We start from the raw sequence: 72,089 nt of genomic DNA on the forward strand, positions 1-72,089 counted from the left end.
ATTGTGTACACGTATGCGTGACGCGATTCTTCACGTTTATAAAAAAAATATAACACGAATATACGTACGCGTGATTCGTTTAAGGGTTTATAATTATAAACAATCTAAGGCGGTAACGAAATCATATAACAACAAAAAAATGTATTTAGTAAATCAAGATAATTAATCCAAGTATAAAAAAATGGGTAAGCGACCGTGCTAGAACCACGGAATTTGGGAATGCCTAACACCTTCTCCCGAATTAACAGAATTCCTTACTCGGATTTCTCAATCGCAGAATGACAAACAGAGTCATATTCTCCTCGATTCGGGATTAAAACTGGTGACTTGGGACGCCATAAAATTCCCAGGTGGCGACTCTAAAATAAATAAACAAATCCCATTTCGACTGTCCTTTAATTGGAGAAAACTCCTTGCACCCCCGTGGGGGCGGAAAAAGGAGGTGTGACACTCGCAATTACGAGATCATAGGCCTGCTACAGACACCAGTTACACCAACAAATTTCTAAGTTCCAAAATCACTCTTTAGCCTATCCAAAACTCACCCGAGCCCTCGAGGCTCCAAAGCAAATATGCACACAAGTTTTGAAACATCATATGAACTTGCTCGCATGATAAAATCACCAAAATAACACCTAGAACTATGAATTCAATACCAAAACACATAAAATTTTCAAGATAGTTTCAAAACTTCTATTTTCTCAACCAAAGGTCCGAATCACGTCAAATAAATTTCGTTTTCCACCAAATTTCATAGATAAGGTTTAAATAACATAACGGACCTGTACCGAGCTCCGGAACCAAAATACGGGACCGATACCAACAAGATCAAATCCTTTAAATTATTACATTTTCAGTCTTATCAATTTCCTTCAAAAATTCATTCCTCGGGCTAGGGACCTCGGAATTCGATTCCAGGCATATGCTCAAGTCCCATATTTTACTATGGACCCTCCGGGACTATCAAAATACGGGTCTGGGTCTGTTTACCAAAAATGTTGACTGAAGTCAACAAAAATCAACTTTTAAAGGCAAAAATTATTATTTTCCAGAATTTCCACATAAAGGCTTTCCGGAAACGCACCTGGACTGTGCATGCAAATCGAGGAGAGATAAGATAAGGTTTTTAAAGACTTGGAACACAGATTCGAGTTCTAAAACAAAAGATAACCTTTTGGATCATCACCGCAACTTATAAGCAAATGAGTGGAACTGTCTCCGTGGGAGATGATAATCCATTACCAGTAGATGGGATTAGTAACATCAAATTCGAGAATATTCGATAGAATTATGAGAAACATTGAGTGTTGGCATATTCCTCTGATAAAGAGAAATTTGATTTCTCTTTCGACTTTGGATGATCAAGGGTATAAATTTCACTTAGAGAATGGAATACTTAAAGTGTGTAAAGGCTCCATGGTACTCACTAAGGGTAAACTGCATTATAAATTGTATCATCTTCAGGCTAGTGTAGTTGAAGAGGAAGCTGTTGTAGGAAAAGTGATCTGAATCAGTCTCAGTTGTGGCACTTGCGACTTAGCCATATGAGTGATAAGAGATTGTCTTTGTTGAGTAAGCAGAATTTGCTGAACTGGTACAAAAATTAAGTTTTGAATTTTTGTGAGCAATGTTTGTTTGGTAAACAGACAAATGTAAAGTTCAGCAAGAAGGCCGAGCACAATACTAGAGACAAGTTAGATTATATACATTCAGACTTGTGAGAACCAAACAAATTTCCCTCCAAGAGTGGTGCCAGGTATTTTATGATTTTGATTAATGATTACTCAAGGATGGCGCCTAAAAACAAAATATGATGCATTTCCGATATTTGTTAAATGGAAGACGATGGTTGAGAGGCAAACAGAAAGAAAAGTTAAGCGTCTTCGAACTGACAATGGGTTGAAATTTTGCAATTCTAAGTTCAATAATTTCTGCAGTAGAGAGGGCATAGTGAGACACTGCACTTGTGTCGGAACACTACTATTGCTCCCAAATGCACACGTAAGTATACGTGGTCGACAAGTAATATAGGATTATAAGTCCAGATATCGTACCCATAGGGACTTGCAATTAACTATCTACTAAATTAAACTAACATAATTAATCTATCCAAGCGAATATCTAACTATGAATATTTAACTAAAACTAATCTGAGTAACAAACTAAGAGATTAAAAAGGAAACAAGTTTGCAATCTTAGAGATGAATTCAATGGAATAAAATATTCTAGAGCTATGGGTTAGCTAACCATCCCGTTGAGTTTTTCACTTAAATTTTCTAATTAATTTATCTAGTTTATTGATTGACAGGGTTAATATTACCCATAATATTCTCCCAAAGTACTACTCGTTTATTCAAGCTAACCTAACGCCTATATTCCTATGGAATTAGAATTAACAAGAACGCATTAATAATTCATGTATAGAAACCAAGCAAGGCGATTAGGTATATCCCTATCCTAACCACAAATCCGTTCCCGATGCTCGGGTTCAAGATCATGCTCTATTTAATCTTATTTGCAATCTAATATTCCCTCTCTCGAGTTCAATCCTAGATTTTTAGATAGTATTCAATTGGTGATCAAACAATCAAATAATTAAGCGCAAGATTGAATAAATAAACCAATATGATAAAATAATAAGAACAATTTATGGCTCAAAATACAACGTTCATGTAGCACCCCACAACTCTAGAACTAATAAACTATGAAATTAAAAGAAGAGAATAGAAGAAAAACTAGTTAGAAGCCTCCTCTAAAGCGTGGTGTTTGTCCCCCACATGAATTCTCCTTCCAAGTATGTTAGATCTCCTCCAAATTAGGTTTAGTACCACTTTTATACCAGTTGGGTGAGTCTTGGGCCGAAATAACCTTGTCCCGGGCGAAGTAGGAGTGATTTCCCATCACAAACGCCCAGGGCACCATGGGGTGCTAGCCTTGGCACTGGAATGTTGAAGATTCTGCCCACGGCACCACATGTGGTATGTGAAGCTGCTTGTGGCATTGAAATTCCACCTTTCCCATTTTTCCTCCGTTTTGGCTCTAATCTCGCACCTTTCGCCTCCAATTGCTTCCGAATGATTCCTACATATAAAAATACCACGAATAAGCATAAATCAATACATTTCACATCTGAAATCCCGAAAACACAAGTAAAATGCGAGGCAATATGCATAGAAATATACATACTTTAAGCAGAATATCAACACCCCACACTTAGACTCTTGCTCGTCCTCGAGCAATGGAACTATAACTACACCCCAACAACGTACATATCAACAAGGGGGCCAACTCTAATTTTTTTTTCAACATACACTCTACCAATGACCATGGTTAATGACAACAATTAAACTGTAGAATATGCAATCACTTACACTTCCCTTTACTTATGCCATTCTTCACATATTCACAACAAAGACAATGTGCTCATAACAATCCTAGTCTCAAAAGCCGACTCAATATCACAATGCACTCAGGGCTTGAACACCCAACATCACAGAGAAGTCTAGTACTGTTACCTATCCCTCGTGAATCCATGTGCCCTCATAACAACAACAAGAGCGTAAGTTGAATCCATACATTCAAATATCATGATCAAATTTTAAAGACTCAGATATATCAAAGAAATCTCTCACTCTCAAAAGAAGTCACATGCATGCAAAAGGTACTATAGTCTTGCCCAGGTAGGCTCACTTGATCTAAAATCAATTAGGACTTTTTCATGATTCTAATGTGGGATAAAGGACGGGTAGGATAACTTTAGGATTAGTGGTTCACCCTCCTAAGCACTTTAACACATCAAATAAGAAACTTTAAGCGCAATTTCTTCAATCCACTTCAATTTCACAAACAAGGTCACTCCCCAAAATTGTTCCCTCTTCCTTTAAGCACTACATTAATTTATACCCCACTAGCAAGAACAAGACAACAATTTATTCTTCTCCATTTTCCCTTCTCTTTTTTTTTTTGAAATTTTCTTTCTTTTTCTTCTTTTTTTTTTCTTTCAACTATTCTTTCCCTTTTTCAATTTCCGCTAGTTGTGTATTATTTTACAAAAAAAATTCACCTTTCTTCTTCCATTAGTTCCACTCAAAAGTCACCCCACACTTGGTAATTACTTCTTCTAGCGCTCATTTCATAATTAGGGGTCGTTTGGTATGAGGTATAAGAAGGTATAGTGATGACATAAAAATTTAATACCACCTTAATATTTTGTTTGGTTAGCAAACCTGGTATAAGTTATCCCTAAATTAAAATTAGTACAGGGATAACTTATATCTTGTAGAGGGTGGGGTAATTAGTCCCGGAATAACTTATACCTTCTTCTTATAAAATATGCAATTGTCATTTTTAATACAACATACCAAACAGTGGATAAAAAATAATACCAGGATAACTAATCACAGCATAGCTAATCCCAGCATAACTTATCTCGGTGTAAGCCGTATTCAAACCAAACGACCCTTTAGAGTGCTTTCAGAGGTAACATAATCAAAATAATGTTAATTAAGAATAAAAGGGTATAGGCTCGTAATGTGGATGCTAATTGAAGGTCTACAGGCTCAAAAGGGTTCACTAAGGATTGTTTTTATTTTGTGAAAAGCATTAAGCTCAAAAAGATCAAAGAAAGCCTAAAATTATTTTTCAAACCGAGCATCACCTAAAATTTCACTTCGACTCACATACCGGATAAGTTCTAGACTAAATCACAATAACATGGACTACATAAACCTCACTTCATACATGGTACATGATTCACTAAGGACGGTCTCATTCCGACTCTCAAACAATGCAAGTATTCACAGAGCTGTAAGATATTACGCATTAAGAACAAAGTGAACAATAGTCAAACAAAAGAGACATAGACATTACAAAACATGCTATCTAATTTCATCAAGGCAACATGAACAATTTCAAAATATAGAGAATATACTACACATGCCAAAGCCTAAATATGCTACTAACAAACAAGTCAAGGGAGCCTAAGTTCATCAATCTTCCTCCTTTTATTTCCTAAAGTCCTAATCTACTCAAAAAATAAAAAACAACTACCCGGTTCAAACTACATCCCATGGAAAAGAACCGATGCACAAAGAAAAACCACATGGGATTATTGCTACCTAAAGAAAAATAAAGACATATTTTTGAAATTTTCTATTTTTACCCTTTTTTATTTTTTATTGGATCTTAATCCCTCAAGAAAGTTGTCCACAAAATCCATCATTGGGAAAAGTCTAAATTTTTCGATTTTTTTTGGTTTTTTCTTCTTTCTTTTTTAAACAAAAACTACTACACTAAGAACGAGTATTATAACTAGCTAAGATAGAAAAGAAAATCACACAAACAATCTCCTCACCCCACACTTAAAGTTGTGCAATGTCCTCAATGCACACTGAAAATAACAAGAGGGTAAAGAGACTCCCTGGTAGGCCGAAGCATTAGCAGCTAATGAGAAACTCAGACTTCTCCCAAGCATGATCCCTTGTGCTTAGTTTCAACCACCTGTTCGCTTTTGCACATGCCTATTGGCTTTATTCCAAGCTTCTACTCCTACAAAACACAAGAACAACACTACAACAATAACACAATAAAAAAATAAACTAAAAAAAGGAAAAAATAGAATTGGGTTGCCTCCTAACAAACACCTTATTTAACGTTGCGGCACGACGCCATCACTTTCACTACTTTTCCTTCCACTTTAAGGATACAAATGGCGCAACCAATTTTGCATCATTTTTTATGTCATGCTCCTAGGTGGTGGAGTGAAAATAAATGGACCAAGAAATAAATATCGCATCTTGCACTTCTTGGCCTTTAAGTGAGGGATGTCGTTTTGTCTCCTTGGCATCACAAATTTCAAAATATATGACCTTTGTTCCCCATTCATTGACTCCTACATAAGCTCTAATGGATTAATTCTTGGGTCACCAACCAATCACAATGTTTAAAAATAGTTAGAATGAGGTACAATGCGCTCCAATTCTAGAATCGCTTCACTTTTAACATCCCCACTTTTGCACACTTCGTCAACCTTGACACCACTAATAATATTATGATCTGGTTGGAACTTCTCTTTTTGCTCCACAAACTGACCGATATCCACAACAATTGGTTGTAGGGCATCAGACGCCTCAACCTTTTTATTTAATTTAGCCTGCAGGTCATGGATATCTGAGCCAAATTGGTCTATCTCTTGCCTAAGCTCAGTTCTTCCTTCTATCAATTGTACTGTCATATTTGAAAGACCATCACGAAGAAACTCATGAGATTTTATCAGTTGAGCTTATTCCTTTAGCTAGATGTGCTCACTATATCTGCTTCTTCAAAATTATCTTCTAGTGGGAACTCGCTCTCTTTAGCCACTACGTCCGCCTCGGCCTTCATTCTCATGATTGTTGCACTAATTCTTGGTATAGCCTTTCGATTTTCATATTGTTGTTCTGCTACTTGTCTCATCATGTCCATAATACGAGCAATGCGTTCCATATCCTCCACTTCATTGCCCTTATCAGAATCATAAGCATTATTAGAAACATCATAATAAGAGCTCTGAGAAAGATAATAAGAATTAGGACAATCATCTCAATGACCACCTTGACAACCACACACATTATAAAAATTCTACCTATGCAATTCAGATTTACAGTTTTGCCATAAGTGAGGTCCTCCACAATATGAACATGGATCACCAAAATAAGAATAACCAATATTTGACCAATTCTCATTCCAAGATGCAATGCCAACAAAGATAATTAAATATTAAACTAAGATAAAATAAATGTGCACGGTAAAATCGGAGGGTCTAATTTCCTCGTCATTATGATGCCCCGCAAACATACTTCCGAAGGATCGAGACTGAGGTCGAGGTTCACCTTCGAGGGATGTCAATGCTTGACCTCGGGGCAATGCAGACCAATAGCTATATTGGAAAAGAGGGTAGTTCCAAAAGGGTGCAGCTAGAGCCGACAAAGTCTGTCAGGCTAGTCTGAGCCCGCATCATGACGTCGACTAGCTGTCCCATCTCCATATCTTTGTAATAAATACATTTGTACTATGATAGGATCCCCCATTTTTCTATATAAAGGGGGTCCTTACAACATTGTAAGGATTGATTGCTCCATACTAAAAAACAAGAACATTTTCTCTGCTCTTCAACATATTCTCTTGATATTATTACTTCCGTTATTATCTTCATCATTGTTCTTTATTTACTGCTTATCATTGGCCATAAAGAGCCTTTGTTGATTTTATTATAACTGTTAATCATATCCCGATCATCTCTGATAGCTCACAGTTGAGCTCCAGAATCGACCTAGAGACCCCTGAATCGACAAGCTCGAGGCCCCGATTGTTAACCTATCGGTTTGGTTATCACCTTACTCCTTACTCTTATCTCATTTCTAAACCTCACACATAGCATCAACTTCTTAACAACTAGCATAAAAATACATCATGTATTTTTAGAGTCCCATAATCAAATTTAATTGTTATTACCATTTTCACGGTAAACAGTTTGGCACCCACCGTGGGGCTAAAAATAATAGTGATTATTTTCTTGTTGGTTTCATTACACAATGCAATTTATATTTCACCCCTATTCTTGTCCAAGATCTTCAAATTTCAGGTCGAAATGCCTAACTCAGTAAGTAGAGATGAAAACAACTATCTCGAGAATCGAAGAGAGAATGATGTGGTTGTTGCAGGTGTCGGTATACCACCACGGAACCCTATGAATGCACCAGAGCCAACCTCCAAGGGTACGACCTCATGCAATGCCCAATGTGTTAGCACCGCTCCTCACATTCACCAGAAAGCGTGCCGAATATTTCTTCGGTAAACTTGGCAAAATCCAACCTGGGCAAAAAAAGAGATTCCTCGGCATGTCGTTCATATGATTATTGGAGGGACTGACATTCCCCAAGGGCCCACGATCAAACGAACAAAATTATCCGGCGCAATAAAAGGGCTGATCTGAGACCGCGTGGCCGAAGACACCCTCACATTCAGTGAAGAGGATCGCGAGACCTTAGCAGAACCACACAACGATGCGCTGGTAATCTCATTTCTTTTAAACAACATTTAAGTTAAACGTGTGCTCGTGGATCCAGGAAGCTCAGGCAACGTAATCAGGTCAAAGGTAGTAGAACAACTTGGTTGCTCGATCAGATCATACCCGCCTCCTGGGTCCTCCACGGCTTTAACATGGTCGGTGAAGTAACAAAAGGAGAAATCACCCTTCCAGTCGACACGTCCGGCATGGTTCAAAACACCAAGTTTCAAGTCATCAATGGCAACATAAGGTACAATGCATTGCTTGGCAGGCCGTGGATACACAGCATGAGGACATTACCGTCAACTCTGCACCAGATGATAACATTTCCGACAAAGGATGACATAACAACCATATATGGAGAACATCATGCGGCGAAAGAAATGTTAGTGATTTACCAAGAGGCGTCGACCCCTATACTCCCGACCCCGGATATGTCTAGGAGAATACGGACCCCCGAGGACGACGAAGAATATTTCCTCGCCCCTCGAACTTTCGTTGCCTCCGAAGAGTCGGATGCAACAAAATCAACAATTGAAGATCTGAAGCAAGTTGTTTTGATCGAACACCTCCTCGATCATAAGGTATACTTGGGAACGGGATTAACCCCCAAGCTCAGGAAAGAATTTATTCAATTTTTTATTAATAATATCGACTGTTTCGCTTGGTCCCACTTAGATATGACAGGTTCCCCGCCAGAAATAACCTCCCACCGACTGAGTGTTGACCCCAGGTTTAAATCGGTGAAGCAAAAAAGAAGACCCCAGTCCGAGATAAAAAATGCATTCATCAAGGATGAGGTAACAAAACACCTTAAAATATGGTCCATTAGAGAGGTAAAGTACCCTGAATAGTTGGCCAACGTATTAGTAGTACCCAAAAAGGGAAATAAGCTAAGAATGTACGTAGATTACAAAGTCTTAAATAAGGCATGTCCCAAGGATTCGTTCCCATTGCCTAACATCGACCGCCTGATCGATTCTACGGCCGTCCACGAGACCCTCACCTTTATCGATGCATACTTGAGGTACAATCAAACTCAGATGAACCCCGAAAACAGGGAGGAGACTTCGTTCATCACAAAATATGGTACCTACTGTTACAATGTAATGCCCTTCGGACTAAAAAATGCAGGGGCTACGTACCAGCATCTAGTTAATAAAATGTTTGAGAATCAAGTAGGCAAATCGATGGAAGTTTATATTGATGACATGCTAGTTAAGTCCCTGCGCGCAGAGGACCATTTAACTCATTTGCAGGAAACATTTGACATCCTCAGAAGTTATAACATGAAGCTCAACCTCGAGAAATGTGCCTTCGAAGTGGGTTCGGGAAAATTCTTAGGCTTCATGGTATAGACATGGGGATCGAGATTAACCCCGATAAAATCAAGGCCATCGAAGAAATCATGATGGTAAATAATGTAAAGGTCGTGCAACTGCTAACAGGGCGAATAGCGGCTCTGGGCAGAATTATATCAAAGTCATCCAAAAGGAGCCATCATTTCTTCTCTTTACTCAAAAGGAAAAACAACTTCAAATGGACTCTAGAATGCCAACGCGCCTTAGAAGAGCTAAAATAATATTTGACTAGCCTACCTCTGCTCCACACTCCAAAGGAGAATGAAACACTATATCTATATTTGGCCGTATCCGAGATAGCGGTAAGCAGCGTGTTTGTTCGAGAAGAGCAAGGTACACAATTCCCTATTTATTATGTAAGTCGGACCATAGGGGATGCCGAAATTAGGTACCCACACCTTGAAAAATTAGCTCTTGCATTAATAAGCGCATCGCAAAAATTGAAACCCTATTTTCAATGCCACCATATTTGCATTCTAACGACATACCCCCTCCAAAGCATATTGCACAAACCCAAACTATCGGGTCGATTGGCCAAACGGGCCATTGAACTCGGGGGGTATGATATCAAGTATCAACCTCGAACAACCATCAAGTCCCAGATTCTGGAGGACTTCGTGGCCAATTTCTCGCCCTCCCTCGTGCTCGAGGTAGAGAAGGAACTTTTGCTTAAATCAGGCACGTCTTCCTGGGTATGGACCATGTTTCCTGACGGCGCCACAAACGTGAGATGATCCGGACTGGGTATAGTCCTAAAGTCACCTACGGCGGCGTGATCAGACAATCTATAAAAACTGCAAAATTGACTAACAATAAAGCCGAGTACGAGGCTATGATTGCAGGTTTAGAACTGGCCAAAAGCCTAGGAGCCGAGACCATCGAAGCGAAATATGATTCACTCCTAGTAGTAAACCAGGTAAATGGAAGCTACGAGGTCCAAAAAGATAGGATGCAGAGGTATTTGGACAAAATTCAAGTCGCATTACGTCGCTTCAAAGAAAGGACTTTAGTCCATGTACCTCGAGAGCAGAATATCAAGGCCGATGCCCTCGCAAACCTAGGATCATCTGTTGAAGAAGATGACCTACTCCCCGGGGCTGTTATTCAGCTATCTAAATCAGTGATCGAGGAAGCTCATGCGGAGATTCATTCCACCAGCCTAACATGGGACTGGAGAAATAAATATATTGATTATCTTAAAGACGGAAAATTGCTTGCGGATCCAAAGGACTCAAGGGCCTTGCGAACCAAAGAAGCCCGGTTCTTGCTCGATGAAAACAAGACTCTATACAGAATAACTTTTGATGGCCCCCTAGTAGTGTGTCTGGGGCTAGGGGATACAGATTATGTACTCCGAGAAATTCATGAGGGTACTTGCAGATATCACTCCGGCGCCGATTCCTTGGTCCGAAAAACAATCAGGGCAGGCTACTACTGGGACAACATGGAAAAAGATACTAAGAAATTCGTTCGAAAATGCGATAAATGCCATAGATTTTCCCCTACGATTCACCAACCCGACAAACAACTACATTCGATCTTATCGTCATGGCCATTCATGAAATGGGAGATGGACATCGTCGGGCCCCTGCCAACAACACCAGGTAAAGCTAAATTCATTTTATTTATGACTGACTATTTCTCAAAATAGGTGGAAGTGCAGGCCTTCGAGAAGGTAAGAGAGAAAGAAGTTATTAACTTCATCTGGGACCACATTATGTGCCGATTCGGAATTCCTTCCGAGATAACATGCGATAACGGGAGGCAGTTCATCAGAAGCAAGATAACACAATTCCTTGAGGATCAAAAAATCAAGAGAATCCTATCGACGCCTTACCACCCATGTGCGAACGGCTAGGCCGATTCCACAAATAAAACCATCATCCAAAACTTACAAAAGAAGCTGGAAAGCGCTAAGGGAAAGTGGAGAAAAATGTTGCCCAAAGTGTTGTGGGCATACCGAACAACTTCAAAATCAAGCACAAGGAAACACCTTTCTCTCTAGTGTATGGCGCCAAGGCTTTGATACCAGTGGAGGTCGGGGTGCCGAGCGCCAGATTCCAACACACCACTAAGAGCTCGAACAACGAGGCAATGACAGTGGCCCTCGAACTACTAGATGAAAAACAAGAAGCCTCGCTGGTCCGGATGGCCGCCCAAAAGCAAATGATCGAAAGATATTATAACATGAGAACAAACCTCCGACATTTCGGAGTTGGGGACTTGGTTCTAAGGAAACTCACCCTTAACACCTGAAACCCTAATGAAGGAAAGCTAGGCCAAAATTGAGAAGGACCGTACTGTGTCCTCGGAGTATTCGGCAAAGGGTCTTACAAGCTCGGTACCATGGAGGGCGAACAACTTCCAAGCAACTGGAACATATCAATGCTAAAACAATATTATTGCTAGGGCATCCGATTGAAAATTCCGAAAACACCCTTGAGCATGCATTTCACTCTTTTCCTTCGACCTGATTTTGTCCCTAGAAGGGTTTTACCGGCAAGGTTTTTAACGAGGCAACGACCATACGGTACCTAAGGAGACTCAACAAGTATTCGAGACTTCTTTTACAATCCACATCGAATACTGGGGGGGCATCCCCCAGGAAGGTCACCTACTCGGAAAAGTCAAGAAATGCCAAATGGGGTCCCAATAGGAAAACGATGTACCGGGCCAAACGGTCAAACAAACCGTGTCCGTATAGTCAGGCCCCCGGCGACGAAAACATGTGTACTTGTATCAAGTAATCAAAGAATACCTTTTATCAATGCATCGTACACTCCAAGAGAAACTCAGCATTTTCGCAATAGTGAATCCTCCGTCAAAAACGACCCGAACACTCGAGGACTAACATCAATAATTCAACACCTGAATGACCCCTGAGTCGGAACTCCAAACTTGTAAGCCCTCAACGAGGCAACATCAAAATCATTAGACGTCTCCAAAGCCGAAAGCATCCCGAACACTCGGAGACTGGCATCAAAATCTCTAAATTTGCACGACCTCAGGGTCGAAATCTCCGAAATCGTAAGCCCTCAATGAGGAAATACCAAGTTTACAAGTAACGGCTCCCGAGCCAGAATACCCTCGATGACTCGGGGACTATCGCCAATCACCATTTATTAAAAAACCCGAGGCCATAAGACACCGAGCAAGCAAACTCGGTCTCATGAGACCTACATAAGGCAGCAACGACATCTGTAAGACATCAAGCAAGGCATGAACCATACTTGTACCAAGTATCTAAAAACTGTAAGACCTCAAAGGCATGAAAATTTTGTAAGACCTTACTAAAGGCGTAAGCATGATCTCAAAGTTAAGTCTATATATCGAACTTGTAAGACCCCTAAAAGGCATACCCTCAAAATAGACACCGAAACTACTTCACTCGAGATCAAAAATGGCTCCGGCCAAGCACAAATGACTACGGTCATAAGGATGTACCAGCCAAACTAACGCAACTTGGGGATGCCCGACCGTTACTACAAAATCATAGGCCTTCAATTACTTCGAATCTACTTCGAAATGAACCGGTTAAATAGGCTACTCTCGATACAGGCAAACAAGCTTCGACCATGTCAGCTCCTAAAAACACCAGCTTCGAGATAGTCAGCCTCCAAGCCAAATCTCCCTCGGTGCTCGATCATCGCCATATAACGACTCACAATCGAGGCTTTTTATTAAGCCGTCGAAGAGTCAGGCAAACACTATTTCAAAAAATACTTATCGAGGGAAAAATAAAGCTTACATAAAAGGTCGCTTCAACCTAAGGCATAAGAGCCATTGTCGCCAGCCCATAACAAAAGGTCGCTTCGACCCAAGGCATAAGAGCCATTATCTTCATCCCACACAAATCCAAAACTTGAGGGTCGAATGAGCTCAAATAGAAACCCAACTCGGAGACTAAACCCAAAATAGTTAACTAAATATGCCTAAGCGTAAGGCGTAAGATCCGTTATTGCCAGTCCACAATAAAAGGTCGCATCGACCCAACACATAAGAGCCTAAGGGCCAGCTTGAAATTTTAAAACTTGAGAGTCAAATGAACTCGAGTCAAACCCGACTCGGAGACTGAACCCAAAATAGTTAACTAAATACGCCTAAGGGCAAGGCGTAAGAGTCGTTGTCGCCAGTCCACAACAAAAGGTCGCTTCGACCCAAGACATAAGAGTCATTGTCGCCAGCCCACAATAAAAGGTTGCATCGACCCAACGCGTAAGAGCCTAAGGGCCAGCTTGAAATTTTAAAACTTGAGGGTCAAATGAACTCGAGTCGAAATCTGACTCGGAGATTGAGCCCAAACTAATAAAAATGCCTAAGAGCAAAAGCATAAGACCTCAAATGTCAGCTTACACTAAAAGGGCATACCGACCCAGTATGTACGAGTCACTATCACCAGCGCTAAGGTCAAAGGTCATGCCAGTCGAATGCATAAAAGCCAGGTCTGACCCAAGAACTCTCGGGGACTGATCTTCGACCGATACGGGTCTCCCAACAATAGCAAAGCCTGAGGGTCTAACTCGAGATCTGGGACCTTAGGTCTAAAGTCGAAATACATCACATAGTAATCCCGAAAAATAAAAGGGAAAGGAATGATAGGAAACGAAAAACCTTCTTATGGCCCCTAGGGGGATGTTTACAAGTCTTGAAAGAACCCTTACAAAGAGAGAACCAAATAGAATCCTAATCTATCATCGAGCCTACATCTTCGATGGCTCCACCAAAGGCTATACCCCAACAACTACGGGTCCTTCGGTGACCCCTTTTCGACGGCCTCTTCCCCTCTAGGGGCTCCGCATTTATTTTTATCACCTCTTGAGCCACTGTTTGGAGCACCTCCAAAACCAATCAAGGCAGCATCATTCTTCCCTAGGGTCTTCACCCTCTCGATCTAGGCAGGCAGAATGATATCTCCCACATGTATGTCTTTAAAAGTCTGCCTCTGAGATCCCAATCAAGCACGCTCCACAGCTCGAGTCTATTTTGGCTCGACCTCCTTATGTGCCCTCCAGGTTTGATTGCTTGTCACAATGGCATCCTCTCCATGCAAATATATAAGCGCCTCAACTTCAGTTTTGATCCCGGATAATGCAGCTACCAACTCAAAATGGAGACCTCTGTACTTGTCACTATCCTCCCTCGCATCACTAAGCTGACGCCCAACTAAGGTCACGTTCTCCTAAAGGGCATCCCTCTCGGAAGTTATCTCTCTCACATGTCGTTTGAGTTCGGAGACTTTGGAGTCTCTAGTCCGGAGCTCCTCCCTCAACAGGGCACGTTCCTTCTCAAACTGCACGAATCAGATCCAGGATGTTAAAACACTAGGATTTGGCAAAACATTCAGATAATTGCAAATGGGGACTAGGTAACCTATTAAGCAAGGTGAGCCTTCTTGCACTCATAACGGGTCACCTCGGGCTGATATCGGGTGAAAGTATGACTGTAAAGCACCTTGGCCTGAAGCCATGAAAAAAGACAAGTTGGAAAGACAAAGGTCAGAGCAACCGAGGCTTGAGCAACAGACAGAAATCGCAAAAATTACCTACTCGCAATGCCTGCTCATCTCACCAAAGACGAGTGAAACATCGATTTCAGGGATTCCCTCGGGAACGGTTGGTAGCCTTTTGAGCACATCTCCGCCTTTGACGGGCATCCTGCATCGGACGATTCTTCAAGCGGGGCATCTCACACTCTCTTAGGAAGTAGGGTCGTTCCCTGAAGGGAATCAATCACGACCACGACACTAGTAGGGTCAATCAGGACCATCCCTTATCCATTCAAGGCCCCAGAACTAGGCCCATCCGAACCACCTACCGAAGGCACCCCAGCTTAAGGGGAATTATGTCCACCGGCCAGCTCGGGGACAGAACCCGATAATCCCTCACTTGTCTCTCCGCTACAAAGTTGGACCGCAATGATATCAGACTCCGGCTCGGAAGCCACCATCTGTACGACCCAAGGATCAACTAGGTTTATCCTTCCCTCGGGTGCTATCAAGAAGCTATTTTCCCCTTCACCTTCAACTCGAGGGTTTCCTGCCATTTTCGGAGTTAGGGCTACCAGGTCGGCCTTGGTTTCTTCTGCCTTAATATTCTTGGATTCCGAAGACCCGTCCGACGTATCCCTTTGTCTCTTCTTCCCTTCATCGGGTACCAAATCACCTTCCCTATCAAGTAATGCTCTCTTCATCAAGGGGTCTTCCCCCAGACCTATGCAAATGCAAGAGGTAAGCACAGGGAACGAGAGCACTGCCAATAGCGATTTAGTTCAAAAAGAATGACTACAGAAGGGGTAGAGGCTCTCCATGATCCTTAGCTTCCCACCGAGCTTGGGATAAATCATGCCATACTTGCTCAGCATACGAGCAAATTGAATCCAGACGGCTGACCCAATTTGGGAGGTCCGGAACCGCGCTAGGATAAATTGTTGCAACTGCATTAGCAAGAAAAGTTAAATGCGTGGAAGAACGTAGTCAAAAAGAAGAAAGGGAATGCTAGATAATGGGTCTACTTACGTTCCGCATTCCACCTCTCGGGAAATAGCATCCTTTCCACCGGGATCAGGTTAGAAGTCCATACTAGGACAAAGCGGCTTATCCATCCCCCATTCTCGAGCTCCTCAGTACATGCGAAGAGGGCCCTCGGGGCTCGACAGCGGAGTTTGATTAGACCCCCGCAGAAGAGACAGGGGCTATACATCCTGATTAGATGATCGAGGGTGAAAGGCATCTCCTCGATCATGTTCACGTAGTACCTGATCATGTAAACAACACGCCAGAATGAAGGATGAATTTGGCCAAGGGTCACTTGATACCGTTGGCAGAAGTCGATAATCACGGGCTCGATCGGGGGCGAAGATGGCCCAACCGGCCCTAGGGTAAACGAGTAAGTATACACACTGAGAAAATCGGCTTTGTATGTCGTAATATCCTCCTCCCAAGCAGGGATCTCCACAAGCACTGCGTCCCACCAACGATAATCAGCTCTCACTCTTCCGACATATGTTATTGAGCTAATATACTGAGTCACGGGCTCACGTCTCCCCGACATCGAAGAATGCCTCTCGACCTTGAAATCAGAATCCATCGCAAAAAATCCTGGAATGCATTCCTCAGAACGAGGAGGCATTGCGGCTTCACCTCGAGATAAAAGAGAAGAGGATGGGGCTACATTCTCCTGAGAAACAGTGGCGGAATTTTTCGCCATTACTAGAAAATTTCGGAAGAAAAAGGGAAGTCGTGTTCCTAGGAAAGAACAAAAGTAAAGGCATAAGGAACCTTTTTTGGGGTTTGGAAATGTAGTTAGTTGGAAAGAACGAGAAGGGGATTATTTATAGAAGCCTCGCGTGCACGTTGAAGGAGGCCAAGGGGGAGCTAACTGCCATAATCAATGCAGAGGCCTTCAAAGGCTGCGTGTGCATCGTCTTTTCGCACCATATAACTTCTGTCGTTACAAGATTATCGGAGGGGGAAAAGGTTCAAGGTCGTTTCTTATCACTCTCACTCTAAGAAACGCGGAGACTATCTGTGTACGGTAAAATCGGAGGGTCCAATTTTCTCGTCATTATGATGCCTCGCGAACATACTTCCCAAGGATCGAGACTTGGATCGAGGTTCACCTTCGAGGGCTGTCGATGCTCGACCTCGGGGCAATGTAGACCAACGGCTATATTGGAAAAGAGGGGAGTTCCTAAAGAGTGCAGCTAGAACCGACAAAGTCTGTCAGGCTAGTTTGATCCCGCATCATGACGTCGACTAGTTGTCCCATCTCCATATCTTTGTAATAAATGTGTTTGTACTATGATAGGATCCCCTATTTTTCTATATAAAGGGGGTCCTTACCACATTGTAAGAATTGATTGCTCCATACTAAAAAAAAACAAGAACATTCTCTCAGCTCTTCAACATATTCTCTTGATAAAATTACTTCTGTTTATTATCTTCATCATTGTTCTTCATTTACTGCTTATCATTGGCCATAAAGAGCCTTTGTTGGTTTTATTATAACTATTAATCATACCCCGATCATCTCTGATAGCTCACAGTTGAGCTCCAGAATCGACCTCGAGACCCCCGAATCGACAAGCTCGAGGCCCCGATTGTTAACCTATCGGTTTGGTTATCACCTTACTCTTACTCTTATCTCATTTCTAAACCTCACACATAGCATCAACTGCTTAACAACTAGCATAAAAATAGATCACATATTTTTAGAGTCCCATAATCAAATTTAATTGTTATTACCATTTTCACGGTAACCAATAAATAAATAAAACATGAATAAACAAAAAGTAAAAATCTAATCTAGTAGAATAGTTAGTTTTTAAGTCCCAAGCAACAACGCCAAACACTTGTTCCTCCCAAACGCATACGCAAGTATACGTGATCGACAAGTAATATAGGATTATAAGTCCAGATATCGTACCCACATGGACTTGTGATTAACTGTCTACTAAATTAAACTAACACAATTAAACTATCCAAGCAAATATCTAACTATGAATATTTAACTAAAACTAATCTAAGTAACAAACTAAGAAATTAAAGGAAATAAGTTTTCAATCTTAGAGATGAATTCAATGGGATAAAATATTCTAGAGCTATGGGTTAGCTAACAATCCCGTTGAGTTTTTCACTTAAATTTTCTAATTAATTTATCTAGTTTATTAATTGACAGGGTTAATATTAATCGTAGCCTTCTCCCAAAGTACTACTCATTTATTCAAGCTAACCTAGCGCATATATTCCTATGGAATTAGAATTAACAAGAACGCATTAATAATTCAAGTATAGAAACCAAACAAGGTGATTAGGTATATCCCTATCCTAACTGCAAATCCTTTCCCGATGCTCGAGTTCAAGATCTTGCTCTATTCAATTTTATTTGCAATCTAAAATTCCTTCTCCCGAGTTCAATCCTAGATTCGTAGATAGTATTCAATTGGTGATCAAACAATCAAATAATTAAGCGCAAGATTGAATAAATAAACCAATATGATAAAATAATAAGAACAATTTATGGCTCAAAATACAACGTTCATGTAGCACCCCACAACTCTAGAACTAATAAACTATGAAATTAAAAGAAGAGAATAGAAGAAAAACTAGTTAGAAGCCTCCTCTAAAGCGTGGTGTTTGTCCCCCACGTGAATTCTCCTTCCAACTATGTTAGATCTCCTCCAAATTAGGTTTAGGACCCCTTTTATGCGAGTTGGGTGAGGGGAGGGGTCTTGGGCCGAAATAACCTTGTCTCGGGCGAAGTAGGAGTGATTTCTCATCACCAGTGCCCAGGGCAGCGTCGGGCACTGTCCCTAGCACTGTAATGCTGAAGATTCTGCCCATGGTGCCATAGGTGGCGTGGGACGCTGAAATTCCACCTTTCCCATTTTTCCTTCATTTTGGCTCTAATCTCGCACTTTGCTCCCCCAGTTGCTTCCAAATGATTCCTACATATAAAAATACCACGAATAAGCATAAATCAATACATTTCACATCCGAAATCCCCGAAACACAAGTAAAACATGAGGCATTATACATATAAATATAAATACTTTAAGCTAAATATCAACCACAAACAAATAGTGTTGTAGAACCTATGAATAGAACACTTTGTGATAGGGCACAAGGCATGCTTTCACACTCATGTGTTAGCAATGATTTTTTGGCTGAAGCAATCAATACAACTTGTTATTTGGTCAACAAATCTTCATCCACATCTATTGTGTTCAAAACTCCTTTTGAGGTATGGTCCAGTTCGCCTGTTGATTATTCAAATTTAACAATATTTGGTTGTCCTTCTTATGCTCATGTGAGCGATGGAAAACTCGAGCCAACGGAAAAGAAGTGCCTATTTCTAGGGTATGCAACTGGAGTGAAAGGTTATAAGTTATGGTGCACAGATCAAAAGACTCCAGGGCTAATTATTAGTAGGGATATAACATGCAATGAATCTGCCTCACTAGACAGCCAGAGGGAGAAGGCAATAGCAGAAACAGATCGTGGTGTCAGTGACCGCATAGAGCTAGAAATTGAATCTCTACTAGCTCAGCCCAGTAGTTCTAAAGTAGAGGAAGTGTAAAATATTGATCAAGATGATAATGTTGATGCACCTGCACAATAACAACCATATAGCATTGCAACATGCAGAGAGAAGAGAGTGATCAACCGACCGCAAAGGTTTGCAAATGTAGTTGATGGGAATCTTCTTGGATATACGAATCACGTGGATTTGCTTTGGCAGTTGCATAGACTGTTGATGCGCTTGAGTGTTATAGCTATCCAGAAGCTATTCCGGGTACAGAACCAAATCGACAGATCAGTGCAATGACTAAATTGATTCTCTTAACAAGTTTAGGCATTGCCTAGACTTGGTTGATATGTGCGGCAATGGGAAAAGCCCCTGTGAGGGCTGAGGGCAAGGTAGAGAGCCGTTGCTCCTATTAATGAAGAGAATTCAAACCATGGGGAAGATTTATTATTTTGTGTCTTGAATTATTTCCTTGTATTTTTAGGAAACCCATAATCCCTATAGGTTTAGGAAAACCTATAGTCCTTGTAAAATTTGGAACCTTTCTCTTATAGGTTTGAGACCTTTTGGGATCTATATATAGGGGTTGTAGCTGGAGATTCTATACACTGTACTGTACTTTTCTTTTCATTCATAGTGGAAAACTCTCTCTGATTTTGCCCTGAAGATTAGGCTTAGCCGAACCTCGTTAAATCCTTGTGTTAATTTTTCTTCTCTATTTGCTTTATGTATTATTGTGTGCTAGTTAACCCACGATCTTACACAACAGTCAAGTTTGCCAAATTTAAATTGGTCTATTTGAAAATCTTAAACTGAACATTGCCAACATTGACCACCTTAATATCTCGACTCTCATGACTCGTATTAACTCTTTTCACCTTGTTGCTTACATTTTTTATTTTGCGATAGAATTTTCCATCTAACATATAGAACAGAAAAAAAGAATGACATATTGAATCTCATGTAAATTATAATTGTATACAGTCAAATTCGGGTTTGCCCTTTTTGTGTGACTGATCGAGGTTTGAATGCGATAAGCCAAGTTTCAGCCTCATATTATATCGAACTATGATGGAAAGTTAGGTTGTCGAGTTCGTGGCCCTCAGATCGACCAAGACCAAGACCGCACAAGATAGAGATCGAGGGAAGCTTACCAAGTCGAATAACGGAAAGGGAAAATATCCGCAATCGGGCAAGGATCACGGCGCAAATCTCGACACGTATCAAGAAGAGGTCAATTAATTAGCCAATTATGGGATTTCCTACCTGATATAGAATTGTACTTAGAGTAGGACTCCCCTACTATATAAAGGGGAGTCTGATCATTTGTAAACACATCATATTCACGCAATACAAAGCAATATACTGTCATTTTCTAGCTTTCATTATATTGTGATTCTATTCATAAGCAAGTTGAAACATATTTGGTTCAAGGGAGACTGAACTCGAGGGCCAAGGCTGTTCCATTTATTTGGTTTGCATTATTACTTTCATCATTAATATCAATACTAGTTTATTCTTCTTAATTTGTACCAAGTTATATCACGTGTCCTTAAAATCGCATATAAATTCAATTGTTATCCAATTTTAAGGTAAATAGTTTGGCACCCACCGTGGGGCTAAGGATAATAGTGGTTACCTGGTATAAACATTCGTAACACATACTATTATACACTTGTTCTTTGAAGTATCTTTGATTAGAGGATTAAAAAATGTAAAACTCTCAGTCAGCACCTCAACACATTGACAATGATCTCGCTACCACGACGAAAACGAGAACATTGCACCAGGAAATGTTGTACCCCCTACTGGCCTCGATGGAATTCTGGTTGTAGATCCAATCGACGTCAGTTCACATGTATCCATCAATGGAAATTTGGTTGTCGATCTTGAAACCAGCATCTGCGAGGATGCCCGATCAGCTACTCAGAGCGCACGTGGCGGTGAAGATGGTGGGATTAGCCTGTGGGTGATCTTCGAAATGTTACAGGATCAACATGCAGCAATTTCCCGGCTCCAAAATCAGAATCACACATGGAGCAGGGTCGAACTCGAGCCATCCTAGGAAATCATACACAGGGTCAAATTGGTTTCAATGAAATCGAATGAGAAGGAATCGAAGACTAATCCTTCTATTATACCGATGCTCGAAGAATTGACAAATCGAAAGATAGGGGTAAAGAAGATCCAGGAAAATGATAAGAAGGTGGAAACCTATAACTCTAAGGTTGACCAAATCCTGGGGGCACCACCAATATTTAAAGGACTAGATTCCAAAAAGTTTGTACAAAACATTTCCCCCGAGTGCATCTCCGAAGCCAATCCCTAAGAAGTTCCGTATGCTCGAGATTCCTAAGTATAATGGGACGACCGATCCAAACAAACATGTCACCTCCAACACGTGTGCTATCAAAGGAAATGACTTGGAGGATGACGAGATCGAATCCGTCATGCTAAAGAAATTTGAGGAGACTCTATCGAAGGGTGTTATGATATGGTATCATAACTTACCGCCTAATTCTATTGACTCCTTTGCTATGCTTGCAGATTCTTTCGTAAAGGCACATGCCGGGTCCATTAACGTCGCAAGCAGGAAGTCGAAACTTTTCAAGGTAAAGTAGAAGGACAACGAGATGCTTAGAGAATTCGTGTCAGTATTCCAAATGGAACGGATGGACTTTCCACCTGTCGCTGATGATTGGGCTATTCAAGATTTCACTCAAGGTCTCAACATTCGAAGTTTAGTGGCTTTACAGTAGTTGAAGGAGAATTTGATTGAATACCCAGCTGTCACTTGGGCCGATGTTCACAATCGATATCAGTCGAAGATCAGGGTTGAGGATGATCAACTAAGAGCTCCTTCTAGGTCGATTTATCCTATCAGACCCGTAGATAGAATTGAGAGAGATATATATTGAGAACCAAGGTCGAATAGAGATCGATATCAACCGCATAATGGATACCATAGGAGCAGCGGGTCTGGGCAAAACTCTGCACGAAATAAAAGAAGAAATGATCGAGGTTCAAGATCATGGGGACTCATGACCAAGAGCGGCTTCGATAGATCTATGGGACCCAAAGAGGCACCACGGTTATCAGACTATAACTTTAATGTTGATGCGGCTACCATCGTTTCGGCTATCGGGAACATCAAAGAAACCAAGTGGCCTCGACCTTTGCAAACTGATCCAACACAAAGGGATCCCAACCAAATATGCAAATACCATGGCACGCACGACCACAGGTCTCGACAATTAAGGGAAGAAGTAGCTCGGTTGTTCAACAACGGTCATCTTCGAGAATTTCGAAATAACCGAGCTAAGAACCACTTCAGATACAGGGACTCTAACAAGCAAAATGAACAAGACGAACCCCAGCACGTCATCCATATGATCATTGGAGGGGTCGATGTTCCTCAAGGTCCGATGATGAAACGCACCAAAGTGTCAATCACAAGAGAAAAACAGACTCGGGATTACTTACCAAAAGAGACTCAATCTTTCAACGACGAGGACACAGAAGGAATCATACAACCTTATAATGATGCGTTGGCAATTTCTGTTCTTATGAATAAAACTAGAGTTAAATGTGTGCTAATTGATCTAGGTAGCTCGGCTAACATCATTCAGTCAAATGTCGTAGAAAAACTCAACCTACAGGACCAGATCGTACCTGCGGCCTAAGTGCTGAACGGATTCAACATGGCTTGCGAAACTACAAAGGGAGAAATAACATTGCCGGTACCACCCAGAACACCAAGTTCTATGTAATCAAGGGGAACATGCGATACAACGCCTTGTTCCGAAGACCATGGATCCACAACATGAGGGTTGTACGTTCGACCCTTCACCAGGCATTAAAATTTCCAACACTATAGGGGATAAAGAAGGTTTATGGGGAACAACCCGCCGCGAAGGAGATGTTTGCAGTTGATGAAGTAGTTCTGATATCAACATTCTCATCGACAAAGGACTCAGGTTTGAAAGCAAAATAGGAAGCCAAATAGCAATCATCGATTCCAGCTTCGACCCTATCGGACAAGCAAGGGAATGACGAAGATGATGACTTCGGGTTCCTCGATCCTTTGTCACCCCCAATGATTCTGATACTACCAAGTCAACGGTCGAAGAGTTAGAGCAGGTCGTGTTTATCAAACATCTACCCGATCAGAAGGTATACCTGGGCAGGGGGTTAACTCTTGAGCTTAGGGAAAAACTCATTCAATTTCTTATAGCTAATATGGATTGTTTTGCTTGGTCCCATCTCAATATGACAGGGATCCCACTGGAGATCACTACTTACAAACTAAGCTTGGACCCGAAGTTCCGTCCAATATAATAGAAAAGGAAACCCCAGTCCGAGATTAAACATGCCTTCGTTAAGGATGAGGTAACCAAACTTCTTAAAATAGGGTCCATCCGGGAAGTCAAATACCCGAAATGGTTAGCAAACGTAGTAGTAGTCCCTAAGAAAGGGAACAAAAATGTGTGTAGATTATAAAGATTTAAACAAAGCATGCCCCAAAGATTCCTTCAGTTTGCCTAACATCGACCGCATGATCGATGCCACGACCGGCCACAAGACTCTCAGTTTTCTCGATGCCTATTTCGGGTACAACCAATTATAGATGAACCCGAGTGACCAAGAAAAAACCTCTTTCATCACTAAATATGGCACATACTGCTAAAACGTAATGCCATTCAGATTAAAAAATGTCGGTGCCACTTACCAACGACTAGTAAACCGAATGTTCGAAGAACAAATATGAAAAACCATGGAAGTTTATATTGACGATATGCTAGTTAAGTCCCTACGAGTAGAGGATCATCTAAAGCATTTGCAGGAAACCTTCAGTATATTGAAGAAGTACAACATGAAGCTGAATCCAGAAAAATATGCATTCGGGGTCGGGTCCAGCAAGTTTCTTGGAATCATGGTATCCAATCGAGGGATCGGGATCAACCCTGACAAGATCAAAGCTATCAAGGATATCACGGTAGTGGATAATGTGAAGCCTGTACAAAGGCTAACCGGGCGCATTGTAGCCCTGGGGTGATTCATCTCGAGGTCGTTCGATAAAAGTCATCGATTTTTTCGTTGCTAAAAAAGAATAACAACTTCACATAGACCCCAGAATTTCAACGGGCTTTAGAAGAACTTAAGGGATTCTTGTTGAGCCCGCAATTGTTTTACAAGCCAAGGGCGGATGGACGACTGTACTTGTACCTAGCGGTATCGGAAATAACGGTAAGTGGAGTCCTAGTTCAAGAAGAACAAGGTACGCAATTTCCAATTTATTATGTCAGTAGGATCTTAGGTGAGGCCGAAACAAGATACCCTCACATAGAAAAATTGGCCCTCGCCTTGCTAAGTGCCTCTAGGAAACGAAAACTGTATTTTTAGTGCCATCTTATATGTGTTGTGACAACCTACCCTTTACAAAATATAATGCATAAACCTAAACTCTCGGGACGACTGGCCAAATGGGCCGTAGAAATCATCGGGAACAATATCTAATATCAACCCCGAACAGCCAGCAAATCTCAAATTTTGGCAAATTTTGTGGCTGACTTTACATTGGCCCTAATATCCGAAGTCTAAAGAGAGTTGATGATAAACGTGGGAACATCCTCGGGAATATCGATCCTCTTTACGGATGGTTCCTCGAATGTAAAATGGTCCGGACTTAGCATCGTACTGAAGCAACCCACAGGCAATATAGTTAGACAATCTATTAGAACTGTAATATTGACTAACAACGAGGCCGAATATGAGGCCATGATTGTAGGACTCGAACTGGCCAAAGGCTTGGGAATGGAGGTGATCGAAGTTAAGTGTGACTCCTTGATAGTAGTGAACCAAGTTAACAGAATGTTCGAAGTAATAGATGAGCGAATGCAAAGATACCTAGACAAGCTACATGTAACATTACATCGGTTCAAAGAGTAGACTTTGCAGCACGTGCCTCGAGATCAAAATAGTAAGGACAATGCCCTCGCGAAATTGGGATCATCGGTCAAGGATGACGAGCTCAACTCGGGGACGGTCATACAACTTATGAGGTCGGTAGTAGAAGAAGGTCACACCGAAATAAACTCCACAAGCTTGACTTGGGATTGGAGAAATAAATACATAGTGTATTTGAAGACCAGAAAACTTCCCTCAGATCCAAAGGAATCGAGGGAATTGAGCATAAAGGTAGCCTGATTTAGCTTGTCCGAAGATGGAACTTTACTTAGGACAACGGTCGACGGTACGCTAGCAATATGTTTGGGACCGGGAGATACCGAGTATGTTTTGAGGGAAGTCCATGAAGGCACATACGGTAACCACTTAGGTGTCGAATCACTGGTTCGAAAGGTAATTAGAGTCGGCTATTACTGGGTCGATATGGAAAAAGATGCGAAGGAGTTTGTGCAAAAATATGATAAATGTCAAAGACATGCTCCGATGATTCATCCACTTGTGGAGCTGTTGCATTCGATTTTATCATCGTGGCCGTTCATGAAGTGGGGGATGGACATCGTCGGCCTTCTTCCATCGGCACCAGCTAAGGTTCAATTTGTTTTTTTATGACTGACTATTTCTCTAAATGGGTTGAAGCATAGGCATACTAGAAGATCAGGGATAAGGAAGTCATCGACTTCATTTGGGACCACATCATATGTCGATTCAGAATACCATCAAAAATTGCATGTGACAATTGGCAACAAGATGACCAAATTTCTCGAAGACCATAAGATCAAAAGGATCTTGTCAACACCTTATCACCCTAGTGGGAATGGACAAGCCGAATCGACCAACAAAACCATAATGGAAAACCTCAAGAAAAGGTTGACCGACGCCAAGGGAAAATGGAGAGAGATCTTACCCGAAGATCTCTAGGAGTATCGCACTACTTCGAAGACTAGTACCGAGGCCACCCCGTATTCATTGGTTTATGGTGCCGAAGCTTTAATACCGGTCGAAGTGGGAGAGCCGAGTATCAAATTCTGATATGCGATGAAGGAATCGAATGACGAGGCCATGAATACAAGCTTGGAGATGTTAGATGAACGACGTGAAGCTACCATTGTTCGATTGGTCGCCCAAAAGCAATGCATCAAAAGGTATTACAATCGAAGGGCCAACCTTCGATTTTTTAATGTTGGGGACTTAGTGCTGAGGAAGGTCACATTAAGCACATGAAATCCAAACGAAGGGAAATTGAGTTCGAACTGGGAAGGGTCATACCAGATTCTCGAGATCACAGGGAAAGGGTCCTATAAGCTCGGAATGATGAATGGAGAACAACTACCGAACAATTGTAAAGTAACTCATCATAAATGATATTACTACTAAGGTACGACCCCATTTATATTCTTTCTATTTTTAGACTAACACTTGCGATGATCGACAAGCCAAATCGGGTTTTTCAGAAAGGTTTTTAACGAGTCAACAATGGATCGTGCTAACTTAGAATCAAAGGCCAATCAAGAATCGGTGTCGAAGATAGCACTAACAGTATCCGAGGTTCCTCTACAATCAACCTCAAATACTTGGGGGCATTACCATTAGATATCGACTTTTGCGAGGAAATCACTTTATAATAGCGGGGTATCGATAGGTGAGATTTATTGTAAGGGCCAAACGGTCAAACGAATTGTGCCCACATAGGTTGGTCGAGGCCTGGCACAAAACATGTACGCATGTGTAATCATTTTTCACAAGAATAAAGAGAAATATTTTTCCTTGCAATTATCTTGTGCCTTGGAATTTTTTTTTCTACTGTACAATTCCATACTTTCGATCTATTATGGAAATGAGCTCAAGGGACGATTATAACTAGAGTTCGGATGATCACTCCCACACTCGGGGACTGCCATTCAAAAAATAAACTCGAACAAATCGAACTATTAAGCATTAGGGACATAAGACCTCTTAGGAAACCCCCGAATTTTAAAGGTCACGACCATACCCACTCGGGGACTGTTATCTTAGGTAAAGCCAGGATAACTCAGAAAAGCAAGCTCACTGGGCTACGCCCGAACTAAAAGGCTACAGCCAACTTAACACGGTTCGGAGACGTCCGAAATCTGTAACAAAAATAGGCCTTCGGAAAATAAAATTCTTTCACAACCGGTTCTAAAGGCTACCCTCGCAGAATCTCAAACTTAAGATATTTTCGGGAGAAAACTTTGGTAACATCAAACCTCGATAACAACTTAACCTAGAAAGGCAATAAAGGCAAGGTTTGATTAAACCCTCGAACACAACCTTATTGTTTCATGCTAAGTCATTCCAACCTTTGTGAATACAAATAATAAAGTAAAGGAAAAAATTTGAGAGCCGAAAGGGAAAGAAAATCCTTATTTTTATGTACAATAGTTTTTAACAAAGGCCAAATCGGCCTAATACAAAATCTACACCGGCCAAAATGGACTCAAAAGGATGCAAAAGAAAAACAAAAAACATAAAGGCCTAAGTGGCCTGGTCTTCATCAGAGGCAGAATCTCCATCCTCGAGATCTTCCCTGCCTTCAGACTTACTTAAACTATCCGAGTCTTCCTCAAGAAAGGCAAGCTTTCGAGCCCTATCTTCTTCTGCTTTGGCACTCTCAAGTGAAGCCTGTATATCGAATCCCTGAGCATGAACTTCCTCGAGGGCTTCCCTTCGAGCTTGCAGCTTCGCATGATCCCCCATGGTTTTGGCCTGCACCTGGATGGCTTGGACGTCGACCTTATACTGAGTCGCATTAGCATTGGTTTTGGTGTTGGCCATGGCCGCCTCAGATTTGACCGCCTCAAGCTCACTGGCCAAGTGTGTTAATTGGGACTGAAGATCCTTTATTTTATTGGCTTGCATCGAGGTTTTCTCTCTTGCAGCCCAGAACTAGGACTCGGCCGACTCCAACTCTACTTGGACGGCCTCCTTTTTCGAGGCTAAGATGTCCATATTCTTCTTGAACTCTTCAGCCTCGGCTCGAATTGCATCTATTTGTTTATGAAGATCCCTAACCTGTTCAAGCCTCTGTTGGACCTGCAGAATCGGATCGTTAGTCATTATCTCCAATTCGTCTTCACTATCGTGAAGCACTTGGAATACCTGTTCAGCCATCTCAGCATGCTCATCCTGAGCTATCACTAAATCTACCTGAAGCTTCTCACCAAGAAGCTTGTATGTATCATTTTTCTTAGTGAGGTCCCAAACCTCGGCCTCACGCTCCTCGCGGATTCGAAGGAAAGCCTAGTGATGTAGAACCAAAGCCTACAAGCAAGGAAGAAGATGTTAGAATTACCTACAACTCCAAATTTAAAAGAGATAATGGAATAACCATCGAAGTTACACGATTCCAAGCATGTTGGGCCTCATTGAACAGGCAAGCGGCCCCCACCGCATTCATCATGGCTTGGTCCTCTTCGGTCACCAAGCATCTAAGATAGCTGGCAATCCCCACCAGAGGGGGGGAGAAGACCCTGGCATCCTCCGGTACAGAAAACACTATAATCCGCCTACGATCTGGGTTAATACTTAGGGTCAGGAATCGGTCCACCAGTTTTGGGCTCGATACAGACCTAGTAGCGCCCGATGACAGTGTTTTCTTTGGCACTGGTAAGTCACCAAGCCCGGTGACATCTTCCAAAGCATCAAACTCGACTCCATCCAAGAAGCATAAATATCGACCGCCTCCTGAGGGCCCTCGCAAGAGCGACTTTCCAATAGATTGGCCTCACGGATCGTGGCATCCGAAATCTGAGAGGACCGAAAAATATCGATCGCACCGAGCTCATCCCTCGGAACATATTTCACTACTCGGGATATCTCGCCCCCCGATCCCTCTCTTAACCGTCTCAGCCTGGGACGGAGTGGCCTCAAAACTCGGGAACCTCGGCCAAAGCTCCCTCGTCAACCTCCCCCGGTTCGAAGGGCTTTTGTATCGAAGCACCAGCCCGCACACGAGCTACCCAATTAGATCCTTCTTTTTCTTCATCTTCTTCTTCGGACTCATCCCTTAGTTGACGTACTGAGTCCAAGGATAGAACGATGGTGCTCCCTTTGTGTTTACGGGCTTGCCTTTTCTTTGGCTTTTGATTTTCCGAATTCTGGGAACTCGGAGCCCTTTTCCTCTTCTTCTCTTTGGCATGCTTCGGAGCAGGTGGTTGGGAAGGGATTTCTTCTTCAGATGGGGGCCTCATTTTCACATCCTTCCCGAGGCCTACAAAGGAAAAAAGATGAGTAAGCTCAAGAAGTAGCTCGAATGATAACCGTTCTAGGAAAGAAGTACCATGATTGCGGGCCTCCCATCGACCCTTTGACAATTCCATCCAAGCACGCTCGGAGTAAGGTCTCTGCGACACTAGGCTCTCGACCCATTGTCTTGAGATCGGGGATTACCTCCAGCACCTGGGTCACAGCTGCAACACCAAAAAAATAAAAAAAATAAAACACAGATGAGGAAAGAAGATAAGAGGTAAAATAGCAAAATTAGAAAGGCAAAGTACCACTCATGATTCATGTTCCATTTCTCCGGAAACGGCATGTCCTCAGCAGGGATCAGGTCTGAAGTCCTTATTCGGACAAATCGGCCCATCCAACCTCGGTTGCGAGCCTCATCTATGCTCGAGAATGGAGCCTTGACAACCCGACGAGCAAGCTTAATCAGCCCTCCTCGATAGATTCGGGGACTGTAAAGGCGCATAAGGTGGTCGAGGGTGATAGGACATCCCTCAATTTTGCTCACGAAGAATCAGAGGAGAATCACTATTCTGCAGAAGAAAGGATGGATCTGACCGATGGTCGTGTCATACCTCTTGTGGAAGGCGACGATGATAGGATCTAAGGGACCTAACATGAAAGGGCAAGTGTAAACACTTAGGAAACCCTCCACATGGGTAGTGATCGACTCCTCCGGTGAAGGTACCACAACATGTTTATCGACCCAGTGGCACTCCTCTTTAACTCTGTCAAGGAGATCATCGGTTATCGTGCATATATATACCTCGAGACCAGTTCACATCGACCAAGTACTGAGGAGGGTTTCTCAATCCTAAAATCGGCAACAGTAGGGCATCCCCCCAGAACGAAATCCTCAAAGGGAGGTTCCGCTATGGCTCCATCGTCGACGGGCCGTGAAGAAGAGGCAGTCTCCTTTTGCGGTACAATTTTAGAAGTTTTTGCCATTGAAAAGTAGAAGAGAAGGGAATTAGGATGATATGCGATTTGCTTGAGATTCAAAAGATTTGGGAGCAAGAGTTGCAAAGCAAAGGGATTTCTGAAGAGAAGCAACAATGAGGGAAATTTTGAGCGTAAAGTTTAAGTGGAAGAAGCTGGCGGTACTTATAACTTGTTGGTGACGGTTCAGATTCGATGATGGCCGACCAGCAACTAACATGCATTTAATGCCTCGGTAATCGAACCGACAGGACGTTTCAATACCCACTTGTCACTGGCATCATAATCGGGCTCGTCGCTTACGTCATGGCATATAAAGATGAGATTGGAAGAGTTCATATCGTTTCTCGTCATCTTCTCTCCGAGAAACGAGGGGATTATCTGTATACAGTCAAATTCGGTCTTGCCCTTTTTGTGTGACTGATTGAGGCTTGAACGCGATAAGCCAAGGTTCACTCTCGTATTATATCGAACTATGATGCAAACTTAAGTTGCCGAGCTCGTGGCCCTGAGACTGATTAAGATCGAGATAGACCAAGATCGATATCGACCAAGACCGAGACCGAGACCGAAATTCTCATGTAAATATACTTTAACCTTTTTCCCTTTCCTAAGAAAATGCAAAATATCTCCAATATTATAATATCCATTCAACAGCTAACTGCTTGACTTCTGACATCTATAGCTGCAAGTAATTGAAACTACAATTCATTGCACGTGCCTTTGCAATAAAGATTCCTTAATAATTGTAGTAGTAGTTATTTTGTTCGGAGTATATGAATAAAAAGGCTTTTGACGTACACTATAATTTTTAATTTTTATGAAATTATATTTCCATCCCTATTCAAGTTTTACTATAATTATATTTTATATACCCAATTACCATTTATGTACATTTTAAAGGAATTAATGGCAATAATTAGTGTTCTAAAATCACTCTATATCTTCCATTCCCCCTCCCCCACGTTTCTCTCTCCACATCCCCCACCACGTATCTTGCACAAGAGAGCAACAATTCCACCAATGACAGTCATTTAAAAACTTTGAAGCTTTGAATTCGAATTTGGGTTTTCAAGAAACATTATTTGTTTGAATTGGATATTGTTGCAAATAATTGGGAATTCTCTCTACGTGTCTCTCTATCTCTCAATCCCTAATTCCAGTAATGTAAAACAAAGGAAAAGAGAGCAGTAATTCAACCATTGACAGCCATTAAAAAGCTTTGAAGTTTTTAATTCGAATTTGGGTTTTCAAAAACCATTATTTGTTTGGATTTGGTGTTATTGCAAATAATTGAGAATATGGTATGGAGTTTGTATCTCAGTTTTGAGGGTGTTTTGGTGAAGATTAGACTTGATTTTGACTGAATTTCAGATTGAAACTCGAAGAAAAAGAAGAAGACATGACATACATTATACTTACGAAATTACATTATATTTATGAATTTGTAGAAAAATTATATTCTGTTGTTTATATTTATTTATTTATTTATTTAACTATTGTATGAAAGTTGAACAACATTGTATAAAAATTATATTTAAGTTGTATGATATTGTAGTTGTATATAACTGGGTAGAAATAATGTGTGAAAGTTGTGGATAAGTTGTAGATAAGTTGTATAATATATAATTAGTTGTATGAAATTTATTTTTACTATATATATAAATCAGATGAAAATGTACAAAAGACATATTGTATAAATTTTGAATAATTGTTATAATATTGTAGTTGTATATAACTGACTAAAAATGATGTATGAAAGTGTAGATAAGTTGTTGATAAATTGTATAATATATAACGCGATAGTTAGGCAGGAAGACAGAAATAAAGAAGAGAAAGTGAAAGAATGGAATCATTAGGGCAATGGCTGGAAAGAGCAATACTGGAGCTATGTAACAAGATAGAGACGGGTCTTGATTTAGATGCTGAGATTATATTTGGGCTCGTCTCCTATTGCGAGCTTGCTCCTCCTCTCGATGCTAAAGAATATCTTGATGTAACCCCTTTCCCTCCATCCATATCTCTGGTTTATGATTTTCTTGCTTCTAGTTTTGATGAGCATATTGTTATGGTAATTTGGGTTCTGTATTTAGTATAAAGTCCATAATTGAGGGTAGGGGTATATGACAAATATTGGACTAGTTCACTTCTGTATAGTGCGGTCTGCGGAGGTCATCAGCAATGGCTTCTGTATTGTCTACTTCACAGTTTTACTCGTGAAACTTTTGCAGCTTTAACTGTTCGGTTTTCCTATATCTAAATCCCTAAATATAAGTTCAATCGGGAGAGAAAAGGAGAGAGAGGAGAAAAAAAAGGAAAAGCGTGTAATTACATCCATTGATTGAAAACACAAATAATGGATTGAGAGCCTTTTAAGGTAGATTGTATATATTTTGTAACTAAAATATGTTTAGGTAGGGTAAATACCAAAATATGAGCATTTTTCGTAATAAGGTTTCAAATAGTGTATAAAAATGAAAAAAATCCCTAGTTTTAATGTTCTATATATATAGCTATAGCCCATAAAAATTTCTTATTAAAAATTAAATAAATAAAATAAAAATTTTAAAGTTAAATTATCTTAAATATATTATTTCTTTTTGAATTAGCTAATAAGTAAATTATATCAAATAAATTTGAAAGGGAGAGTTGCCACCTTTTTTTTATTTCTCATTGAGCGTTTATATGTTCAGGTTTTGATTAATTCGAGTTCACATCTAAATAAACCCTGTTTTGTGAGAGTAATCCTACCAAAAAATAATTTCCGAAATTTCTAATTAAGATAATAATTAACACCTACCACAACCGTCCATCGGTGGTCAAACAGTCGCAACTTGCTAAAACTCGAAGTCCACCTACTGTGGTTGGCATTAAAATAAGCTTCATTCTAAAAGGGCAGCTGCTGTACACAGAGTTTAAACAGAAAGGAACAAAGAAAGAATTAGAGGAACAAAGGAAGAATGGAAGCTGAGCATTCAAGTACGATGTTACCAAACAAGCAAGTTTTGTTCAAGAACTATGTTGAAGGGTATCCAAAAGAGAGTGATTTTGAGCTTAGAAGTACAATGATAAGTTCCCAGATTCCTCAACGATCAAAGGGTTTGTTTGTTAAGAATCTTTACTTGGGTTGTGACCCTTACATGCGACACAAGATGTCTCTTCATGAATCCAAGGATGTTTCTTTGCTTACCTCATTCAAACCTGGTTCTGTAAGTAAATTTTCATGACATTTTGCTCGTTAGATTCTTGAATGTTGTTCCAAGGCTTGTTTGGTTGGGTGGTAAATTAACCCCTTAATTTATGCTGATTTGATTTGGATTCTTGCCTGTGTGATTTCCCTTTTGAATTTGAATAACTTTGAGGCCATTGCTTGGTGCTGCAAATGTCGTAAAGTTGGCAGGAACTGATTTTCATTATGTTTGAGTAATTACTGGTTGAGAATACTCTAGGTAGATTCCTAATTTAGTCCATTTACTTGACATTTACCAAGGATTTCTTGAATGCTGTTAATTTTGTTTTTTTGGATTCCTGGTTAGTTCTGAGATCTAGAGTTAGAAAATATACATAACATTTAATATTTTTTTTTATTTGAATAAAATTGGCATGAGATGAGTTTAATGGAGTAAAGTAGTCAGTGATGATTCATATAGTCGACTCCAGCTTGTTTAAGACAAAGCGGCAGTTGTTGTTGTTGTTGTTGTTGTTTGATTCTTGAGTTTGTTGGGTTGGGTTGTGTTGGGGGATGTAGGAGGCGGTGGGGAAAATTGATTGCTGTTTTAATTTGGATTCTTGACTGTATTTTTCTCATTTGAATTTGGATTATTGGGTTTCTTGTGCCAAAGCTCATACATTAAGCAAATTCATATTTTCAATGATTAACTGGAAAAATTATAGCTTGTTTCATTATTAAGTCTATTTTCTTCACATATTTTCAACGTATTCTTGACTGCTGCTTTTAACTATTTTTGGCTTCATGGCTGAGTATAGTGTGTGTGTGTGTGGGGGGGGGGGGGGGGGGTTAGAGGAAGGGAGTTGAACAAATTAACCCATAATTTTGCTCTTTTTCTTTGAAGTCTTGATGGTGATCTCTCCTTTTAAATTTGGATAACTTTTAGGTCATTACTGGACTTGGGGTGTCAAAAGTTATTAAATCAGCCAATGCAGATTTTGAGGAGGGGGATTATATCTGGGGAATGACTGGTTGGGAAGAATATAGTCTGATTCTTAATCCAGACGGGCTTTTCAAGATCAAATATACGGATGTGCCACTCTCATACTATGCTGGAATTCTTGGTACCAATTTTCATTTCATTTCCTAATTATACTCCCGAACCCCTCTCGTCCCCTTTTATCTAGTGGCATGGTTCCTGGTTGTGGTATGAAAAGAATTGCTCATTGAAACTATTACTTCAGGTTTCAAGTAATGTAAGTCATTTTGTCAACGCTGGAGAATTAGGGTTTGTTAACCTAATTGAAAATTTCAAAAACATGGATTTCCAAATTAGGACTTTTATGGAAGATAAAATGGACTATCTGCAGTTTCTTCTTTGTAATGAAAACAAGTGATTTCATCATTACAATGAATGTTACAGGTATGCCAGGACTCGCAGCCTATATTGGATTTTATAATGTATGCTCTGCTAAGGAAGGGGATATAGTCTATGTCTCCTCCGCAGCAGGAGGAGTTGGTCAGCTTGTTGGACAATTTGCGAAAATGAAAGGTTGCTATGTTGTTGGAAGTGCTAGTACTGATGAAAAGGTAATAGTCTACTGTTGCTTTAATATGTAATTGGTCATTATTAAAGGCGTGCTACACTTGTTTTGCAGGTAAATCTTTTAAAAACGGAACTTGGCTTCGATGATGCTTTTAACTACAAAGAAGGAGATGATTTTGCCGGAGCCTTGAAAAGGTTTGTAATTGCTATGATCTTAGTGTTCAAGCATATCTAATTTACTCGTGTCTTGCTAATGGGGACACTGAAACACGTAGAATAAGCTCAGGCGAGTTCCTCTACACACAATTGGTGAAATTAATTATCGAGTTTTATGAGTCTGAAGCTAGTAGATTACTATGTTAAATTTGGGTCAAGGGAAGAAATACTTGATGTAATTCACTTTTCTGTGGAATGATTTCTGTATGCTTCATGCAATTTTCTGTGGAATGATTTCTGTATCTGCCTGTCACTGCATGTTGAAATTAATTATCGACTTTATGAGTCTGAAACCAGTATTTCACTATGTTATTTAAGCGAGAATTTCTTTTCTGGGGAATGATATGTTTCTTCATCTATCTATCACTGCAAAGTGGGGGAACTTTCTAAAGGGTATTGACAAAAATTGAAGACAGTCATCGAATTAATGTGTCTGAAACTAGTACTTTACTATGTTAAAATTTGGGTTAGGGGAGAAATGCAAACTTAATTTTTTCCGGAATGATTTGTTAATTCATCTGTCTGTCACGGCAAAATGAAGGCATTTCCATAGGGCATTGATAAATGCTGAAATTAATTATCGAATGATATGTGTCTGAAAGTAGTACTTTACTATGTTAAATTTGGTCATGGAGAAATGCTTTTTGCAAAATCACTTTTCGGTTGAATGATATGTTTCTTCAACTATCTGTCTTTGCAAAATGAAGGCACTTTCCCAAGGGAATTGATGTTTACTTTGAGAACGTTGGAGGAAATATGCTGGATGAGGTGCTCTTGCACATGAATCTCTATGGTAGGATTACAGTTTCGGGGATGATCTCTCAGTACAATTTAAAGAAACCAGATGGTATCCACAACTTGTTTTGCCTTATCACAAAGAGATTACGGATGGAAGGTTTCTCCGAGCTTGACTTCCGACACAAGGTTCCAGAATACCTCGAGTTTGTTATTCAGCTTATAAGAGAGAAAAAACTGGTTTTTATAGAAGACATTGCTGAGGGTTTGGAAAATGCTGCATCAGCTTTCGTTGGTATTTATCACGGGCGAAATGTCGGTAAGCAGATTATCCAGGTTTCAACTGACTGAGAACTTGCAGAATTTGGATAAAAACAAACTTTTTCTGTAATTCGTTCGTACTTCCTATAAAACATTGCGAAAAGCAATTTGCTGAGGATATTGATGCAGTCCTCCTTTCTGAATAAACTGTTTTATTGGTTTCCTTGTTTTTAAAATGTTGCAAGTTTGAAAGTATGATGAAATGTAAGAGTGAGGATTGTATCTGAAAGAGTTCTTAACCATGAAAGAAGTGGTTAAACAGTTAAAATTAACAAGGATTTGGGCTTTTTTCCCATGTAATAATTGATTGGAAGACCACATATGAGACGAAATCTTCTAGTCAAGTACGTCGTCCTGGTCTAAAATTGTATGCTGTATGCTTGTAAAGTGGAAGAGAATCCAGCTTGGAGTCTGAAGATTCAACTGACCATTTTGAAACTGAGGTGACTTCTAAAAGATAAAAGTAGTCCTTCAGTTATTGCATTCCACTTATGTTGAAAAGTAAACTAACTTTTGGTCTTTTTATTTTTTTATTTTCTCTTTGTGGTGAGATAGTGGAGCGATGGCTGTGGGACTATTGGAAGTTCTTGTCAAATAAAATACTAAAGCAAATTAGATATAACAACTAACTTTTTTTTATTCATAGATGTCTTCTTTTGTTCTTGAATAAACTAATTCAGAAAACAGACAGACAAAAACCTAAAAGTTCTTCACTTTTGAGTGTACTCCAATATCTTAGGCTTAGGTTCCTTCCTATGACAACTACCCTCTATTTCTTGGAGGAATTAAGATATAGCTATAACAGGAAGCACTTAGGATCAAGTGATAGGGGAATAGAGATTTGAAGAGAGTCTAGGTTCCAAGATCACAGGAACAGGCAACTTAGGATGTGTAGTGAGCCCATAATGTTCTTCCACACTTATGTCTTCTGGCTTCATACCTTCAGGTAATTTCCAGTTGAATCCATGCAACATGTTGGCTAACGTTGCTCGGATAACCTTAAGTCCAAGGCTATAGCCAGGACACCTCCTTCGCCCCGAGCCAAATGGCAAGAAAGCAAAGTTATGTCCATCCATGTCAATATCCTTCTCTAAGAACCTCTCTGGAAGAAACTCTTCTGATCTATCCCAGTACTTTGGGTCCTTTCCAATGGTCCAAACATTCACCAGAACGGTCGTTCCTTTCTGTATGTCATAACCAGCCACGTTACAATCTTCGATAGCACAATGCGGTGCTAGCATAGTTCCTAGAGGATGTAACCTCAGTGTTTCCTTGAGAATTGCTTCAATGTAAGATAGCTGTGAGCAATCTTTCTCTTCTACCCATCTCTCCTTCCCGACAACCCGGTCAAGCTCTTCTGTTGCCTTCTCAATAACCCTTGGCTGTCTAAGAAGTTCTTGAAATGCCCATTGCACTGCTGCTGTCAAGCTATCTGTTCCTCCAGTTAGTAAATCCTGCCATAGTCTAACAAGGTTAGCATTTTATCTATAACAAGAGAAAATATTGAGAAATTATTTTTTATAACCCTAATTAGGAACTAACCTGCATTAACCCTTTGACACAGTCATTAGTGAGTTTGACTTCCAGATTAGGATCTTCAGCCATCTTCAACAAGACATCAACCATATCCTTTGGGACAAAGTTCTTCTCTTCGTTCTTCTTAGCCCTGTGGTCATCTAGCACAATGTTGTGGAACTTATCAAAAGTTCTTTTCAAAGCCTTCATCTGTTTCACATAGCCTTGTAGGTCCAAGAAGCTGAGCCATGGAATCCAATCTCCAATGTTGAAAGCACCATTAAGTAAGAACCATTGATCTACCAGGTGCTGCAAATCTTCTACTCTAACTGTTGATTCACCAAAATACTTGTTGCTCAAAACCATCCTTGTCATGCTGCAGAGGCTAAATCGCGACAAATGGTCTTTGAGAAAAAATGGCTTTCCAGCAAGGGAATTCAGCTGGGAAATCAAGGTCTGCCTTTCTTCTACACGAATGTACTCGAACGAGTCTAGCCTTTTCGGAGTAAATATCTCGTTGAGGTAAATTCGTCGTGCTTGGCGCCAATAGGGACCATAGGGTGCCCATGTCATGTCACAATAGTTATAGCTTGTATACTTTCCACCAGCTAGCATAGGACGAGAGGCGAAATTGGCATCATGTATTTTTAAAAACTGTTTTGCCATTTCAGCAGATGAAGCAACAAGAACTGGCTTGGAGCCAAATTTCAGCAGCATCAACTCTCCATATTTTTTGGAAAGCAAGTCAAAAGATTGATGTGGGATAGGACCAAGTAGGTTCAAATTACCAATGATGGGCCATGGTTTTGGACCTGGTGGTAGTTTGCTGTTAACCAGGCGTCGAGAGGTGATTATTTTACAGAGAAAAGCTAATGCAGATAGCCCTGCCAAGGCTAGAAAAACCCAAGAATTCTCCATTTTAGGTGATGGATAATGAGGGTTGGAGAAGTTTAGTTTAATTTGTTTTGTAAAGAATGGTAATTATTTATAGAAGAAGTAGGTGGGATTTGGAGTTACACTGAAATTGAGACTTTGACTATGTAGTCCAATTTCTGGAAAGTGAAAATGACACTGCCTTGTAGACTTCTATTAAATCATACAACTATGGACCACTCAGAGCACAAGATTTGAAAAGTGAGTACCACTATTTTGTATTATAATTATTCTGTAGTTTCGTCGAAAATCTAGAGAAAATTATATGAAGGAAATTAGTGAATTTAGACCACAAAATATTGTAAGAAATTGAACATAGGACCTGTTTCTTTAATGTCTTCTTTTCATTTACAGTTAAGGTCTTAAAATTATTATTTTGTCTATTCAAGCATATCAAAGTTACAGTGTTGTATTCTCTAAAATGATCTTTAAATGAAGTTTCTATTTTTTTTTTTAAAATCTAACGTAAATTACGAACATGCAGTTTCATCCTTCTCTCCTAAAGAAGTTTTCATCACCTGGGAATTGTCTTCAATATTGTTGACACAATTTTAAAATTTTCAATATATGGTTCTTTAAGATGTAAGCCATTTTTCAATACAAGATAAGTACGTAATTAATGTGAGCACGTGATTTTTACCTCATATAAATTACTCCAAAATAATTTCCAAAATTAGGTCTTTTCTTTAATTATGTGTTATTTTTAGGAATTATTGTGTGATTTTCCTGATTGTTTGCATATGTTTGTGTGCATGTTTAATTTTATTAATGCAATAAAAATACAAAAAAATATAGCATTTGCATTTAAGATTTGATTTTTACATTTTTTGGAATTAATTAATAATTAGGTGTTTTACAAAAATGAAAATTCACAAAAAATAACATATTTTTGTATTTTAGTCAAATTGTGTGATTTTCTTTTAATTTAGTATTTAATTATTCGTGATAATAATCATTTAGAGTTAATTAGTATTTTTAAGATTAATTTTGGTTTTATAAATTAATTTAGGATTTTAATTTTTGAAAAAATAAAACAAGAAAAAGGGGGAATTAATTTGAAAAGAAAGAGGAAAGAAATGAGAAATCAGAGTTTGGGCAGTTCTTCAAACCCAAATCTACAGGCCCAAAAGTATCCTCAAAACCCAACCAAAATCGGTCCATCTCCAGCTTAATCCAAACGACACCGTTTTAGGTGTTTTAATCTGGACCGCTAAATTAGTTTGATCAAACGGTCCAGATTCTCACCCATTTCCCAAACCTCGACTCGTGAACCGGTCCAGCACTCATTTAACCAAAACGACCCCGTTCCGATTAAGGATTCGATCACAGCCGTTGGATTTCAATCATCCAACGGCTCAAATTAATCGTCCCATTTTAATATACCCAAACCCCTACCCCCTCAGCAACCCCCCCTCCTCATCGTCTCTTACATACCCTAGAGACACCCCTGTCTCCCACCGCCCTCCGCCCACCGAAAATCGCCTCACGGCGGTTTCGGTGGCCCAAACAACCCCAAATTAACACCATCAATTCTTCTTTATCTCCCCATTCCGAATTCCCAACCTGTTACCTTCGAATCGACTCAGAACCCGTCAAATATTCGATAGAAGTTCGGACCCCTGAACCCTTGCCTACCTAACCGGCCCCAAATTCACACCGTAGAACCCCCTCACTCCCCTCTTCCCTAATCCATGACCAGCTTTCTTCGAATGGGGCTCAATCTACTCGAATCTTAAATCCAAGAGCCAAACCTGAACTCAAGACTGATGATAATTTTAGAGCCGAGTTCGTCACAAAATAGTGTTACTCACTTGTTTTGACAAAGAACAAGTGACTAACATTATTTGGCGATGGAATCGGAAAGTCAGGGTACCAAGCTTTTCCAGTTTAATCGGTAAGTTCTTGCATGTTTCTGTGTTTGTTTGATTAATTTTATTCCAATGGTCATTTCCCTTCTCTCATTTTTTCTTTGGTCAATTTCAATTGAAATTCGATAAGTACTCTGGTATAAATTATTATGTTCACTGTTTGTTTCTTTAAGATTGGTTTCGTGGATTTGTTTCGTATAATTGGGATATCAGTAGAATTTGAAATCGTATTTCGTTTAATCACTTAGTCAGAATAGTTAGGATTAGTTCAATAGTTTGGTTTAACCTCTTGTCTAATTATGTCGATAAGAACTGATTAATATAAATATAATTTAAGTGTTTACCTACTTAAGAAGCTTCTAATAATGGTAGGGTTGGGATTGCAATAACTGTTTAAATTAAAAAAGCACTAAGCTAGTGGGTAGTTAAAAATGAAAAGGTGAATAGATAATGGGGGATACACTAAAATGAATGCCTATAAAAAGGTTGAACTTGAGAGGTGTTAAGAGGGAGGGGAGATTCTGAGACAGATACAGAGAGAAATAGAGTAAAAGATAGAGAGGAGAGAGTCCAAAGAGTTCATAGATAAGAACATTCTGAAAAATACTGAAATTTTTTTACTGTTACATTGATTCATCCGGAGTTACTCACTGTTTTCTTGGTTAAAAATCTGGGCTGTTCTTGCTGTTTGGTTACTGCTGAACTTCATCCCCCTGTTTTCTTTATTTCCAGGTACTATGTTTTGAGCTCTATTAAATATGTGCAATCAGGTTTGATGTATGAAATGCGAGAGTGAGATTCAGAATATAGCTCTAACTAGTGTTGTACTTCGTTTATTTGACACTGCGTTGTAGTTCATTTCATTTCTTAGTTAATTTCTCTATGATTTAAGGACCATTTATCATTTGCTGTAGTAAAGATTTATTTGAGCCATGAAAGGCATGTTTGTGTTTAAATTCTGCAAGAAATAATAGGTGTTTGATCTTAAAAATATTCAAGTCAACTATGGATCAGCTGAATCCATGTGATTCTGTTGAAGTTACAAACTATCCGAGGCATCAGTTGTTTGTTTTCTTGTCTAAATTTTTTGATTCGAATCATGATTAGCTATGATATCCATGCTAAAGCTACTAGCAAGCTCATACTGATACATTTATGATAGGCTTGTGAATGCATTTAGTGTGAGGTAAATTCGATTCTTTTAATGTTTATCAGATTAGTTTATAGAAGTGCTATTGGGTTTAGTTCTAAGTCTCTCCTGGCTGTTTAGTTGTTCGTTCTTTTTAAAGCAATTAACTTTGAAGGCTAAGTAGACGAATATGTGTATGTCTCATGGAGTTTAACTGATTCACATAGGATCAGCTTTGGGTTAATTATTAAATGAGCATTCGTGGTTGTTTTGAGTTGAGTCTGGGCCATTTCGTTTGTTGTAAGTCAATTTGGGGTCCTTCAATATTGAGTTTGAATATTATTTGTGCTGATGAAGGAATTCGACCTTGAATTCCTGTTTGTTTTTTTTGTCAATGCATAATAGTTGTCGAATTGGGCCTTCTTTTGGGCCTAATTCAGGCCACTTAGAAATCATTAGGCCAATAGCGTTTATAACTTGACTTGAGCTCCCTTTGAGCCCAGATTTGAGATGAAAATAGGACTCACATTAATATTATAAATCATTATGATATTATGCATTTTATTAAGCATTCTCTCGAATTTGGCTTAAATCGTTTGTTGCGCTCAAATGGACGAAAGTCTGGCATGTTCATTTGTATCCCATTACCCGTGTTAATTTGGAGTTGGCTATAATTACTCAAGCTCACATGACTTAGGCCAACAATTTTACGTCATGACTTAGCTCTTACTTGATGCAAAGCTTAATTTACCATCCGCGTCCTATCTTTACAATTGACGGTGTTAATGTAAATAAATTTGTGTTGAAGGGGTGTCATATCTTCATTTTCGGTGTGTTAGTTCTAAAAAGTAGAATTGTTCCTTCATGCTAAGAGAAGTTTATTTCTTTTGGAATAATAACGATGCGTCGAGATTTTTTTTATCGTATAATCTTTACTTGTGCTAATTTGTGATGCTTGGGTATTTGAATTTGGCTATTAGTGAGGTTAATGCTAAAAGAATTTTGCTGCAATTCGTAGGTTGTTTAATTAAGCACAAATAATTTATGGCCTTCGTATTAATTTCTTATGACTTAGATATAAAATAACAAATGATCGTAGATTGCTTTATGCACGTTCAATGTATTATTGTGATTATGTACATGTTCGCGTGACATAATTATGGTTTTCAAAATAAATCGGAGTACGCGTTCGCGCAACTTCAGCCAAATTTTTAAATAATAATAGAGCATCGTTAATCATGGATGAAATAATTATATAGTATCCCTAAGTCATAAATCGGTTAAATTTTTTTATCATTCTTGTGCATAGTCCATAAACTAATAAATTTTCTTTATAAGATTGTAGTAAGTTTCTTTTAAAGAAATGCGTTTACAATTCTTTATCACTTAAGCCATAAAAGTTTGAAAATTTTCAAGTGTTAATTTAGTAGGAATATTTTTTTTTTAAAAAAGGGAAAAGAACAAAAAATAACGTTGGATAAGGTATTTGGAAATTATTAAGTTCACTAAGAAGTTTTTTTTTGGGCTTAAAAATTCCATATCTATCCTAACCTTAAATCAAACATAGGAAACAAATAACTCACAAACCGCTAGTATACTTTTAAGCGTATTTAAATAAATTATTGTGATTATGTACATGTTCGAGTGACATAAATACGATTTTTCATTTATATTTTTTTTAAAAAAAAAACAAAATCGGAATATGAGTTCGCGCAACTTCTACTAAGTTTTCTTAATAATAACAAAACATTACTAATTGTGGACACATTCGCGTGACATGATTTTTGACGCGCCAAACAAATGGGTACACGTACGTGTGACCCGTTTTAAGATAATTTTCTTAGTTAAAAGCGGTCAAAAATTTAAAATTACACATAGGTTCAAAATATTTTAAATCAGATAATTAGGCCATTTATGACAATTGAGCGACCGTGTTAGAACCATGGATCCCGGGAATGCCTAACACCTTCTCCCGGGTTAACAGAATTTCTTACCCGGATTTCTGGTTCGCGGACTGTATTACAGAGTCAACCGTTCCTCAATTCAGGATTTTAAACCGGTGACTTGGGACACCATAAATCTCCCAAGTGGCGACTCTGAATTTAATGTAAATAATCCTGTTTCGATTGTCCTTTAATTGGAAAAAATCCCTTATACACTCCTTCCCGGTTGTAGGAAAAAGAAGGTGTGACAGCTCTGGCGACTCTGCTGGGGACCATTTACCCAGAATTTCTGGTTCATGGTTCAAGAATTTAAGCTTAGAATAATTGTTATATTTGGATTTATTATTATCTAATATTTACATGTTTGGGCCTAATGTGCTAAATGTTGCTTTTTACCGCTTTGATATTATCTAAACTGTATATATAATATGTTACGAAACCCTTCTTCTTTCTGAGTCTTCTGAATTTATGGTGCACACGTGCGCGTGGCCCACCTTTCTGTTAGAGGTCATACCAAATAGAACGAAGTTGGGCCAAGTAACTAGGCCGGGTAGACTTTCGTGCTCCCGGTACGTTGCCCCCACTTCGACTCGAGCTGTCCGCTTGGGTAAGCCAGGTCTAGAACAGTATACCCCAGGTTTTACACTTAGAATAACTCAGCTTCATGCCGGATCCCTAGTAGGAACGTTTGTTTGCATCATGTGCATTTGACTTCGTAGACTCAACACAGGGGTTGGGTCTGTCTAGGACAGGTGTACCCGAAATGAAAAGACCATCCTGATGCATCTTACTTGCTACTTGTGCATTCATTTGTTTCAGATTTGCATATTGACCAGCTTATAGGAAAAGTTAGAAAAGGAAAATCAATGTGAGGACCGAGAAAGAAAATTGGCTGTTTTTAAAAAAAAAACAATTTCCAAAATATTTTAAAATACTACCAAAATTTTGAAAAACAAAGAAGAAAAATTTTATGTTTCTTTTAAGAGTGGCCTTTTTATTACGAACTACGTAAGTTTGATTCTCGCCGGATGTGAGATATGTAGGCAACCCACATCGGGCCCAACTATTTAAAAAAAAGGGGAAATAGATAATAAATAAATAAAAATGTGGGTACATAAATGTCATTGTATTGTCATAAGTAAGGCGATGACATTCTTGTCCAAAATTTGCCGAATGTCCCCAAAAGGGCGCCGGAAGGCTGTTTTTGCAAGAACAGCCGCCTTTGGTCGTTTTTTTTTCAAAAAAATAAAATAAAATTTTTGCCGGTTAGCAAACACAGCCTTTAAATCTTCTTCATCGAAGTTTTTTTTATATGAATTTTATTTAGAAATATTAATGATTTTTTCAAAATGAGTCTTGATTTTGGCTTTTAAAATTAAAATCACTCATAGGTACAAAATGAGCACCATCCAAAACCCACCGTTCACAGATGTAGATGAGTTTCTATTTCGGCTTCAAATGTGGTGGTATGAATTAGGAGGAGATGGTCAGAAATGGGTCTTTAAGTATTTGGGAGCTCTCACAGATATTATGAAAGTTAAACCACGCGATGATTTGATCACGACACTAGTGACTTTTTGGGACCCCGTTCACAATGTCTTTCGCTTATCTGATTTCGAGCTTACTCCCACATTAGAAGAAATAGCTGGATATTCCGGTTTTGACGGAGATTTGAGAAACTAGAATCTTATATTCCCAAAGGCTCCCTCTGTACACCGATTCTTTGGTCTTCTGAATCAGTAATCAAATCAGAAAAAGCAACGTTGTCAAATGGTGTTATTCTTTCAACTTCCTATATTCAAGGTTCGAAAAAGCCGGATGGATTTGAAATTTATGAAAAGGGCCTTACTAACAAACAAAATAAGGACACCTGGAAGATTCACCGTCGCTTCACTTTCATGGTGGCTTTTTTGGGAGTCATGGTCTTCCCAAACAAAGAGTGGACGATTGATATTCGCATAGCTAGAGTCGTACTAGTCCTCACTACTAAAGAACATCACACTCTTGCCCCGATCATTCTCTCAGACATTTATCGGGTGTTGACATTGTGTAAGTCCGGGGCAAAATTCTTCGAAGGGTGCAATATTTTGTTGTAAATGTGGTTGACTGAACATCTCCGACATCACCCCAAGTTCATGAAGTATGGTCCGAGCAAGGACAATTTCATTGAGAGTTATGAAGAAAGAATAAAAGATTATGAATCTTCAGAAGGGGTGGAAGCCTGGATATCCCATTAAGATCTTTAATGGCAAGTCAAATTGAGTGGACTTTGGGATGGCTCCCGGTAAGAGAGGTGATACGTATGTCAACCTTAAAGAGTTATTTGATGTTGTTGGGTTTAAGAAGTGTCCAGCCGTATGCACCACAGAGAGTTCTAAGGCAGCTAGGGAGATACCAAGTGGTGCCTGATGATGAAGATTTGAGTGTGCAAGTGATTGAGCTACACCCCGAAACCCTACTCCCTAAGGCTTTAATATAACGGATTTGGAATGGTTATCGATACTTGAAAGATGATACCCAAGTTCCAGATCCTGCGAAAGGTTAGATAAATCCGGGTTATGCTAGGTGGTTTGAGAAAAGATCCCATGTGGATGATGCACCAGAACCCGATCCCAGAAGGCCCATAAATAGACCGCATGTTCAAGCCTTTGATGACAAAATCCAAGAACGGTTGACTTGGGGTGAAAAGGAAAAAGGGTACAAAGCAACTATTCATGCCTTAGAAGAAAGCCCGAGGAACCTCAATTTGGAGAAAGACTTACAAACACAAGAAGTAAAAGGTGAAAAGAAGAGTCTGATTTGCGAGAATAAAGCTCTCCGCGCTCAGTTTCAACAGATGAGAAAGCTTCTGAAGCACCAGTGAGAAGTTGGAAAGATCAGAAAATCATTTCCAATCTGATGGAAAGGATGCAAGATTATGACTCCATTTTGGCAAAAACCAAAAAGGCGTTAGATAAAGCTAAGGAAAAAATCATACAGTTGAATGAGGAGGCCAAATCTAGTAAAAAACACCAAGTAATGAGATTTGAAGAAGAAATGGCTCAATTCGAGAAAGAGAAGGATCATTGAATACGTTCAAAGGCTCAACTCCATGCACAATTGGAAGAAATGAGAAGGTATAACAGAGAACATCAGCATGCAAATATTGATAGGGAGATAGCACATGCAAGACTCGAGCAGGCCAGACTTCAAGCTCAATTGGAGTCAGCTTTAGATCGCGAGGGCCACATAAGAGATATAGCCACCACTCGCCAACAACAATTGCAAAACCAAGACCAAAATCTCCAAGATTTCAGAGCACAAATCCATGATTTGGCCGTTTATACTTCTCAAAGTTATGTGAACTGCCAGGGGATGGATTATGAAAGGTTCTTGGAGCATGCGCCTACTTTTGCCCGTCATCTTGCAGTAGAGATAGAGAGGATGTACCGTACATTAGGGGGTCAGCCGGGTCAAGCTCCACCGTGAGCAGATGTTCGAGTGATTGAAAGAAAAGATTGTGGAGTGAAGCATAGTCATAGTTGTTGAAACTTTTCATATAATAGTTATATTTAGTTTGAGTACATGTCGAGTCTTTAAAACCATTTTCTTAAAGTATTGTCCAAATGTAATGTCATTTCTGTCTTTGTACTATTTTGTTTGTTAAAATAAATAAAAGTAATAATAATTGTTTCCACCAGAACTACGCTCGGTTTGATTCATGCAGGGTCATGATACGTAGGTAGTCTTCCTAAAATTCGACCACAACCAAAAGAAAAGAATAAAATGAAAAAGGGGGGAGGGGAATAAAGATAGGAGTGAGTGACAATAAAAGGGAAAGGTCAGGAAAAGCTGGGATGACGTAAGCAACCGAGCAAATACATCGTAGAAATGACTAATTGCCTAGGTGCATTGCATCCCTATATGTGGTTGTTTATTTGTTAAAACTCTAATCACTAACAAGTTTGGTTGTTATTCCAGAATTCAAGCAGTTAGTACACCTAAGCATACTGGCAACCCACCCCTACCAAACCAGATCCAAAGGAGAAATAATCATGTCTATCCCATATGTAGACACCAGTGTCATTGAAGGAGAAGAGTTGGACGTTAACGCCATAATAGAAGAGATGTACAAATTAAAACAACAGATGGCCAAAATGTATCAGGCCTGGGCAAAAAGGACAACCGCCATCCGCCTACCCGGCTAAACCTACCTTCACTCCACCACCGGCTCAAACTCAGGATCATCCTGCCACCGATCTATCCTCTAGCTTTCCCATTTACCAATACTACTGGGGCACCACTTCTCATACACCACAATCTCCACCCCCTAAACCAATTCCATACCCTCCTCCACCAGTAACTCCTATCTTCGTAGCACCTCCACCAACTACACTCCACAAATCTCCTAGCGAGCCTATGTTCCAGGCCCAGGACAACCAATACTACCCCTCAGAGCCCACTTTCAAAGCTCCAGAAACCCATTCCTATACTTCTCGCTTTGACCTCCCGATTGAAGCTGATAAACCAGTCAAAAATATCGAACATGAGGAGATGTTCAGAAAAGTTAAAAGCTTAGAACAATTGTTCAGAGACATGCGGGGGTTGGGAGGGCAAGTCAGCGTGTCCTACAAGTACCTATGTCTGTTCCCGAATGTGCAATTACTGGCGGGTTTCAAGCTACCCAAGTTCGATCTATACAACGGGCACGGTGATCCAGTAGCCCACTTGAGGGGTTTTGCAGCAAGATGAGGGGAGCTGGAGGAAAAGATGAATTGTTAATGGCTTACTTCAGTCAAAGTTTCAGTGGATCAGCGTTGGAATGGTATACCCGCCAAGACCATGGAAGATGGTACACATGGGATGATCTAGCGCAAGCATTTGCTTGTCACTTCCAATACAATCTTGAGATCATTCCAGATCGACTGTCCTTGACTAAACTGGAGAAGAAGCACAGTAAAAGCTTAAGAGAATATGGTTTCCGATGGAGGGAGCAAGCAGCAAGAGTAGATCCCCCAATGAAGGAAAGTGAGATGGTAGATTACTTCCTACAGGCTTTGGAACCTACTTACTATGGCCATCTGGTCTCAGCTGTGGGAAAGTCATTCAATGAAGTGGTAAAGATGGAGGCATGGTAGAAGAGGGCCTCAAGTCGAATAAAATCATGAGCTATTCGGCTATCAAAGCAACTACTCAGGCTATTCAGGGCGGCATAGGAGGGATTGGGAAGAAGAAGAGAGAGGAAGCAACAATGGTTGATTCAGGAACTTGGTCCGGACCCAGAGGTTCACCTTACCACTACAATCAACCTCGACCCCACCAACAAACTTATCACCACAATCCACCCCAACACTACTATTCCCCACCAGAACCTCATTTTTCCGTCCACCATGCACAAGCATACAACCAACCTCCTGGCCACACTCAATGGCGTACTCCCGTCCTACAAAATACTTATCCATATCCACGAGCCTACCAATGAACTCCCGGACCAAGTTTCCGGCCTAGTCAAGCATTCAAGGGTGAAAGGTTGCAGAAAAAGAAAACCTTTACTCCATTGGGAGAATCATACACCAGTCTGTTCCACAGGCTAAAACAGCTAGATATGCTAAGGCCGATACAGTCCAAACTGCCAAATCCTCATCGAAAGAATCTTGACTATACTGTCAATTGTGAGTATTGTTCTGGTACTCCGGGTCATGATATAGAAAAGTGCTGGCACTTGAAAAGTGCGATACAGGAGCTTATTTATACCAATAGAATTGAAGTTCAAGCTCCCAAGGCACCCAATATTAACAGGAATCCAATGCCAGCCCACCAGGAGGCAAATATGATCAAACTAGTGCATGCGGAGGGAGAGCCCAAGAAGCCATCACAGACCGTCATGATGATTCGGTCTAGTGGAGTCAAGACATATGAACAATCAGCAAGTGAGAAGTTGGTGATCAAGCCAAGCAAAAAGAGTGTTGATCCATCTGTGGCAGTTGAAAAGGGGTCTTTAAGCAAAGTTGCGACGAAACAGGAAGGGGCAAAGGTGATTGTACAAGGAGCGGCTAGCAAACCCGTCATAATCGTGGAAGGTGCCCGTGCAGATCATGTTATTATCAAGCTGGTAACCCAGTTACCAATAATCAACAACAAGGCTATTCCATGGAATTACGAACGGGTAACAGTGATGTACAAAGGGAAGGAAGTCAAAGAAGAAATCTGTGAAGTACAGGGTTTGACTCGCTCGGGAAGGTGTTTTACTCCCGAGGAGTTAAGAAGAGCTAAAGATAATCTAGCGCTAGTAAAGAAAGTTGTAACTGAAGAAGAAGCAGAAGAATTCTTGAGGAAGATGAAGCTACAGGACTACTCTATCGTGGAACAATTAAGAAAGATGCCTGCTCAAATTTTCCTATTGTCATTATTGATCCATTCGGATGAGCGCCGTCAAGCTTTAATGAAGATCTTGAATTAGGCGCACATTCACGATAAGATCTTCGTGAATCATTTAGAAAAAATAGCCAACAAAATCTTCGAAGCAAACAGAGTCACATTTTCCGATGATGAATTGCCTGTAGAAGGTACTGAGCACAATAGAGCTCTTTACCTCACAGTAAAATGTGAGAACTCTGTGGTGACCCGGGTATTGGTTGATAACGGGTCAAGCGCAAACATATGTCCTCTCTCCACTCTAAGCAAGCTGAATATAGAAGATGAGAGGATCCATAAGAATAGTATTTGCGTGCGGGGATTTGACGACAGAGGTAAAGATTCAGTTGGGGACATAGTGCTGGAGCTAACAATAGGGCCAGTTGAGTTCACAATGGAGTTTCAAGTGCTGGATATAGCTGTTTCCTATAATTTGCTGTTGGGTCGACCATGGATCCACACCGCTAAAGCAGTCCCATCAACACTACACCAGGTAGTCAAATTTGAATGGGATAGACAAGAAATAGTTGAGCATGGGGAAGACAGTTTATGTGCTCGCAGCAATGCCATTGTACCGGTCATTGAAGTGGAAGATGACCAGGGACCATAGGTCTACTAGGTTTCTGAGACGATATTGGTAGAGAAAGTTCCGGAGGGGAAATACATTCCAAATACAAATATAACTGCCGCATCGGTCATGGTAGCCTATGAAATGTTGAAGAATGGTTTTGTACTCGGTAAAGGTTTGGGCTCATCTTTGCAAGGCATCATACAGCCGGTGTCCCTTCCCGAAAACTTGGGAATATTTGGTTTGTGATTCAAGCTCACTGTCACAGACATAAGAAAGGATAGAAAGCTAAAACAGAAGGCATGGGTCCTTTCAAAGCCAGTCCCATGTATTTCCAAATCATTTGTCAAGTCCGGTGCCAGAAGTCGCCCAGTAACAGCAATTCCCAGTTCTGTGACTGATCCTGGCAAGGAGTTAATTGAAAGATTTGAGAAGTTGTTCGACAAAGTGAACATGGTGGAAATTGGAGAGGGTTCTAGCAACGCGGAAGTGCAATTTGTCGGGCCAAAAACAAAGCTTAACAATTGGAAGGCTACTCCTCTCCCTACTTGGAAGGAGTCTTGGTAGTTTATTTTGAGTTTCCTTCAATTTGTCTGGGTTATTCCAGGGTTGTAATCCAGATTTTTTATCTTTCAGTCTGTTTGAGTGTGCAAACCTTGCTATCTTTCATCATTCAATGAAATGCAGTTTCCCTTTCTTTATCATTCCTGATAGTTTTTCTTTTGTTTTTCTTTTCTTTTCTGTACAGTTCTTTTTACGCTGGTTCTAATGACATGACATGCATGAGGAATCCTCAGCCCAGTCTTAAAAATCAATTTGATTTCGAAATAATAGTTCAAGAAGTAGATTGTGACTACGAATCAGAATACGATGAAAATGAATCCTTCGAAGAGATTAGTAAGGAGTTAATTCACTTCGAAGAAAAACCCAAACCCAACCTGAATGAAACAAAAACCGTTAATTTAGGAGACACAAACAATATCAGAGAGACTAAAATAAGTGTCCATCTCGAGCCAAAGATCTGGGAAGAGTTAATCAAAGCACTCATCGAATACAAAGATGTTTTGCATGGTCGTATGAAGACATGCCGGGTTTGAGCACTGATTTAGTGGTCCACAAATTGCCCATTGATCCAACATTTCCTCCCATCAAGCAAAAGTTGAGGAAATTCAAAACTGATATGAGTGTGAAGATTAAAGAAGAAATCACCAAGCAGTTGGATGCAAAGGTTATTCAGGTCACTCGATATCCTGTTTGGTTGGCTAATATTGTTCCTATGCCGAAGAAGGACGACAAGATCAGAGTATGCGTCGATTACTGCAATCTCAACAAAGCAAGTACGAAGGATAACTTTCCACTACCCAATATCCACATTTTGATTGATAATTGTGCCAAGCGTGAGATTGGATCTTTTGTGGATTGTTATGTAGGGTATCATCAGATTCTAATGGATGAAGGAATGCAGAAAAGACGACATTCATCACACCATGAGGGAACTTACTGCTACTGGGTAATACCATTTGGTTTAAAGAACGTCGGGGCAACTTACATGAGAGTAATGACTACAATGTTTCATGATATGATACACAAGGAGATTGAGGTATACGTGGATGATGTGATCATAAAATCAAAGCATCAGGCCGACCACGTTGGGGATATGAGGAAATTCTTCTTGAGACTTCGCAGGTACAACCTCAAGCTTAACCCTACCAAGTGTGCATTTGGTGTTCCATCCGGAAAGCTGTTGGGATTCATAGTCAGCCGGTGAGGCATCGAGTTGGACCCATCAAAGATCAAAGCCATCCAAGAATTGACACCTCCGAGGAACAAGACAGAAGTGATGAGTCTATTAGGGAGGTTGAACTGCATCAACAGGTTTATTTCTCAGCTCACGACAACTTGTGAGCCTATTTTCAAATTGCTGAAGAATGATGCTGCGGTCAAATGGACTGATGAGTGTCAAGAAGAATTTGATAAGATAAAAGGATACTTGTCAAACCCACCTGTGCTGGTTCCGCTAGAACCAGGGAGACCTTTGATTCTTTACTTAACAGTCTTGGAAAATTCATTTGGCTGTGTACTGGGGCAGCATGACATCACCGGCAGAAAGGAACATGCCATCTACTATCTTAGCAAGAAGTTCACGACTTATGAGGTTAAGTACACTCATCTGGAAGGGACATGTTGCGCCCTAACTTGGGTGGCTCACAAATTGAAACATTATTTGTCATCCTACACTACTTACCTAATTTTACGCTTGGATTCGTTGAAGTATATCTTTCAAAAGCCTATGCCGACAAGGAGACTTGCGAAGTGGAAGATCTTGCTCATAGAGTTTGACATCATCTATGTGACTCGGACTGCGATAAAAGCCCAAGCATTGGCCGATCATTTAGCCGAAAACCCGGTCGATGAAGATTACGAGCCATTGAGAACTTATTTTCCCGATGAAGAAGTGATGCATATCGATGAACTGGAGCAAATTGAAAAACCAGGCTGGAAACTTTTCTTTGATGGGGCTGCCAACATGAAAGGAGTCGGAATAGGAGTTGTGCTTATTTTTGAAACAGGGCATCATTATCCTGTTATGGCTCAACTTCAGTTTTATTGCACCAACAATATGGCTGAGTATGAAGCCTGTATTTTGGGTCTAAGGCTAGCTGAAAACATGGATATCCAGGAAGTCTTGCTCTTGGGAGACTCGAATCTTCTGGTACATCAAATTCAAGGAGAATGGGAAATGCGAGATTTGAAGCTCATACCGTACTGACAATGTTTGCATGATCTTTGTCAACGGTATCGATCAGTAGAGTTCAGGCATATTCGAAGGGTCCATAATGAGGTCGCCGATGCTTTGGCTACCCTGGCATCAATATTGCACCATCCGGACAAAGCTTATGTCAATCCTCTACAAATTCAAGTCCGAGATCAGCATGCTTATTGTAACATGATTGAAGAAGAACTTGATGGCGAACCATTGTTCCACGATATCAAGTAGTACATTAGAATGGGGATATATCCAGTGCAAGCCACGAGGGATCAAAAGAGAAGAATTCGACGGTTGGCAAGTGGATTCTTCTTAAGTGGAGGAGTTTTGTATAAAAGAACTCCAGACCTTGGATTATTAAGATGCATAGATGCTAGACAAGCTACGACTGTCATGTCCGAAGTACATTCGGGAGTCTGCGGACCACATATGAGCGGATATGTGCTGGCAAAGAAAATTCTTCGAGTAGGTTATTATTGGCTTACCATGAAGCGGGATTGTATCAATTTTGTGCGCAAATGTCATCAGTGCCAGATACACGGAGATTTGATTCATTCTCCACCATCAGAATTGCACACAATGTCGGCATCATGGCCCTTCGTTGCTTGGGGCATGGATGTCATTAGACCAATTGAGCTAGCAGCATCCAACGGGCACAGGTTCATTCTGGTAGCCATTGATTATTTCACCAAGTGGGTTAAGGCCAAGACTTTCAAATCGGTGACCAAGAAAGCAGTGGTCGATTTTGTTCACTCAAATATCATCTGTCGATTCAGAATCCCAAAGGTGATCATCACAGATAATGGTGCTAATCTTAACAGTAACTTGATGGAAGAGGTATGTCAACACTTTAAGATTACACATCGCAATTCTACCCCATATCGTCCCAAGGCGAATGGAGCAGTAGAGGTAGCCAACAAAAACATAAAGAAGATACTTCGGAAAATGGTAGAAGGTTCGAGGCAATGGAACGAAAAATTACCATTTGCGTTGTTGGGATATCACACTACTGTCCGTACTTCGGTAGGTGCAACTCCTTATTTGTTGGTATATGGCATTGAAGCAGTAATACCTACAGAAGTTGAAATCCCTTCCCTTCGGATTGTCGCTGAGGCTAAGATTGATGATGATGAGTGGGTCAAAGCCCGTTTGGAGCAGTTGAACTTGATTGATGAAAAAAGATTGGCAGCAGTATGTCATGTCCAGTTATATCAAAAGAGAATGGCAAGAGCATACAACAAAAGGGTGCGTCCCTGAAAGTTTGAAGTGGGTGCAAGTGCTGAAATGTATCCCTCCACATCAGGTTGAAGCAAAAGACAAGTTCACCCCGAATTGGCAAGGGCCATTTATTATAACCAGAGTATTGTCCAATGGTGCTCTATGTTTAACAGATATCGAAGGAAAATGCATATACATGGCCATCAATTCCGATGCAGTCAAGAGATATTATGTATGATTTCTTTGTTATAATTGTTGATTGTTTGTACTTAGCATTGTTTCGAAGATTCAAATGACGAAGAGAATTTGTTCTGCTATCTAAACACTTTACCCTTTGTTCCCCCTTTTGATCTTTATTTATTTCTTGCATACCTCTCTTTTGGAATCAATAACGAAAAAGAGAGAAAAGAAAGAAAAAGAGAAAAGAGAAAAGAAAAGAAGTGAAAAGAGAAAGTATAGAAACAAGGAAATTCAGGTGTGAACTACATTTGACCTGATTCCTGTTAAGGATATGTAGACAGCCTTACGACTCGGTCATAGTAAAATAAAATATCAAAAGATCCTCAAGCAAGGAATTGGGGCAGAAGTTGTGATTGTAATAAGAAATGTGATTCCAAAAGTTGTAATTCTAACCCATTTGAAGTTAGTTTGAGTCCGTTTTATACCTTTTTCTTCCAAACATATCCAAGAACCCACATTGCTGTCCAAAGAAAGACCTCCCGGTCAGTCTTTGAGAGATTCCAAGTCAAGCAATGTAAAGAGAATTCATATCAGGGGCAACACTCCGATTTAAGCAAGAGAAATCAAAAAATGAGAGAGGCTTATTGGTGAAAACCCTCATGGGCACCATGAGGCGACGAAAGCCGAGAAATCAAAAAAAATGATGAGAGAGTCTTATTGGTGAAAACCTTCGCGGGCACCATAAGGCGACAAGGAATTGAGGAACAAACAAATAAGAGAGGTTTGTCGGTGAAAACCCTTCAGGGAACTGCAAGTCGAACAAGGTCTGTAAGTTGGCGGAAAGTAAATGGGGTTGTGGAGATCTTGGAGAACAAAGTAAAACAATTAGGAAAGAGATTTGTTAAATAGACTGGGTTGATTAATCCAAAATGCATACCATGATCATTGGCGCCAGTGAATCCACTCAGATAAGTTTCTTTTCCTATCTCCAACAGTCATCTAAATTTGGATTTTCTTCTTTATTTTTAATTCTCAAAATCGTCGCATTTCATTGCTGTTAATTTTTACTCCTCTAAATCTCTTCCAAGGTTAGCCTTGTTCCAACAAATAAGAAGGAATGTCAAAGTGTACTACCAGATTCAAAATTGCACAAAGCAAAATACGGCTAGGACATGCCGGAGATAGTATGATGAAAAGTGGGACCTAGGGTGTAAGCAAAGGTTAAATCGGTGGAATGGTTCAGTAATGTCATGAGAGATGTATGGTTACAAATAAAAGGGTCAGAAGTGAAAAACAACAGTCGGGGATCCTGCAGTTAAGGATCAGTCAGAAGGTCAAAACAGTCCTTTTGACCAGTTCAAAGCAGTCCGTTGAAGCAAAGCATGGCAAAGAGAAAACCATCCCCAGCAAGAATGCCACAACTAACCATTGTAGACATGTGATTTTTGACCTTCCCCAAGATTTTTCATATATTAGCGTAAAATATTTAATTTAGGCATAATATAGATATTTTAAGTAATTTTGACTCTTTTATTTTAATTTTATTGCAAGAAAATAAAAAATCACAAAAATAGGTTCATTAGTGTTTTGTAGTCACTTTCAATCTAAAAAAAAAAATCTTAAAAAAAATATATATACAACAATAGTATCATATTTTTATTTTAATATGATGTTTGAAAATACCAAAAATAGATTTGTTTTAATGGTTAGTTTTATTTTAATAATTATTTGAATAAGTAGGAATAATTAACAAATGGGCCCGTATTTTTAATCTCGTTTGCAGCGAAAGAATAGAGCTTGGGCTCGAGCAACCCATCTTTAGGCCTAATTTTGGACCTAGCCCATAATTGCCAAGCCCATAATTCCTAGGCCCATACCCCTTAACCTAAAAAAACCCCTAAAATCTACAATATAAAAAAGGAAACAACGCCTAAAGACCTAAGGGGGGATAATAAAAGGAACGGGAAAAGTGGCTAAACGAAGAGATAACGAAGGAGGGCTGAAAAACGAAAAGCTGCGCATGAATAATGAACGGAGGGGGTCTGAAATGAAAGGCTGCGCCGGGGAAACACTGAAACACAACGAAAAAAGAACGAAAAGAACGGAACAAAAAGAAAAACAAAAAAGCTAAAACGAGAAAGGGTTGCGCAGACAAAGGCACGACCCCATCTTCCCCGTTCTTCTTCTTCGACCAACAGAGACAACACAGCCATATCTCTCAAGCGGCGAGTCAGATGACCCCAGCTCGTCGGAGAAATGCCAACGACCCCAATGTTAATCATCAAACGACCCCCACCTCTGCCTGAAACTCGCCGGAAAAACAAGCTCCACCAGCTCGTCGGCTTAACGAGTTACAGACACACCGTTGCTAGCCTTTAACCCTCCGTAAAATTCCAGTAACCGGCGAGCATTTGTGACGCTACAGTCATCGCCATTTTCGTTCTCTTTCAGTTTGCTGCGTAAGTTCTGCAGCTTCGCATCTCATAAGTAGCTCGTTTGTTAAACCTGTCTGAAGCTCCGTTCGTTGTTGCTTGTTCCAGTCGAGGTCGCCATTTGAGTTTCGAGGTTGCCGGCGAGTTCTCCGTCACTAGTCCATGTTTACCCGAGAGTTCTGCATCTTCTTCGATTCCTCTTATCTCGTTCATGAGGTGCGTTTAATTTTTCATATATACTAAGTGTTATTTTTGGATCTGTTCATTTCCTATAGAACTTCATTTTAAAGTTTGAGTTGTTTATCTTGATTTGTCACTTATGTATCCATGCTACATATAATTGGTGTGTGATTACAGTGTATGTTCTTTTCTTTTAGTAGTTGTTTGTTTCAGCTATTATGCTCGTTTAAAGCCAAAGTGGGTTTCTCATGAATTATAATCTGAATGACCAAAACAAATGCACCGTTGAATCATTTTCTCGGCTTGAACAACACTTTCGATACGCTTCACATGCAATCTCTATTTATTTGTATATTTTTTTTGCGCTTGAGTTTCTGATTCTTTCTTTTCTTTTATTTCTTGATATGGATATTTTATTGATTTGCAATAAGTATAGCTAGCGTATTTCTTCTATAACTAATAAGTGTTTATACACGTTCTAAAATGCTAGTTAACAATCTCTGTGAAATACCACATTCTCCCATAATCCCATTATTTCATTTTTATGCCTCATGACTTTGCAATAGTCTCAAAATTTAGGAACAATAATGAATACCATAGCTTGCTTTAGGCGCGATTAATAAACTATCGTGATTATGGGTACGGTTCCCGTGACATAGTTAGGATGCCTAATTTCCCAAATTCGGGTGTGCAATTCATGTGACCCTACCACAATTTTGAATAATGATAGTTGAAGTGAACATGTTAAAACTCGGGGTTGCATTTCATGTGACCCGGTTCTAATTTCCAACAAGGTTAAATAGAGCGTGTCGTGAACCACGAGTGCATTTCATGTGGTGTGGCTTGCGATATGTTTTAAATGACCTTGAATTAATTCTTGAAATAAGTGAAATCGGTTTTACAAAAGTTAGAAAAAAGGCACATAGGTTTAAAAAGTGTTTAAAATCAGATAATTAGGCCGATTATAACAGTTGAGCGACCGTGCTAGAACCACGAAACTCAGAAATGCCTAACACCTTCTCCTGGGTTAACAGAATTCCTTACTCGGATTTCTGGTTCTCGGACTGTTAAACAGAGTCAATATTTTCCTCGAATCGGGATTCAACTGGTGACTTGGTATACCATAATTATCCCAAGTGGCGACTCTGAATCTTTAAATCAATAAATCCCGTTTCGATTGTCCTTTAATTGGAAAAACTCCCATATACTCCCTTTCTCGGGGGTGTAGGAAAAAAGGAGGTGTGACAGCTCTGGCGACTCCGCTGGGGATCTAACCCAGAATCTCTAGTTCAAGGTTCAAGAATTCGAGCTTAGAATAATTGTTATAGTTGGCTTCATCCATTATCTGATTTTGTTACATGATTTGGGCCTAATGTGCTAATCGATTGCTTTTACCGCTTTGATATTCCGTGAACTGTATATAAACTATTGCGAAATCCCTCTTCTCTCTGAGTCTTCTAAATCATGAAGAAGTGTGCACTTTGTGTGACTTCTTTTCTGTTAGAGTCATATTCCAAATTTAGAACGAGGTTCGGACAAGTTGCAAAGCCGGTGAAGCTTCTGTATTCCCGATACGCTGCCCCCCTCGGCTCGAGCTGTCCACTCGGGTAAACCAGGTCTAGAACAATAAACCCAGGTTTTGAACCTAGAATAACTCAGCCTCATGCCGGATCCCTAGTAGGCACGTTTGTTTGCATCATGTGCATTTGACATTGGGGTCTCAACACAGGGGTTGGGTCCGTCTAGGACGGGTGTACCCAAAATAACATACCATCTTGATGCATCCTATGTGCTACATGTTGCATTTCTTCAAGGGTAAAAGGGTCATTTGGCGGACTAATGATAATTGAGGGCAAATGAAAAAAAAGAGAAAAAAAGAAGAAAAAGAGAGAGGTTGAAGTGTGAGGATGAAGCGAGTAGGGCCCAATTATATTTTTGTTACATTTTATTAAGAAAAAAGAGCATGGAAACTTCAAAAAGATTTTGCACTCTTTATCATTTTTCAAAAATAAAATAAAAATCGAAAAAAAGAAAAGAAAATATAAAATGATTTTATATGTTTCATCATTTTTCGAAAAAAAGAAGAGAAAAGATGTGTTTTCTATATGTCAGTTTTTTTTTATTATTCTCGCCCGTATCCAATCTGCCCGAACTACGCAAACCTGATTCTCGTCTTTCGGGGCAGGATACGTAGGCAACCCACATAGGGTCCGGTCTCCGTAGTAAATCTTAGGTTCTTGGCTTTGCGGGCATAGCCAAATTTTGCACTTCTAGCCACCTTTTGGCCAAATAAGTCAGTTTGCAAAAATAGCCTCAACCATGTATTCCATGTGTCCAGTAGGGAATGTTATTGTCTCACATAGTGCTAGTTTAAGTTTTCTCATACAAGTGTGGATCTACTTACTGGAGTTTGAGCATGACAGATACCCTAGGATCACTGCATTCAGGAGCTGCTCGAGGAGCCATTTTATGTTTTTGAGTCAATTATTTTTGTTTTATCTTCTAGTCTCGTATAGTAGTATTTAGTCTTTTAGGTGATGTTAGAGTTTGTATTGTCTAGTTAAGTTTGTATAGTCTTTTGTTACTGTATTTCTTATTTTGCATTTGGAAATGTGTTACAAGTAAAAATCCAAAAAAGGAGATGTTGCATTTTATATTTCATTATAAATTTTCTTTAGAATACTAATTCTAGAAATGGAAAAAAAATTTCTTTTAGTACTTCTTTAAAAGCTTTCTTTAAGGTGTTAATTCCAAAATCCAAAAAGATTTTCTTTTGAGGTGTTTCTTCGGGAAATTAGTGAAAAATGAAAAAAAAATCTTTTATTTTCATTAGAACTTTACGATATTGTACATAAAAAAATAATACTTTATTTTTTGTTTGTCATTGGAATTTTTCCTTTAGGCAATCAAAATTGAAATACAAAAACATTCTGTTTTATTTTTTTCATTGCTTGCTTCGAAATCTTGCGTCAGGATATCAAATGAGGATTCAAAATGTCTTTCTGTAGTTTATTCCTTAGATTTCCTTCAAAAAAGAACCAAAAATGGAAACGTTAGTTTGTTTACTTTATTCCTGATCTTCTCGAACTACGCAAAGATCTGATTCATGCGGCGTCATGATCATAGGCAACCTACATAGGGTTCGATCGAATTATTTTTTTTATTATTATTAAAAGAAAAGAGGAAAAAAGAGAAAAAAAAGGGAAACGGAAAAAGAGAAAGAAAAAAAAAGTAAAGTCATGGGATGTGAGAAATGAGAAGGAAGAAAAAGAGCGATAATTAGAGAGAAAAAGGGGAAGAAAAATGAGCAAGCTAAGAAGTGCTAGAAAAACAAAGAAAAGAGAGGCTGAAATGAACGAATTGGGATGATGCCAACTGACCTTTGTACCCTCGAAGTCATTTTAGAACCGATAACTGTGGCTAGGTGCATTGCACATGAAGTGAGATTATCTTATGTTAAATGCCCTAACGCTAACGTGATGGTTTTATTTTGTTATATTCATAGCAGGAGGGTGGTTGGTTTGTGGGTTTTAAAGTGGTAACTCTTCTCCACAATACAAAGTCAAAAGGCAATGGCAGACAACAACAGAACTAAGTTGGTTGATACCGGTGCCCGAAAGCAGTTGGTTGAACAGGATAATGGGTTGACTGAAGAGGTAATGATGTTGAGACAACACATGGCGGACATGTATCAGGCTTGGATGACTGGGAAGGCACCACCCCCGCCACCTCCTAGCTTCCTAAATGCTACCCTTACCCAAACGCCGGTCATTGTGCCAGATGATCTCCCATACTCTCCAGATTCACCCGCTTACCATGGCTTTCCCAACCACCCTAGTAGCTCCATCACTCATCTTCCAATTACCTTTCCCAAAAATTGCCATCCTGTCTTATCCACCATCCCCAACAATGAACACCCACTCAAAGCTCACGATGCCCAATATTACCCCTCAGAGGCTGCCCACAAGGTTCCCAACTCATACAAGCAGGGTCCGTGGGATGGGTCTCATGTTGTAAATAAAGAGTTCACAGGAAGAAAAGGGCGAGATGGGATACCCAGGAGGCTGAAAGGCATAGAACAGTCTTCAATGAACAAGCAAGGAATGGGAGACCAGAGTAGCATGTCTTACAAAGAATTGTCTATGTCCCACGAAGTTCATCTGCCTGCGAGGTTTAAGGTGCCAAAGTTTAACTTGTATGATGGGTGTGGGGATTCGGTAGCCCATTTGAGGGATTATTGCAATAAAATGAGAAGTGTTGGCGAGAAAGATGATTTATTGATAGCGTACTTTAGTGAGAGCCTGACTGGGGCAGCATTGGAATGGCATAATCGTCAAGATGTTGGTAAGTGGCCTACATTGGGTGACATGGCTCAAGATTTTGTTCTATACTTTCAATACAGATCAGGTGTTACCCCAGACCGCTCACCCCTATCTAAAATGGTAAAGAAGCCAGAGGAAAGCTTTAGAGAATTTGGACTTAGATGGAGGGAGCAGGCTGCTCGAGTCAATACCCCGATTGGGGAAGAAGAAATGGTTGAGCTCTTTCTAAAAGCCCAGGGGCCCACCAACTTCAGTCATTTGATCCCGGCCTTGGGAAAGCCTTTCAATGATGTGTTAAAAATGGGGGAGATGGTAGAAGAGGGAATCAAATCAGGTAAAATCATGAGTTGTTCGAAAGACATTCAGAACATCCCAGTAAGTTTGGGTGGAAGAAAGAGAAACAGAAAAAATAATCCGATGGGCCTTCCCGATCAACACTTCCAGCCTCAACATCATCCCCGGGGATATCCTGATGCACCAGATGATCCTCCCCAATGCCACTTCTCTCCACGGAACTCCCAATATCGTACATCACTTTCCCAGTACCCAGCTCCACGAAATCCCTATCCACCCCTACGAGCCTATCGAAAACCCCCTAGATCAGGTTTCCGGCCCAATCAAGTATTTAAGAATGAGAGGTTGCTGAAAAAAGAAAAGGCTTTCACCCCATTGGGAGTGTCATATGCCAGTTTGTTCCAAAAGTTGAAGCAATTGGACATGTTGAAGCCGATTCATATAAAAATGCCAAACCCTCTGTCAAAGAAGTTTGATTTTTCTCAAAGGTGCACATATTGCTCATATGCCCCGGGGCATGACATAGATAAGTGTTGGAATCTGAAGAAAGCAATTCAGAAGCTTATTGATGTAGGTGACATTGTCGTGCAAAATCCAGATGTAGCAGACACTAGCCAAAGTCCATTGCCTGTTCGTAATGAGACACATATGGTGAGTATGATTTATTTTGAAAAGGAATATAAAAATTCTTCCGAGATCCTCGAAGGTCCACGCGCTGCAAAGTTTTCAATGCTATCAGAGGTTGATCTTAAGAACGAGCCAACAAAGGGAACCCAAAAGCAATTTGTTAAGAACAATGAGATGGAAGTTTGTGAAGGTCCTAGTAATGTTGATGCGGAATTCAGTGGCTAAGATGCCGAGCTGGGCAATTGGAAAGACGCTCTTGTCTTGGTTAGATAGGGAGGGGTTTGGTGGTTTATTTTGTTGTCATTTCGGTTGTCCGGGTTATTTTAGGGTTGTAATTCGGATATTATCTTATGACTCAAACCCTTCTATCCTTTCATTTTTCCTAGTGTTATTTTCCATAGTAACTCGTTTAGTGTTGTCTAGGTTTGTTTCAGGGTTGTAACCCAGTTTAGTTTGCTTGTTTTGTTGTTCAAACCCTTTCCCCATCTGTCTAATGCAATTTCCTATTTTCTGTTATTTTAGGCATTTTTGTTTAGTTCTCTTTTCCTTTTATAGTCCTTTTCCTGTTGACTCTAGTGACATGACACGCACGCGTAATTCTCAGCCTGGTCTTAAAAATTTAGTTTAGTCATGAAGCAATGAAACAATGTTGAAGATGTAGGGACATTTGAGGGAAGTAAGTAAAGACATTTTGAGATCACTTCAAGCCCGAATTGTGTGGAACTGGGGCAGATAAAATATGAAGAAACCCTATTGAAATGCATCATGCCGCATCGGTTTGAAGCTAAAGGCAAGTATGCCCGAATTGACAGGGGCCGTTCATGGTAATGAGAGTGAGAGTGTTGTCCAATGGTTCTTTGTATGTAACAAATGTAGAAGGCGAATGTGTGGATATGGTCATCAAGTTTGGCGCAATCAAAAGATGTTATGAATGTTTTCCTTGGTTTGTTTAATTTTATTGTTGGTACTTGGCATGTTTTGAAGATTGGAATGACGAAGGCATTTTGTTCTGCTATCTAAACAGCCTATCCTTCGTTACCCCTTTGAGCCTTGTCTATTTTCTTTCATACCCCTCTTTTGGAATCAGTAGCAAAGATCAAAAAAACAAGCGTGAAAGATAAGTAAAGGAAAAGGAGAAAAGAAAAGAACAAAAAGGGAGAGAAAAAAAAAAATGAAAATTGAAAAAAATAGAAGAAAAAAAAGGAAAAAAAAAGAGGAAAAAGAGAAAAAAAACAACAAAACAACAAAAAGAGAAAAAGGAAGAAAGAAAAGAAAAGATAAGAGAAAGAGAAAAGAAAAATCACAACAACAGAGCAATTCCTATGACATGAACTACATTTGACCCGATTCCTTTTAATGATACGTAGGCAGCCTCACGGTTCGGTCTCATCAAAATAAAAATCCAAAAGTCCCCAAGCAAGAAACTGGGGCAGAAGTTGTGGTTTTTGTAAGAAATCTGATTCTGAAAGTTGTAGTTTTGAACCCATGAGAATTGTTTTTGAGCCTTAACATCCTTTCTTTTTAACCCTATCCAAAAGCCCACGTTAAGGTCCAAAGAAAGACCTTCTGATCAGTCTTCGAGAGATGCCAAGTCAAGCAAGAAGAGGTAATTCATATCAGGGGCAATACTCTGGCCTAATCAGAACAATAATGAAAATGAGAGAGTCTTATTGGTGAAACACCTCACGGGCACCGTAGGGCGACGGGAGCTAAGAGAAATCCAAAAATGAGAGAGTCTTATTGGTGAAAACCCTCGCGGGCACCATAAGGCGACGGTAAGTTGAGATAAAGAACAGAATGAGAGAGGCTTGATGGTGAAAACCCTTCGGGCACTACAAGTCGAATAAGGATTGTGAATCAGATTGGATAATCGGAGCATTGAAGTCCAGTTTCATGGTTCAGGGGTATAACAAGAGTTAAACATCAGACTTGTTTGACAGATTAGGTCACTTAATCAACATGTGCATGTCATGGTCATTGGAGTTGGTATCCCCATCTGATAGGTTTCTACTTTGTAGTTTTCTTGTTAGGAATCGTCTCTTTCCTTTGCCCTTTACTCTGTTCCTTTTGTCTTGTTTACTTCCTCTTCTTGAGTCTGTTTGGTCAAAATAAGTGAGAAATGACTTCAAAATTTGCCACCAGCTTTTCAATTGCACAAAATGGGATCTGGCCAGTGTGAGCACGTGATTTTTGCCCTATATATGGATAATTCCCAAAATTCAAGCAAAAAACATGCTTTGGGGGTCCATGAGAAATACAAAGGTTAGGTATGTTTCAATTCGTGAATAGTGCAACAGATAGAGGATGTTGGGTGAACGGGTCAAAGGTATTCTCTGTGATGAGATGAACAAAGAAAGTGGTTAACTAGTGACAAGCGAGGTCTTCCAAGCAGAAATCAAAGTTATCGTGACAAGTGCGGGAACAAAAGACTTCAAGGCCAAGGCCAATGATTTAAGTCAGGAAAGAACAGCATGCGCACTAAGTGGATGGAAATTAACGTGCTTTGGAATTCATGAGAAACACAAAGGTGCAGTACATGTCAACACAAAAGCATGATGCAACAGATGGAGGGTGTTCGGTGAACGGATCAAAGGTATTTTTGGTGAAACACAAAGGGTGGTAAATGTCAGTTCATGAGCAGCGCAACAGATAGAAGGAATTGGGTCTGAACGAAGAAGGGGTATTTTCTGTGATAAGGATGATAGAGAAGGTAGTTAGTCCATAAGCAAGCAAGGTCCTCAAGGGAAAATTAGTTATCATAGGAAGTGAAGGAGCAATCGCTCTCAAAGTCAAGGCCAAAAACCAACCACCATATTTTCAAACTGATAAGATTTTTCTTTGATTTGAAACAGGGGCAGAAAATTTTGGTTGTTCTGAAGAAACCTTCCGTGGAGAAAGGCAGTCACCAAACAGGTTTGATTTTTGATTTTCAGGACCCTCCTGGAAAATGGGACCTAGTTTAAAGTTCAGAAATAGCATAATCTAGCATAAATGTATCCCAAAAGAATATAAGTTAGCTTAGAAGTTTGCATGTTCGAGATAGGATTCAATTAGGAGTTTCCAGGACCCTCCTAAATAATGGGACTTAACTTTAAGATTTCGATTAGATAACAACATTTAGCGTAAAGTCTGCTGTAGGGTAGTATAATTCAGCCATAAAAGTTGTCATTCTTAAGATGAAATTGGACTTTTGATATTCAGGACCCTCCTGGATAATGGGAAGTAGTTTAAAAGATCCTTTTGGATAGAAAGATTTAGCAAAATTCACACCTGTAGAAGATATAACTTAGATTTTAAATTGTCATTTATTTAAGAGTTGTCAGGACCCCCCTGAATAATGGGACCTAGCATTCAAATCCTTAGTAGTACTTGGTAATATGATTTAGTTTTACAATCACATCTGTCCCCAGCCACCAAACTGGGGCAGAATTTTTTTTTTGTTTTTGTCTATTTTGTTGAAGTCAGGAGCCCGCCTGGAGAGCAGGGAATACTTTCAAGCGCAGCAGTCAGGAGCCCGCCTGGAGAACAAGGGAGTACAATTTAAGTTTTACCTTTCAAATTCTTTATTTTTGTCTATTTTGTTGAAATCAGGTACCCGCTTGGAGAACAGGGAGAAAACATTCAAGCGCAGTAGTCAGGAGCCCGCCTGGAGAACAAGGGAGTAAAATTTAAGTTTTAGCTTTCAAATTCTTTATTTTTGTCTATTTTGTTGAAATCAGGTACCCGCTTGGAGAACAGGGAGAAGACATTCAAGCGCAATAGTTAGGAGCCCGCCTGGAGAACAAGGGAGTACAATTTATGTTTTAGTTTTCAAATTTTTTTCTTTGTTTATTTTGAAATCAGGTACCCGCTTGGAGAACAAGGAGAATACTTTCAAGCGTAGGAGTCAGGAGCCCGCCTGGAGAACAAGGGAGTACAATTTAAATTTTAGCTTTCAAATTCTTTGTTTTGTCTATTTCGAAGTCAGGAGCCCGCCTGGAGAGCAGGGAATACATTTCAAGTCCAGCAATCAGGAGCCCGCCTGGAGAGCAGGGAATACATTTCAAGTCAGCAAGTCAGGAGCCCGCCTGAAGAACAAGGGAGTACAATTTAAATTTTAGCTTTCAAATTCTTTGTTTTGTCTATCTTGAAGTCAAGATCCAGCCTGGAGAGCAGGGAATACATTTCAAGTCCAGCAATCAGGAGCCCTCCTGGAGAGCAGGGAATACATTTCAAGTCAGCAAGTCAGGAGCCCACCTGAAGAGCAGGGAATACATTTCATGTCAGCAGTCAAGCGCCCGCCTGGAGAGCAGGGAACACATTTCAAGTTAGCAATCAGGGAGCCCCGCCTGGAGAATAGGGTCAGTTTTTACTTTAGTCAAGCTTAGTTTATAGTTTTCCTAGTCTATTATTTAGTTTAATTTCATCATTGCATTAATAGTACAAGTGGTTTACAATTTTGCTAACAACTCACAAATCTTCCTAGTGCAAACTCGGCAGAAAAATTTCTTTATGTTTGTCTATTTTGTTGTAATCAGGCACCCACCTTGAGAACAAGGGAAGACAACTCGAGTTTCAAGGGAAAGCAGTTTCGAAGGAAGACAGTTCAAGTTTCAGGGAAAAATGGTTCAAGGTGCAACGGAAAATAGTGTCAAGTAACAAGAGAAGACGGTTCAAGTTCAGCAATCAGGCGCCCACCTGGAAGAAAGGGAATTCAATTCAGAATATAATTCAGGTCAGTAACAAAAGAAGTTCGCGTCAAGAATGCGAGTCAGCAGTCCTAGATGATCAACAGAAGTTAGTCACAATAAAGGAAAAGAGAGAAAGACAACAAGTTAATCCAAATGCAGAAGTTGATGAAGGATGTGAGCTGCTCAAGACATGGACGAGGTCACAAGCACTACATGTCCGGTCTTGGTCTGAAACTCTGAAGAAGAACGAGCTAGCACCTGTAACTAGCAAGCGTCAAGGTTCAAATCTAAAGTCTGCGTGAAGAACCATTCAAAACTCAAGATCAAGCTTCAAAAGACTTATAGATAGGAATCTTGTAACTCTTAGTTGATAGGCTTAGCTAGTCTTTTTCATGTTTTGATTTTTGATGTAACAACAGGATTGTGGACCGGAACCTCGGCGGAATGGCACCTCGACCGGATCTCCACCTCGGCATACTCCGTCATCTCACTCATTTCTGAACTACACGTGGCCTGATTCCTTTATAGCCAAGGACATGTTGGCAGCCCAGATACCAGGGCTCGGTCACATTACCCTTTTCTTTTAGTTTTAGTCTCTCCAAATAAGGGTCGGGTCAAAAACCTGTCTAGTCAGTCTTTGTCTGAAAACTCTGTATGTTTCCAGTCAAAGAGGGGCAGCTGTAGACATGTGATTTTTGACCCTCCCTAAGATTTTTCATATATTAGCGTAAAATATTTAATTTAGGCATAATATAGATATTTTAAGTAATTTTGACTCTTTTACTTTAATTTTATTGCAAGAAAACAAAAAATCACAAAAATAGGTTCATTAGTGTTTTGTAGTCACTTTCAATCTAAAAAAAAAATCTTAAAAAATATATATATACAACAATAGTATCGTATTTTTATTTCAATATGATGTTTGAAAATACCAAAAATAGATTTATTTTAATGGTTAGTTTTATTTTAATAATTATTTGAATAAGTAGGAATAATTAACAAATGGGCCCGTATTTTTAATCTCGTTTGTAGCGAAAGAATAGAGCTTGGGCTCGAGCAACCCATCTTTAGGCCTAATTTTAGACCTAGCCCACAATTGCCAAACCCATAATTCCTAGGCCTATACCCCTTAACCTAAAAAACCCCCTAAAATCTACAATATAAAAAAGGAAACAACGCTTAAAGACCTAAGGGGGGATAACAAAAGGAACGGAAAAGAGGCTGAACGAAGAGATAACGAAGGAGGGCTGAAAAACGAAAAGCTGTGCATGAATAATGAACGGAGGGGGTCTGAAACGAAAGGCTACGCCGGGGAAACACTGAAACACAACGAAAAAAGAACGAAAAGAACGGAACGAAAAGAAAAACAAAAAAGCTAAAACGAGAAAGGGTTGCGCAGACAAAGGCACGACCCAATCTTCCCCGTTCTTCTTCTTCGACCAACGACGACAACACAGCCATATCTCTCAAGCGGTGAGTCAGATGACCCCAGCTCGCCGAAAAAACGCCAACGAACCCAATGTTAATCATCAAACGACCCCCACCTCTGCCTGAAACTCGCCGGAAAAACAAGCTCCACCAGCTCGTCGGCTTAACGACTTCCAGACGCGTCCCTGCTAGTCTTTAACCCGCCGGAAAATTCCAGCAACTGGCGAGCATTTGTGACGCTACAGTCATCGCCATTTTCGTTCTCTTTCAGTTCGCTGCGTAAGTTTCGCAGCTTCGCATCTCTTAAGTAGCTCGTTTGTTAAACTTGTCCGAAGCTCCGTTCGTTGTTGCTTGTTCCAGTCGAGGTTGCCATTTGAGTTTCGAGGTTGTCGGCGAGTTCTCCGTCTCCGGTCCATGTGTACCCAAGAGTTCTGCATCTTCTTCGATTCCTCTTGTCTTGTTCATGAGGTGCGTTTAATTTTTTGTATATACTAAGTGTTATTTTTGGATCTGTTCATTTCCAATAGAACTTCATTTTAAAGTTTGAGTTGTTTATCTTAATTTGTCACTTATGTATCCATGCTACATATACATGGTGTGTGATTATAGTGTATATTCTTTTCTTTTAGTAGTTGTTTGTTTCAGCTATTATGCTCTTTTAAAGCCAAAGTGGGTTTCTCATGAATTATAATCTGAATGACCAAAACAGATGCACCGTTGAATCATTTTCTCGGCTTGAACAACACTTTCGATACGCTTCACATGCGATCTCTATTTATTTGTATATTTTTTTGTGCTTGAGTTTTTGATTCTTTCTTTTCTTTTATTTCTTGATATGGATATTTTATCGATTTGCAATAAGTATAGCTAGCGTATTTCTTCTATAACTAATAAGTGTTTATACACGTTCTAAAATGCTAGTTAACTTAATCTCTGTGAAATACCACATTCTCCCATAATCCCATAATTTCATTTTTATGCCTCATGACTTTGCAATAGTCTCAAAATTTAGGAAGAATAATGAATACCATAGCTTGCTTTAGGCGCGATTAATAAACTATCGTGATTATGGGTACGGTTCCCGTGACATAGTTACGATGCCTAATTTCCCAAATTCGGGTGTGCATTTCATGTGATCCTACCACAATTTTGAATAATGATAGTTGAAGTGAACATGTTAAAACCCGGGGGTGCATTTCATGTGACCCAGTTCTAATTTCCAACAAGGTTAAATAGAGCGTGTCGTGAACCACGGGTGCATTTCATGTGGTGTGGCTTGCGATATGTTTTAAACGACCTTGAATTAATTCTTGAAATAAGTGAAAGCGGTTTTCCAAAAGTTAGAAAAAAGGCACATAGGTTTAAAAAGTGTTTAAAATCAGATAATTAGGTCGATTATAACAGTTGAGCGACTGTGCTAGAACCACGGAACTCGGGAATGCCTAACACCTTCTCCTGGGTTAACAGAATTCCTTACTCGGATTTCTGGTTCACGGACTGTTAAACAGAGTCAATATTTTCCTCGAATCGGGATTCAATCGATGACTTGGGACACCATAATTATCCCAAATGGCGACTCTGAATCTTTAAATCAATAAATCCCGTTTCGATTATCCTTTAATTGGAAAAACTCCCATATACTCCCTTCTCCGGGGGTGTAGGAAAAATGGAGGTGTGAAAACCACCACGTTTTAAACTGACAAGATTTTCTTTGATTTGAAACAGGGGCAAAGATGGCTTTTATTTTAGGAAACACCCTATAAGTAAAGCAAGTACCATGCAGGTTTGATCGTATAAATTCTCAGGACCCTCCTGGAAAATGGGACTTAGTTTAAAATTCAAAACAATCATGAGTACCAGAATTTAGCGCAAATGCACCCCAAAGGATTATAAGTGGAACTCCGAAGTTTGCATGCTTGAGATACATTTTGGACATTACCCCCAGAGGCGTCGGAATTCAGCAAAATTTGGGAGACCCTCATTGCCCCGGTTTCTCGGGCTGGCAAAAAAATAATACAAAGAAAAAATAATAATAACAAAGAAAAAAAACCACCATCTTTTTTCCACCTTTTTCCCCCAAGTAGAAACACCATCTTTTTCCACCTTTTCCCCCCCAAGAAGAAACACCATCTTTTTCCACCTTTTCCTCCCGATTTAATTGGAAGTTTTTAGGACCCTCCTGAATAATGGGGCGTAACTTAAGAAATTCCATTAAATAGAAAGATGTAGCGTATGTTCTGCCATAAAGAGGTATAATTTCGCTTAAAATTGTCACTCTTAAGATAAGAGTTGATTTTAGATTCTCAGGACCCTCCTGGATAATGGGATTTAACTTGAAAATATCAGGACCTTCCTGGATAATGGGACTTAGCTTTAATTCAAAACATTCATGAGTACAAGATCTAGCATAAGCTCTACTTCGTGAATATATAAATTGGTATGAAGTTTTCATTCTTAAGACAAGACTCAATTCGAAATTTCAGGACCCTCCTGGAAAATGGTCATAGGTTAAACCCCAAAACGATCATAAGTAGTAAATATAGGACAAATGTGCACCAAAAGGAATATAAGTTGGCTTCAAAGTTCGCATAAGAGTTTTCAGGACCTACCTGAATAAGGGGACATGACTTTAAGTATTCCACTAGATAAGTAAGTGTTGTTATAAGAGAGTACAATTTGGTCGTAAAATTGTCACCCTTAAGATAAGACTTGATTTTTAATTGTCAGGACCCTCCTGAATAATGGGACGTAGTTTAAAACTGGTTTGGATAACAAGATTTAGCATAAGACATACCTTCAGTAGATATAATTTAGCTTTGAAATTGTCATTTAGTTAAGAGTTGTCAGGACCTCCCTGGATAATGGGACCTAGCTTTCAAATTTTTATTAATATTTGGTAATATGATTCAGTTTAACACTCACAGATGCGCCCAGCTACCAAACTGGGGCAGAAAATTTTCTTTTGTTTTGTCTATTTTTGTTGAAGTCAGGTGCCCATCTAAAGAACATGGAGAACAACGTGGATGTTAAAGATAAGAGCATGACCAAGTA

At 39.8% G+C, this 72,089-nt stretch overlaps 3 protein-coding genes across 3 annotated transcripts; 2 read left to right on the forward strand and 1 right to left on the reverse strand.

The window, feature by feature from the left end:
• Positions 1-19,001: 19,001 nt before the first annotated feature.
• On the forward strand, positions 19,002-19,484 carry LOC142181873 (putative mitochondrial protein AtMg00710). The gene has a single exon (XM_075255511.1). It carries the CDS (start codon positions 19,002-19,004, stop codon positions 19,482-19,484), a length of 483 nt encoding a protein of 160 aa, XP_075111612.1.
• A 13,930-nt stretch (positions 19,485-33,414) lies between these two features.
• Positions 33,415-36,843, forward strand: LOC107774912 (2-alkenal reductase (NADP(+)-dependent)-like). Its single transcript, XM_016594581.2, has 5 exons — positions 33,415-33,793; positions 34,700-34,877; positions 35,177-35,343; positions 35,412-35,494; positions 36,223-36,843. Exons 1-5 carry the CDS (start codon positions 33,545-33,547, stop codon positions 36,599-36,601), a joined length of 1,056 nt encoding a protein of 351 aa, XP_016450067.1. The 5' UTR covers positions 33,415-33,544; the 3' UTR covers positions 36,602-36,843.
• A 347-nt stretch (positions 36,844-37,190) lies between these two features.
• LOC107774910 (trimethyltridecatetraene synthase-like) lies at positions 37,191-39,193 on the reverse strand. Its single transcript, XM_016594580.2, has 2 exons — positions 38,114-39,193; positions 37,191-38,025 (listed from the first exon to the last, which is right to left on the reverse strand). The coding sequence occupies exons 1-2, from the start codon at positions 39,002-39,004 to the stop codon at positions 37,390-37,392; spliced, it is 1,527 nt and encodes a 508-aa protein (XP_016450066.1). The 5' UTR covers positions 39,005-39,193; the 3' UTR covers positions 37,191-37,389.
• Between the last annotated feature and the right edge of the window lie 32,896 nt (positions 39,194-72,089).

This window comes from Nicotiana tabacum, chromosome 6, assembly GCF_000715075.1.
Source record: "Nicotiana tabacum cultivar K326 chromosome 6, ASM71507v2, whole genome shotgun sequence".
Taxonomy (NCBI): Eukaryota; Viridiplantae; Streptophyta; class Magnoliopsida; order Solanales; family Solanaceae; genus Nicotiana; species Nicotiana tabacum.

Excerpts from the sequence above, each read along its gene's own strand:
- LOC107774912 (XM_016594581.2), top strand. The coding sequence starts at position 33,545 with ATGGAAGCTGAGCATTCAAGTACGATGTTACCAAACAAGCAAGTTTTG. Across the intron at positions 33,794-34,699 it reads CCTCATTCAAACCTGGTTCT|GTCATTACTGGACTTGGGGT; the intron begins GTAAGTAAATTT and ends GATAACTTTTAG. Across the intron at positions 35,495-36,222 it reads TTTGCCGGAGCCTTGAAAAG|GCACTTTCCCAAGGGAATTG; the intron begins GTTTGTAATTGC and ends TGCAAAATGAAG.
- LOC142181873 (XM_075255511.1), top strand. The coding sequence starts at position 19,002 with ATGAATAGAACACTTTGTGATAGGGCACAAGGCATGCTTTCACACTCA.
- LOC107774910 (XM_016594580.2), bottom strand. The coding sequence starts at position 39,004 with ATGGAGAATTCTTGGGTTTTTCTAGCCTTGGCAGGGCTATCTGCATTA. Across the intron at positions 38,026-38,113 it reads GTGTCAAAGGGTTAATGCAG|GATTTACTAACTGGAGGAAC; the intron begins GTTAGTTCCTAA and ends AGACTATGGCAG.